The sequence below is a fragment of the Callorhinchus milii genome, unplaced genomic scaffold (genome assembly GCF_018977255.1).
Source record: "Callorhinchus milii isolate IMCB2004 unplaced genomic scaffold, IMCB_Cmil_1.0 Scaffold22, whole genome shotgun sequence".
In the NCBI taxonomy this organism is placed as follows: Eukaryota; Metazoa; Chordata; class Chondrichthyes; order Chimaeriformes; family Callorhinchidae; genus Callorhinchus; species Callorhinchus milii.
The window spans coordinates 9,406,845-9,478,346 of record NW_024704763.1 but is presented as its reverse complement, the minus strand read 5'-3'; the positions used below and the strand labels follow the sequence as shown (position 1 = coordinate 9,478,346).

Here is a 71,502-nt window from a genome sequence, read left to right as displayed (position 1 = left end):
CTGTGAAGGGCTTTGACACGTCTCGATGATGTGATAAGGCGCTGTATCAAAGGCAAGGATTATTATTATTATCAATGAATAACTTTCCTCCCTGTAAATGACCAATTGTTTTCAAACAGTTGCTATGAGGATTGACCTGAATACATGGTTAAGCAGTGTGATCCGATGTCGTGAATGTGCTCCTGAATTTGGCAACATGTCTGGCCAGTCAGAGGAGCAGATCTTCAGATTTACTCAGTGGCATAAAAAAAGGGATCAGTTTTGATCTGCACCTCTGCTCACGGGGAGTGACTATTACATCACTAACACATAGGAGGGAATTAAAGATATTACTTTTCTTTATAAATGGTGAATGTCTGGGGGGTCAGGCTGCCTGTCTGGGGGGTCAGGCTGCCTGTCTGGGGGGTCAGGCTGCCTGTCTGGGGGGTCAGGCTGCCTGTCTGGGGGGTCAGGCTGCCTGTCTGGGGGTCAGGCTGCCTGTCTGGGGGGTCAGGCTGCCTGTCTGGGGGGTCAGGCTGCCTGTCTGGGGGGTCAGGCTGCCTGTCTGGGGGGTCAGGCTGCCTGTCTGGGGGGTCAGGCTGCCTGTCTGGGGAGTCAGGCTGCCTGTCTGGGGGGTCAGGCTGCCTGTCTATCTCTGGGACACCAACACCAGCCTCGTGCCTCAGTAGCATATGAATATTTTTGCAAATTATTATCAAGAGGTCTGCTTTCATAGAGTCATACAGCACAGAAAGAGGCCATTCGACCCATCGTGTCTGTGTTGGCTCCTAAAAGAGCTTCCAACTCAATCCCACCGGCCTGCTTTCTCTCCATAGCCCTGCAATACTGTCCTCCCCAAATACCCATCTACTTCTCTCTTAAAAGTTGCTATTGAATCGGCTTCCACCACCCTTTCAGGTAATGCATTCCAGATCCCAACAACTTGTTGGTGAAAATGTTTTTCCTCACCTCCCCTCTGTTTCCTTTAACAACTATCTTAAATCGGTGTCCTCGGGTTACTGACCCACATGCAGTGGAAACAGTGTTTCCCGGTTCAAATCCTCTCATGATCTTGAAAACCTCTATTAAATCCCCTCTTAATCTTCTCTGCTCCAGGGAGAATAATCCTAGTTTTGCTAACCTCTCCTCATAACTAAGGTCCTTCATTCCTGGTACCATCCTGGTAAACCTCCTTTGCACCCTCTCCAATTCCCTAACACCTTTCCTAAAATGCGGAGCCCAGAACTGAACACAGTCTCCAACTGAGGCCTAACAGCATTTTATAAATATTCAACATAACCTCCTGACTTTTGTATTCTATGCCCCTATTTATAAATGTATTTATTATTTATTTATTTATTTATTTATAAAGCCTGATGCTTTTTTAACAGCTTTATCTACCTGTCCTGCCACCTTCAGAGATTTGCTTATGTGGACCCCCAGGTCTCTGTTCATTTGCCCCCTTTAAGATTGTACCATCAGTTTACACTGCCTCTCCTCATTCTTCCTACCAAAATGCAACACTTCGCATTTCTCCACATTTCTCCTCATCTGCCACATTCTGCCCATTTTACCAATCTGTCTAAGTCCTCTTGGAGTCATCCAAAGGTGAGAGAATGTCAGGCATCGGAGTGTAAAGGTACTCAAGTCAGTTCACTTTACAGGACATGGGAAGCGCTTTGAAAACTCTCAACAACGTGATAGGGCGCTATATCATGCAAAGATTATTATTATAAAACCTGTAATTCACCGACAATTGAAAACCTCAGGCCTCTGCTTTCTTGCGCTTTAGGTTTCCGTTAGCAAACCCGCTCCGAGACCTCCCAAGGCTAACAGGAAGGAGATCTCCCTGCTGGACCTGGATGACTGTAAGTGAACCTTTTGCACATCCATCACATTGGAGACTTTGGTAGAGACTCAACATTAACTGCCTTAAAATCTATATTTTTGATGTATACAACTCACTCGATTTACTTGGTGTTGGAATTAAATGAGTGAATATTTAGGATTTAACATGTTTGCATTTTTAGCTTGTATAGCTGGAGAAGGGTTATAAATAGGAATTACAACAACAAATTACATTTATATAGCGCCTTTCACTATTAAGTTATAATAGTCATGAATAGTTTGAAATGTGAATATTGGTGTGTTTAGAACACAGTTTTGATCTGCTTGGGGACGATGTCCATGTGTGACTGGAGGTTACTAACAGTGAGAGTTTAGCTCTCCTGTTTCATGGTGATTTCTGGAAAGAACTTTGAAACTTTGGAATGTCTGGCTGGTGTTGATAAAATCTGCTTTTTACACTACTGATGCTGAGAATGCAACGTTTAAAGTACCAGCAGTCACTTTTTGTAGCTCTTAAGATTTGTAGATAATTCTGCCCCCTCGCATGGTTGTGACAAGCAGAAAGGTCATTCCTGTATCACTGCCTTTCTGTCAGAAGTTTGTGCTCTTAACACTGTCACAAGATTCAAAGTTTTGAGCAGTTTTCATTACAAGTTTTGTTAACTCCCTTGCTCACATGACTCTTCTCCCTTCCTCCCATGATCTCCCCACCCCTTCTCCCCATGACTCCTCTCCCTTCCTCCCATGATCTCCTCACCCCTTCTCCCCGTGACTCCTCTCCCTTCCTCCCATGATCTCCCCATCCCTTCCCCTATGACTTCCCCTTCCATACTCCTATGACTAATCATCCATCCCTTCACTCCCCAGCATGAAGCCAATGCATCCTAATCCAAACAAGTAATAATCTCAGGTTCAGGCACAAACTCCCTGAATTGCCTACAATGTCCCCATTACATCATTGCATGCTCATTACATTGCTGCACAATTGCTCTGCACACATTAAGGAGTCCTGTAGCTCAGTGGTTGAGCACTCGCCTCGCAAGCGAGAGACCTGGGTTCGATCCCAGGCAGGGTGAAACCTTGGCCAAGTTTCCTTACTCCACACACCTGATAATAATCCCTCAAGACAAAAAAATCAACAATAAAATTGGTCACTTCAATCTACGACTGTTTGTGGGACACTGCTGTGCGCAATTGGCTGCTGTGTTTCACCCACAAATATACAGTCAATTCATTTCACAATATATTCTGTGAAGCGCTTTGAGAAGTCTAGAAGACTTGATAAGGCGCTATATCAAATGCAAGGATTATTATTATTATTGCCTACCTCATCTGTACCTCATGACCAATGCAGCTGAAATCCTCGACCACGCCTTCATCACTTCCTGGCTGGACTATTCCAATACCCTCATCGCAGATCTCCCCAGCTCCACCATACACAAGATCCAACTAATTCCCATGATACTCACAAAACTCTCTCTCCCCATCTTCAAACCCCACCTAAAGATCTTCCTTTTTGATCGTGCTTACGATCACCTCCCCCCTCCCTCTCCCCCTGGCTAGGGGTCAGACACTCTGTCAAGTGCTCCGGGAAGCTACCCAACGTGAAAGGTGCTGTATAAATGCAAGTTGTTATTGCATTCAGTGATGTAACGTAGAATCTTAGAATTATACGGCACAAAAGGAGACCATCATGTCTGTACCAGCTCTTTGAAAAGAGCTTCCAAATCAACCCCACTTTCCCGCTCTCTCCCCATAGCCCTGCAAACTTGTCCTCCCCAAATAATTATCTATTTCTCTCTTAAACGTTGATATCGACTCGGCTTCCACCAGCCTTTCAGGCAATTCCAGATCCCAACAACTCACTATGTGAAAACATTTCTCCTCACCTCTTCTCTGTTTCTTTTAACAACTATTTTAAATGGGTGTCCTTGGGTTACCGACCCACCCGCCAGTGGGAATAGTTTCTCCTTGTTCACCCTGTCGAATCCCCTCATCATTTTGAAAACTTCTATTAAGTCTCCTCCTAACCTTCTCTGCTCCAAGGAGAATAATCCCGGCTTCTCTGCCTCTCCTGATAACTGAAGTCCCTCATTCCTGGTACCATCCTGGTCAATCTCCTTTGCACCCTCTCCAATGCCTTGACCTCCTTCCCAAAGTGTGGGGCCCAGAACTGAGCACAGTCTCGAGCTGAGGCCTAACCGGTGTTTATAAAGGTTCATCATAACTTCCTGACTTGTGTACTCTATGCCCCTATTTATAAAGCCCAGTATCCCGGATGCTTTATTAACAGCTTTATTTGCCTGTCCTATCACCTTCAAAGATTTACTTACATGAACCCCAGGTCTCTCTGTTCCTTCACCCCCTTTAATATTGTACTATCAGCTTATATTGTAGAAAATGCTTGCATTCATTCATAAACTCTGTAAACTCGGTCTGTAATGCTGCTTTGAATCTGTGAGGACAGATTGGATCTGCAGCATTAGTGAGCCATGTGGACAAAGGTGTGTGCAGCTGACAATGAGATAAGGGCTAAAAATACCCTCAGCATTCATTCACACAGTCACCAAAAAGATATGAGCAACCAAAGTATTTTCAGAACATACACCATGTAATTCAGGACATCTCACCAATGACGTCAGGGATCAGCAGTTCTTTAACATGGAATAACTCACACGTACTCTCCGTGATGAGATCGTGATACTTTTTCTCACCGGTGAAAGAACATCTAGAGTCCTGTAGCGTGGTTGTTAGCGTGCTCGCCTCGATTCCGGGACAGGGCGAAACCTTCGGCAAATTTCCTTACTCCACACGCCTCTATTTATCGAGCAGTAACTAGGAACACGGTTGTTAGTCAATTCGCGTGTCGCTTTTCCAGGAATAAAAAAATATTACTTCATTCGATCCACGCCTGTTTCTGGAACCCAGCTGTCACCAATTGGTTGCCATGTTGTGCCCACAAAATACAGTCAATCCACTTTACAGTATATTCCGTGAAGCACTTTGAGACGTCTCAATAACGGGATAAGGCTCTGTATCAAATGTCAGGGTTATTATTATTTTTGTTATCTCAATTAACGATCAGTGGGGTTTTCATACAATAAGGAAACTTTAAGCAGTGAGTGACAGGGTTGAGAACTGATTGTGTGGGCACGAGGATTGCTGATTCTGCAGCAACGCTGTACTTTCTTCCTGAGGAGATGGTGTTGACTATGTAGGAGGAACTCCACGTGACCTGCGAGCTCGGAGAGAGCAGCTTCTCCTGGGAGCCTGGCCAATAATCGGTAATTTTTCTTGTGGTTGTTTGTGGGAGCTCACTGGCACACACACCTGCCGTGTTTTCCTACAAATACAATTGGCCGTGTTTCGGCGACAAAATATAGTCAATTCACTTTACAGTATATTCTGTGAAGCGCTTTGAGACGTCTCAACGATGTGATAAGGCGCTATAATAATATTCCTTGCATTTGATACAGCACCTTATCATGTCTTTCTCGACGTCTCAAAGCACTTCACGGAATTAATTATACGTTGATTACACTGCTTAGTAAATTTGTCTTTTTTAGATTTTATTAACTGGAGTCCTGCAGCTCAGTGGTTAGACCACTCGCCTCGTAAGCAAGAGAATCTGTGTTCGATTCCTGGACAGGGCGAAATGTTGAGCAAGTTTCCTTACTCCACACGCCTCTGTTTACCAGCAGCAAATAGGAACCTGGTTGTTTATCGATTGGTGGATCGCTTCTCTGGGGGTAATAATCCCTTCAAAAAAATAATAATAATAATTTGGTCACTCAACCTACGACTGTTTGTGGGACGCTGCTGTGTGCAATTGGCTGCCGTGTTGTACCCACAAACTATACAGTCAATTCACTTTACAGTATATTCTGTGAAGCTTTAAGACATCTCGAAGACGTGATATCAAATGCAAGGATTATTATTATTATTATTGTGCCTCAGCACACTTTGAGTAAATGTGGTCTCCAGCTACCAGTATTGAAGCAGCTGATGTGTTGTAACAGCTTGTTGTACGTTGTGTTCAGTTATCGCTCTCTTTTCCCCCCACAGTCAGCAGCCCCACTGCCCCCCAGAACAGCCCATCACCTAACGTGTTGCCCAAGAGCCTGAACCTGGATCTGCAGGGACTCACACTGTCTGATACCACCATGTGTTCCAACGTGAGTGTATCTGGGATTCACATACCAGGAGTTACAGCCGGGACTTTGTTTGACTCCAGTTGAATTTCACTTGTTTCTGATAGTTTTTTCCACTTTTCACTCAATATTCCTTCCTCCCATTTTCTAAGCCCAATAATAATAATAATTTGGTCACTTCAATCCACGGCTGTCTGTGGGACGCTGCTGTGCGCAATTGGCTGCTGCGTTTCGCCCACAAAATATACAGTCAATTCACTTTACAGTGGATCCTGTGAAGCGCTTTGAGACGTCTGGAATAAATGATAAGGCGCTATATCAAATGCAAGGATTATTATTATTTTTGCTTCACCAACAACAACAACAAAATTATATTTCTACAGCACATTTCAAGTCAGGAGGACATCCCAAGACGCTGGATAGTGAAGGGATTGCACCCGAGCTGGGGGTTGGAATCAAAAGGGATGGAGATAGGGAGGAGGAAAGTCTTGAGAGGGTGCTTGAAGGAGGCAAGGGAGGGGGTGAGGTGGAGGGGCTCTGGGATGGAATTCCAGATGGTGGGAGTAGAAAGGCTGAAGGTCCGACTAGCAATGGTGGAACGAGCAGGGCGGGAACATGGAGCAGGCCAATGCCCGCCAAGCGGAGGGAGCGGACAGGTTGGTTTTGATGTCAATAGGTCCCAGAGGTAGGTAGGACCACGGAGAGCTTGAAAAGTGAGGACAAGGATTTTAAACTCTATCCTCTCGGGGATGAGGAGCCAGTGGAGCCGGGGCAAAGGTGGTGGTGATGGGGTCAAAGCTTGGTACAGGAGAAGCAAACAGCTCCATAGGCTGTGGAGGCATCAGCCTCAGAAGAGAGGAGGGACTGGGAGAAAAATAGCAAAAATATAGGTGGATTTTGTGATTTGGTCCTTTTGTTCTGTGTGAGGTGGTCAGTGACAGACAACGCTCTACACAGACACACAGCGCAGAAGTCTATAGTACGGCTCTGTTCAGAGGTTGCCCTGCGGTTGAGGGCGATATGATTACGGTCTTCAAGATTCTAAAGGGAATAGATAATGTGGACCTTGATAAACCTTGTACTGAATAATAGAACCAGAGGACACTGAGATTGAAGGGGGTTAAATTCAGGTCAAATCTGCGGAAACACTACTTGAGTGAGCAAGCAATAAGTTTATGGACCAGGCTCCCAAGGGAGACAGATAGTGGAAGCAGAAAATGTTGTTTTCAAGAACAAATGAGATCGATTTCTGCTAGAAAATAATATCTGGGGAAACAGTGTATAGTTTGGGACTTACAGAATATAGTTAGCGCTTTCAGCCATTCCGCCCCGAAACTCTGGAACGTCCTTCCTCTATCCCTCCGCCTTGCTCCTTGCTTCCTTCCCCACCTTCAGGTCGCGCCTGAAGACCTTCCTCTTCGACCGTGGCTAGGGTCACCTCCCCCTCCCCCTGGCTCGGGTTCGTGCTCAGAAACTGCCAACGCTCTAGGACGCTGCCCTGCGTGAGGGGTGCTGTTTAAAGGCAAGTTGTTATTGTTGGAACATGACACGTCAAACGACTGCCAGGATGGTGGAAGGAGAACTAGATGGACCTTGGTCGTCTTTCACCAGCAAATTCTTATGTTCTTTGTGTTATTCCAGGTGGTGAGTGCTGTGTTCAGCATTGACAGGAGCCACGAGTTGCTGCACAGGATCACGGGCGAGGGTCTGGCGGTGGAGTACACCTTCAGCAGGCAGCTGTTCAGCCCCCAGCCCACCATGGTGTCTGTCCACCTCCAATTCACCAACAATTCGGACACCGAAGTCAAGAACATCCACATCAGGGAGCCCAAGCTGCAGCCAGGGATGCAGATCCAGGAGTTCAAAGAAATCGGTGAGGCCGGGAATGGGACAACAACAGATAACATTTCCATGGCGCCTTTCACGTCAGGAGGATGTCCCAAGGAGCTGGACAGTCAGGGATTTGGCCTCAAGATGACGGTTGGGATCAGGAGGGGTGGAGGGCAGGGAGGGTAGGGGTAGGAGGGTGACCGAAGGTGTGCAAAGAGGAGGAGAGGGAGGGAGCGAGGCGAAGGGACTGTGGGATGGAGTTCCAAAGGGTGGGGGCAGAGAGGCTGAAGGCCCTATCACCGATGGTGGGCTGGGCCGAGCGGGGGACATGGAGCAGGCCGGAGCCTGCTGAGCAGAGGAAGCGGACAGGTTGATATGGGGTCAGCAGGTCACAGAGTGAGGAATGTTTAGATTCTAAAAGGGGAAAAACTTACTCTCGGAACAGTTTTTATTCATTTAAATGTTTTCCCATTGGTCACGCACCCTCCTAGCCTCTCCTTTTGTTGACTTATCCCATCCCGTCCTTGTTCCTGTTTCCATCCATCTCTGTATTCCCTGTATAGCCAGGAGAACAGGCATAGAAACTGCTCGTTAAGGTTTAATCCCACTCTTTGGCCATCCCAGGAAGGGAGACTTTGACCAATGAGACCCTCCTGCCTTCATGTGGGAAGATTTCCTATTAAATTATGTTTGATCTGAGCCTCACAGCCACCTGAGGAAATGTGATCCTCAGTGTGCACACTCCAATAACCCTCTGTTAAAAAAAAAGCTCATCTCTGTCTAAACTCTTTGAGTCACAATCATGATCTGATCTCCCTTCTTATCAATTTAACAATCAGCAAGTACAATTTTCTATCATCTTTTAATTAACCTCTTAAAAGGTCCTTATCCTCCTAGTGGGGTCTCCTCACGGCTGAATTGGTTCCAGGCCCACCCTCTGTGACGGTTTCTAATCCGGTTCCTGAGCCAGGTGGGTTCTCAGTATTCCAGGGCACTCACTGCTGATGACAGCACAGCCCGGCCCGGCTCATCAGCAGGACCTGGAAGGGCAGTCACTGGGGGCAGGGAATCCTCCCCTCCGCTCCTGTTAACCCTGCAGTCAAAACCTTAATGGGTAGGGTGAGCCTATCTGGGAAAGCTTGCCAGACAGTGATAGCAATGGAAAGCTGTGTGGGTTTATCTGGTTAGACTCCAGCATTTATCCCAGCGCACACTCTGGGGTCCCCAAGCCTTGGCTCTTGCCACCCTACGCCTAATATTTTCTGGAATTAGGTAAGCAGAATGCGTCCCTCCAGGGAGAGAGAGAATATTGCACTACAGATACAGGGAGATTCCGATAGTTAGGTGACAGACATTGTGGAACTCTGTCTGGTTAAATAAGCAACATAATGAGTTTCTGTGCGTCTCTGGCCGATCAAAATAAAATCCTCCCGAAACTTGAATTGTAAAGACTGTGACCCCCCCTGTGGAAACCAATCCGCATAACTATAATAATATACTAGTCAATAATAATTCTTCCATTTGATATTGCGCCTTATCACGTTGTTGAGACAACAACAAATTACTTGTATTGCGTCCTTCACGTCGGAAAGACATCCCAGGGAGCTGGACATCTCAAAACCCTTCACAGAATATCCTGTAAGTGAGGATTAACTGTGTATTTTGTGTGTGAAACGTGGCAGCCAATTGTACGCAGCAGTATCCCACAAGCTGTCATGGATTGAATGATCAAATTATTATTTGAAGGGATTATTATCCCCGGAAAGCGATCCGCCAGTTGACTAACAACCGGGTTCTTACTTACTGCGTGTGGAGTAAGGAAACTTGCCTAAGGTTTTGCCCTGCCCGGGAATCGAACCCAGGTCCTCTCACTTGCGAGGCGAACGTGCACTGCGGGAATTCACTATAACCCCTCGTCCCCGGAATCGACCATGTGAATCTATGTCTGTCACCTGCTCTCTGTAACTGGGTTACCAAAACTGCAGACAGCGTATTCGGTAGCTTGTCCAGCAGACATTTAGAGTTTTTAAATGAAGTTTTGTGAACCATAACAATATTGTTTGTGTCGTATTTTATACTTCAGATTGCAGGGGCAATGGTCCTTTCTCCCAATATTACGTAGTAATAATCATAATTTGGTCACTCAATCCAAGGCTGTTTGTGGGACGCTGCTGTGCACAATTGGCTGCCACGTTTCATCCACAAAACACACAGTCAATTCACATTACAGTGTATCCTGTGAAGCGCTTTGAGACATTTCGAAGATGTGATAAGGCGCTGTATCAAATGCAATGATTATTATTAATTTAGCATTGTTCCGTCCAAGGGTTGTTTTATTCTTTTTCTGATTGTGCCCCTGGCTCCACCAATGTGAGGCGCTCCAGGACACTACCCCATGTGAAGGGAGCTATATCAGTGTAAGTTGTTGTTTATTGTGTTTCTCTTTCCCACGATTGCAGCGTCTCTCCCCCCGGGTGAGGTGGTCACTGATGTTCTGGGCATCGATTTCTGTGATTCCACACAAGCCGCCAACTTCCAGCTCTGGTGAGTCAGCGCCAGAGTTTACACCACGTTCCCCGACCATTCTCTAATATACATCACACGCTGGTAAAATCACGGTTTGTATTGTGCGGACGCCATCAACGCTCACCTAAAGAGCACAGATGAGGCAGGGAACAGTCAGCAATACAATACCATATCACATTTACACCCGCCTGCCTTTCACGTCGGGAGGACATCTCAAGGCGCTGGACAGTCAGGGATTTGGACGTGAGCTGGGGGTTGGTATCAGGGAGGGGGGAGGGCAGGGTTTGGAGGGTGACCGAAGGGGCATTTGAAGAGAGGCGAGGGAGGGAGCGAAGGGACTGTAGGATGGAATTCCAAAGGGTTGCGGCAGAGAGGCTGAAGGCCCGATCACCGATGATCAGGGGGAGATGTCCATAAGGAGGTCTAAGAGGTCGGTCTTACGGTGGAATTTAAGGATAGGAGGGCCTGAAGGATGGAAAGGCTCTTTGTGGGAGGCAGTGAGGAGAACACATTGTTTGCTTCTTCCAACCATTTATACACACAACGTGGAGGAGAGCAGGTTGTTATGATATCTTATGTCTGGGTGAGAATTTCGTGTTCCTTCCAGGTGCACTCTGAAAGGAGCGATCCTTCTCTTGAATTACAATAAGGCAACATTCCTGGTCAAAGTGGCCTCACAAAATACACCCAATACTTGGCTTTTAATAAAATATTCCTAGTTTATTCAAACCCATGTGATACAATATACATATTCCCGCATTCGGAGCAATCCACGCAAAAATAACACACAATTCTTATATAATACTTTGATAATACTATATTAATATAGATTATTACATAACTTTAATAATAATCTCATACTTTATAAAATATCTAAACCACTGAGCCTCAACACTTGGACCCCCCCAGGAGTAAACAAATAGAGTGACCTTACCCAAGTTCAAATCTCTTATAAGTTGCTGAAATTCAGAGTTTTTATAATTAGTAATATTAAAATCAAACATTAATTAAAACTCCAAAACTCATCGACTGTGTTGTGTAACTCCACTCCCTCTCTTTTATACCTCAAATGTACCCCTGTGAATTTTTTACCCAATCAGTTCTCCGTACTTAGACAAACTCAACTCCCAATTGACTTAAGAATTACCTCCTCCAATAAATCCTCAAAACATAAACTAGTTAACTCAACTATCTTCAGACTAAAAGACTCCGACAGGACCATAAAATCCATTAACTCACAAAAGCTGACAAAAGAGCCATAAACTGAAAGCACCGAACCAACATTGTTTCACCTTAAGAGGAATAAACAGATTGATATCTCATTCTAACAAATTCAACAGCCTATCTGGCCCTGAGCATCAGTGATCTCTGCCATGAACTTAAATATTCACCCTGTTTTGATTAACCCTTACGAGCTCACAACGTCATGAGCGTTGCTGTGATACGAAGCAGTGCGGCCAAAGGAATAATAGGTGAATAAATAGCATCCAGCGAGATCTGGAGCAGTTAAGTAGGTTGAGAAAGTGGTGGCTGACAGATTGTGGTGCCCTTTGCAGCAACAGTAAGGATGTGTATAAAACAGAACGCAGTGTATCTGCAGTTAGTAATTTGGCTGTTAGTTATTAATCAGTTATTAATGAATTCAGTCACAAATGAATAGAGCTGTGTCCGTTTGTTCGTTGGTGAGTGATGTTACGTTTTTCTGGAATTGGACTGTTGACTGTGGCGTTGTGTTTGCTGCTTTGCAGTTCTCAAACCAGGCAGTTTTACGTGTCAATCCAGCCACCTGTGGGAGAGCTGCTGATGCCGGTCTTCCTGACAGAGAATGAGTTTAAAAAGGAGCAAGGTAAGTGTCTCCATAACAACAACAAACTACACTTATACCAGGGGGTCGAAATCAGGGAGGGTGAGGGTAGGAGGGTGACCAAAGGCGCAGTCAAAGAGGAGGGTCTTGAGACGTGCCTTGAAGGAGGCAAGTGGGGGAGGAAGGCGAAGAGATTGTGGGATGGAGTTCCGAAGGCGTTCACACACAGAGAGAGACAGTTAGTTGTTGGGGCGACAGCCATGTGCACTTAAATGAAAGACTGGACACCGGGTACAGGGAGAATACAGTGAGGGATATGGAACAACAACAACTTGCATTTACACAGCGCCCCTCATGCAGGCTAGCATCCAACCTTCTTAAATCCTACCAACCCGCCCCTCCCTCCACTCGGTGGGCACTGGTCTGCTTCACGTCCCCAACTCTGCCCACCCCACCTTCAACCTTTCTGCCCCCGCTTTCTGGAACTCCCTTCACCTCGTCCATTCCCTCACCTCCCACCTCCCATCTCAAGACCTTCCTCTTTGACCGTGCCTTTGGTCATCCTCTCTCTCCCCCCACCCCCCAAACCAACCACCAGCTCAGGTTCAAACCCTTGACATGGGAAAGTGTGTTTAAATCATCTCCACAAAGCTCTAGTGGGAGCTGAGTCATAGTGAGATAGTGCTGGCAATCTGGCTGTAAATTGACAGTGGGATTCAGGAAGGTCATATCCCCCAGACTGTCCGGCCCACCATCGACGGTCTGGCTTTCCACTTTCCGGAACTCCATCAAGGAGCCCCTTCACCTCACTGCAGTCGAGGTGGGGGTTGGATTCAGGGGTAGGTGGGGGGAAGATGACTGAAGGCTCGGTCAAAGAGGGAGGTTGACCAAGATTCCTGGTGGTGTCAATGGCAATATTATGCGTGTTTGACTGAGACTACAGCTGCAATGTATTGTCCCAGCGCCAATAGGTCCTGGTTTGTAGGTTACGTATTGAGCACTGGGCCTGGTGATCCGATGGTGATTGTCTCTCACAAACTGGACACAGATGGCCCTTCTAAAGGATCATCCACATGGCACAGGCCTCTGCTGGACAGGAAACCCAATGGAATTGGGTTTACCCTGGGCAAATGGAGAATATCTCCTCTCAGGAAAGAGATATTCTACGTGGCTTTGCACAGTATTCACAAGGTGTTATGTTAGACTCGATGTACTTCACCCTTGTTCCCTGTAGTAATGATTCCTTCTCTGACCATTGAAAGTTATCTTTTACAAATTATGATGAACTTTACCATCCTTTTTTTCTGTTGATTTGGAGTTGGATAAAGTTCCTTGAGGGCAACAACGTGCATTTGTACAGCTCCCTTCTCGCGGGGTAGCGTCCCAGAGAGCTTGACAGTGGTGGAGTCAGACACCGAGCCAGGGGGAGAGGGAGGGAGATGACCGTAAGCACAATCAATACACAAATCAACAGAAATAAGGGGGAGTAAAGGATGCCAGTCATAATTCTTTATAGCTGTGTGGTTCTCCAAAAACAGAGGAGACTCACTCTGAACATTCCCTCCTTCCCCTGTTGATTACTGATCAACTGTGCACTCGTTTCGAGGTAAATGCACAAATTTCAGCCTCCAAAGTCGCCTCTGAAAACTCTCTGAGCAGGTGGAAGCTGAGCAACGCTGACCTGACAGCCCAAAGCTTCTCAGCTGTCAGTGGTTTACAGTATATTGATTGGTGATTATAGCCAAATAAATAACCCAGGTGATTATTGTGATTATTGCCACTAACTCTGAGTGGTTTGGGACATTTAGTAAGTTGATTTATCGTGGTCGTGGATTAATAGCAGACGTAGCGGAAGTGAGTCACACTGAGCTCTTGCTCAGGCTGATGGTATGTTTATTCTGTACGTGTTGAACCTGCCCTTGTATGTAACTAATAAGGTACAGAGCAGGAGCCTGAGTAATGCAGTGATTTGGGAGAAATACAGTAAAACCCGCACAAGTCTTATCTGTATAATCATGAAGTTGTACACTCGAGTCCTATGCGGTTTCCTATTAAAACCACTTAGATTTATTTGCCAGACTTGTATTTACCACATCCTAACTTGTAATACCACTCCCCTACCCTCTGTTACTGACCGGCTGCATTGACTCCCGGGAAACATAGTCTTGACCCATCGTCGGGTGTGTAGAAGAACTTCATTTCCTGGGATTCTAACGTTTGCCAATAAATGCACTTGCAGTGACGGGTGAGGACACCATGAATCACCGCAAACGTAGTCTTTACCTGTCTCCATGTGTGCACGTGTGCATTAAGCCTGCGCAGGGTACATGGCTGATTAAATTGGATATCTGCAGTCTCGTATTTCACATAAAGTCAAATTAAATCTTACAATCCAGACTGGACCAGCTTATGTGAGTTTTACTGTGGAGGTAACAGCTCCTCGTGTCTCTGATTTGCGTCAGAATATTGTCGTTTGATTTCCAAGGCTTGGCTTTGAACCTTAACCGACAGAAGCTAGTACGGTGTACTAAGTAAAATCTGGGCAGTCTCAATCCACTTCCTAATGCAACAACATTTTTGAGTACCAAACTAGGATTGAATCCCAATTAGCACCAAAGTGTGAATCATGGTTAGAAACCAATATGGAAAATATGAAACATGCTGCTCTGAGTACAATGCAAATTGATAGATCATTGAAGCGGAAATTGCATTTCATGGCAGGTCTGAGTACTTCCTGACGTGCTTTTGACCCAAGTGGTAAATTATTATATTTCCCGAGCTCTGTGTTAGAGCTGACAGTAGTTGGCAAGTTATGGGCATCATGTTGGTTTGGAGGGTTTGCCAGTTGAGCTGCGGTTGTGGGTGCCGCTGGTGATGGCTGAATGGAGTTTTCAGAGGCTGCTTTATATCCGACCACAGTTGTTGGGTTTTTACATCATTTCACTTTGTTTCCCCATTTGCTGTCATAGAACAACTGTTAGATACCAGTGCCGGTAAGTAGCTGCACAAAAGACTGAATGTCTGACCACGTGGATGTCGCTCCTGTTGTACATCGCACCCTCCCCCACTGCTGTCCTGTATCTGTCTGTCGCATCCGTGCTTTATAGTGAGGGAGCATTGCCGGGTCCGTGTTTGTAGTCTGAAAGGGACAGAGTCACTATTGCAAGCTCGTTTGGCAAACCTTTGCTGTCTGGTTGGCAAACAGCCAGACGCAATGATGCGCTTTCACATCAGCGAGAACATCATTGTGTTGCTTTGCGCATGGCATCATCGTGAAGAATATGATCTGTGGCTCTTTGATTGTCCTCATTGCCCAGGCATGGCGATCGTGCCTTTTACATGTCCTTTACGGAAGCACTTTTATTTTGGTGGGGTGGGGGGGGAAATAATTCCTCATCAGAAGATGCCCTCAGTGAGCCAGTGAGTGCCTGGGGTCTCACAAGGTGTTCAGTGGCAGAGTTGAGGGAAGAGTTGGGACGAGGGTGAAACCCTGATCTGCGCTGAGCTGCCTCCTGGGGAAGCCAAGCTCCTCCTCACCACAGACATAACAACATGAGAATTTGCTGGTGAGAGAAAACCAGGGTCCATCTAGTTCCCTTCCCCATCCTGATAGTCACTGACATGTCGTGTCCCAAACTATACACGCCAGATATCCCCAGATATTATTTTCTAGCAGAAATCGATCTAATTTGTTCTTGAAACGAACAACATTTTCTGCCTCCACCGTCTGTCTGTCTGTCTCCCGAGGCAGCCTGTGCAATAAGTTTCCTACTCGCTCACTCAAGTGGTGTTTCCCCTTCAACCACATTGAACACCCATCACAGCCAGGTTCTCATCCATCTCCCACCAGCCCAGTACACAGCACTGCTATGGGATTGGAAGTCAGGTGATCTGCATCACCCACCATCTTGTCTGTCGAACAGCATGTGATGGAGGAGAACATGGGAACGAGCGACTAAACTCACCCTCCAGTTTCTCTGCTTTGTTTGGGAAAACCCCAAGCTCGATTCCATCCTCCTGAAAGCCACACCCCGTCCCCCCTCCACCACCTCACCCTCGCTGCGCTGGGTTTAGGCCAGGGAAGGATGCAGCAGTGTGGGTTTAGCCGTGCTCTTACTGTCCTCTCTTCTCTCTGAAACTCTTCCAAGGGAAATTGATGGGAATGAACGAGATTAGTGAGAAACTGACCCTGGCTGCGAAGTGTCAGAGTGACCTGGCCATTGTGCAGAGAGTGATTGCCGTGGCTAACCTCGGACGGGTGCCCTGTGGCTTCAACAACGAATACAGGTAAACAAGTCACGTGAAGTAACCTCACAGTCAACTGACATTCGAAATCGAGACGTATTTGATACGCATCAATAACTTTGAAAAGGGATGATCTGCACTCAATACTTTGTACCGAGCAAATGACATTACCTTTATGTTTCGTGTTGCGTCAAGTTGTAGAGGACGTTATGTTTCCAGAATTTCCGCACCAGCTCTTTCTGTATCGATTGTCTGGTAATTGGACGGGGTAGCTTGACTCGGTCAGTAACATTCTCGTCTCTCAATCAGGAAATTGTGAATTCGAGCCTCAAGTCAGGATCCTGAGCTGACAGAAAAACAGAAATCGCTGGAAATACTCTCCATAGCTGCTGCCTGACCCGCTGAGTGTTCCCGGAGACTTCTGTTTTTGTTTCAGATTTCCAGCGTCTGCAGTATTTTGCGTTTTGTTTTCCAGAGCTAACACTCCTGTGTAACAACAGCTCATGTTTATACAGTGACCTGCACACAGGACAACGTCTCGGAGCGATTAGTACAGTGCTGGTGGAGCACACCGAGACACTACCCAGCGTGAAAGCCACCATATAAATTCAAGTTGTTGTTGTTGCTGTTGTATTGTCATTTGAGTCGCCATCTTTCAGATGGGAGCTTAAACCGAGGTCCCGTCTGCCTGTTCAGGTGGACGTTAAAGATCCCTTGTCACTATTCGAAAAGAGAAGGGAGTTTCTCCCTGGTTCTGGCTAACAATCCCCCAAATAAAATGAATCATTCACTTCACGGCTGTTTGTGGGACAATGCTGTGTACAAATTGTGTTCACCCACAAAATGCAGTCACTACACTTCACGGTATTCTCCGTGAAGCACTTTCAGAAGTCCTCCTGACCTGGAAGACATTATATCAAATGCAAGGATTAACTATTATTATCCACGGTTTAGGAATTCTGATTAAGTGACGTTGAGACCTTATCAATTTGATGATGAAATCTCCATCCAGAGGGTGTCCAAAATTGTACCAGTTGTCACCAGCCACACTCAAAAGACAGTTCATATCACATGATGCATATTATTAAAAGGTCTGCGTTCAGTGCTACTCGAACATTAATGAAATTAAAAGGATACAATGATAATAAAAGATGTATTGAGCGTGTTGTGTTAAACTAAACAATACCCAATTAATCTCGATATGAGATCAGCATCAGTTATTGTGTGTGGCCTATCGAGACACGGGTAGACACAAATCGAAAGAAACTTAATTAAAATAATATCGTGAATATAAAAAATAGGAAGCACTTACTGCAATTTATTATTTTCTGGTCATAAATTGAAGACTTTTGACGATTATATAATGAGAGATCTGATGCTTTTGTGCAATTCCAGTTAATGTTAAATATACATAAAATAATAATAATCCTTGCATTTGATACAGAGCAGCCAATTGCGCACAGCAGCATCCCACAAACATAATGCTATACAGTGCTCCACAATAATCCCACACAATATTGATTTAATTTAATGCTAGAAGTTAAAGAGATAAATAAATAAATTTGAATAATAATAATAATCCTGGCATTTGATATAGCGCGTCACAGAATATACTGTAAAGTGAATTGACTGTATTTTGTAAGATAATGTTTAAAAAGTAATGTGATTTCTCATATTCACAGTGATTTATTTCTCCTGTTGGGCACATTTTACAATAATGCAATGTGGCTCTCATCTATGAAAGTCCTTGTGGAGTCCTTGTGGACTCTCATTGTGGAGTCCTGTAACTCAATGGTTAGAGCACTCACTCGCCTGGCAAGCGAGAAACCTGGGTTCGATTCCCAGCAGTTCAGGGCGAAACCTTGGGCAAGTTTCCTTACTCCACACACCTAATAATAATCCCTCAAGAAAAAAAAGCAATAACACTTGGTCACTTCAATCCACGACTGTTTGTGGGACGCTGCTGTGCTCAATTGGCTGCCGCGTTTCACCCATAAATATATAGTCAATTCACTTTACAGTCTATTCTGTGAAGCGCTTTGAGATGTTGAGAAGACGTGAAAAGCGCTATATCAAATACAAGGATTATTATTATGGGAACCGACCCTCCAGATCAGAATCTCCTTTGTGTAATAACAGTTGCCCTTTGTATCCGAAGTTGGCCATTCACACAACGTGAACACCTGAGGGTGGATTTGTTTACATTGTAGAAGCTGTTGCTCACACAGTGACCTCGCTATAGCAGCAGGGTAGCCGGGTGTCAGGGAATCGTCCAGAAAACCAGACCACTTCCTAACCGCACTGGCACAAACCATTAATCCCTTGGAAAGTGATCCACCAGTCAACTAACAACCGGTTACTGCTGGGTACCAGGCATGTGGAGTAAGGAAACTTGCCTAAGGTTTCGCCCCACATGGGAATCGAACCTGGGTCCTCTCGCTTGCGAGGTGAGTGCTCTAACCACTACGCTTTGGGATTCCTTTGTGTAATACAATTTCCAGAACTGCACAAAGTGCTTCAAATGCAGCCTAACTAAGGTCCTATAGAAATCGAACGTCGCTCCCTAGCTTTTGTGTCAATGCCACTATATATACACATATAAAAAAAAGTTGCTGCTTTTATGGCCAAGACTCCCATATTTACAAAGTGATTTATTTATATTGGTTTCTGATGAAAGGAGACCAATGTCCATCTCGCCATCCAGTGGCTTGCTACAATAATACTGACTAATCATGGCAACATCAATGTCTGTTGATCTCTATTGATTAGTCTGCAACAGCCTCAGGCATGAGGCCAGGGAAACCCGCCAGTGGGGGAGAGCTTTGGGAACCTAGGATCCAAAGTTGCCTGTTTCTCCCAAACACTCTCAAAATAACATTTCTGCAGATTAGTTTTGAATTTATTCTCCCCCTTGCCATACGTCATTTGGGATGTCCTCCCGACGTGAAAGGTGCCGTACAAATGTAATTTTGTTGTTGTCATCACGACTCAAATTACTCATATACAAAATATTATTTTCTGAAGGAAATCTTATCTAATTTGCGTTTGAATGAATCAACACTTTCTGATTCCAACCGCCTCCCTGTTCCATAAGTTAACCACTTGTTCCATACGTTTACCACTTGCTCACTGAAGTTGATTAGTTTATAATTTCCCCCGCCCTTCAATCGCAGTCCTCTGTTCTGGACAAGATGAAACAGCTCGTCATGGTCTAGATTATCTGGTCCCTTTAGAATCTTGAAAACAGCAATCACGATACCTCTCAACTTTCTCTTCTCCAGTAAGAACATGCCCGGTTTGTCTAATCGCTCCTCATACCCCAGTCCCTCCATCTCCCCAATCATTCTGGTTGCCCTCCTCTGGATCTTCTTAATCGCTGCAATATCCTTTTTGTATTGTGGTGACCAGAACTGCACAGTATTCTAAGGGCGGTCGCAACAATAATTTGTAAAGTGGCAGGATTACCCCACTATTTAGGCTCGATATTCGCCCTTTTAATATATCCTAATATCTGGTTTGCTTTCCTCACTGCCCCCCAAGCGCTGTTGGGAAAGCTTCAGTTTATTGTCAATCCTGACCCTCAGGTCCTTCTCATTTTCCACACAGATGATTTTCTTTCCATTTAAGTCACAGTACCCCAATAGATTTCTTGTCCCCACGTGAAGCACTTTGCATTTGGTCCGTTATTTAAGAACATAAGAATTTGCTGGCGAAAAAAGACCAAGGTACATTTAGTTTAGCTTCCAGCATCCTGGCAGTCACTGACATGTCGTGTCCCAAACTGTATCCCCAGATATTATTTTCTAGTAGAAATTATCTAAATTGTTCTTGAAACAAACAATGTTTTCTGCCTCCACCGTCTGTCTCCCTGGGGGAGCCTGTTCGATAAGTTTTCTTTGACTCCCTGAAGTAGTGATTTGTTCTGAATTTCCCCCCTTCAATCGCAGTGAAGCACAGAATCTCACAGTGATTGTCCTTCTCTGTCCTTTTCTCCTAGATTTGCGGCGAGGACTGTGAGTGGTAAGAGCCTGGTGCTTGTCACTGTGGTGTCCAAGGAGAACAGCGCTGCTCAGCTGACGGTGAACTGTGAGAAGATGGTGATCGGTACAATGCTGGTGAAGGATATCACACAGGCGCTGACTCAGTGATGGGGGGCTCTCAGCCTCACCAGGGTCTCTCTCTCTCCTTCAGCCTCACAACCTGACCGACACACGGCAACTCCTCAACCACAGAAGAGGCCACTGGAAGATGGGCAAAAAAAAGTATTTATTATAGTGAAAAGGAAACATCACCCTTTCTGTAACGTTTCATCCTCTCCATCATGCTTTATGTTGTAATATATGTGATAGCAATGTGATCAGCACAGTCCTAACACTGAAATCCACCGAAGAGAAGCAATCTGATTTGATTTGTATTTGTTTTTTTTCTATTTCAACAGCGTAACTCTAGCTCACTAATAATGCCATTCCCTGCTCTGTCTTCATTTATAAAGAGGTAGGATTATTCCCCACTATTTTGGCTCAGTACTGACCTTTTTAATACATTCCAACATTTGATTGGCTTTAAATCACTGCCATCGAGCCATTGTTGCGAAAGCTTCAATTTATTGCTTAGGAAATGGTTTGTTTGAATCAAGCGAATTGGATGCCTGAGCCTTTGATTCTGATGTTTTCTAGTTTATTGTTACGCTTGATACTGATTGGGACCCACAGGGAAAACTGTGCTCACTGTCTAAGCTGTTAATGTCTCGCTGTTATCACGTAACAGAACAGACAGGTAACATTAAGTCTAAAACATTCAAACTGAAGAGTGAGGCAAAGTACTAAAGTTGCCTGAAGAGAGTGTCGTTTGGGTGGATTCTCCCAACTCCAGAGTCTCACAGTGTTAGCGTGCGCTCTCTGACCTCCCACACTGGCCGCCAGTGGAAACCCAAACTAAAACCACCACTTTTGATCATCGCTGCCCTTTTAATGAGTGAACTTAGCTGAGAGGCTTATCAGCAAGTTTCAATCATAAAAAGAGGATCACTTTTCCGGCGGTAATAATCCCTTCCAAAAAAGAATAATGATTAATAATAATAATGTGATCACTCAATCCCTGACTGTTTGTGGGACACTGTTGTGCGCAATTGGCTGCCGCGTTTCGCCCACAAAATATACAGTAAATTCACTTTACAGTATATTCTATGAAGCGCTTTGAGACGGTTCAAAGACCTGATAAGGCGCTGCATCAAATGCAAGGATTATTATTAAAATTGCACTGGGAGCTCCTCCTATTGTAATTTATACTTGATAATAAGTTACTCTCTAACCATTGTCTCCTGCCTGATCCCGCTGAGGAGAATCAACAAAAGATGGAGTAAACTCTCACTGGGATATATTAAACATCAAAAGCCACTCAATATCATCCAATTTACCTACACAGAATCACGTTACTATAGAACCTTAAGGGCAATATTGGAATTAATGTTGGATTTTTAGAAATGAGTTTAAATGGACCTTCAAGTGGTGTACCGTTCTTGCATGCTGATTGATAAATAAATCAATATCGTTCCTAATTAATTTTAATGATTTACTGATTATACTTCAAACCATTTTCCTATGAGACACTGTATTTCCTAGGCCTTACCCTGTCAGCTGTGGTTAGCTTTGTGTAGAGTAACCATTGGTTTTACAGCATCACTCAATGGTGGGCCAGGTCTAAAACCATCCCCGCAACAGTTTGGGATTAGCTTGAGCAGCCGGGAGAGCAGCTCCAGCCATAAATCACACATTGATTGATTGGGAGAACCATTTCCTGTTGCTCAGTGATTAGAGCACTCGCCTCACAAGTGAGGGGACCCTGGGTTTGATTTCCCGGGCAGAACAGGGCAAAACGTTGGGCAAGTCTCCACACCCCTCTGTATTTACCTAGCAGAAAATAGGAGCCCGATTGTTAGTTGATTGACAGATCGCTTTTCCAGGGGTAATGGAGATCATTTGCCATTAAGTTGTTGCTGATTTCAATCTACGGCCTCCCTCGATACACCCTAGTGTGGCCTCCGGCACTGACACGATCTGGCCGTTGATTTGAAGTGACTCCAGTTTGCCTCAAGTAGAAGAAAATAATAATAATTTGGTCACTTAATCCACGACTGTTTGTGGGATGCTGCTGCGTGCAATTAGCTGCGGTGTTTCGCCCACAGAATATACAGTCAATTCACTTTACAGTATATCCTGTGAAGCACTTTGAGACACCTCAAAAGAGATTATAAGGCGCTATATCAAATGCAAAGATTAGTATTATATTACCTTGATCTGTGTGATTGCGATTGTTTATGAATCATCATGTCATTGCTTACCCGACCAGCAGTGATGATTTCCTGGGCTGTACAAGCACTGAATTGCTGTGACCTGTGTCTGAAACTAATCAGCACAGGAGATGGTAGCTTAATTTGTCACTAGCACTTAGGTCAACATGCTGTCAATATGGCATGCGAGCTTATAAGATGCTTTTTTTACCAGTACAACCAAAGTTTAGAAAGAACCCCCTTTCCCCACCCCACAATAAATAAAACAATAATAATTTGGTCACTCAATCCACAACTGTTGTGGGACACTGATGTGTGTAACTGGCTGCCACCTTTCGCCCACAAAGTCAGTCCACTTTATAGTATTACAGCTGTGAAGCGCTTTGAGACTTCTCGAAGACGTGATAAGGCGCTATATATATCAAATGCAAGGATTATTATTATTATAACCAGCAAAGGGAAAGCTCAACCTAATGCTGCAGACTGCACATTGCTGTCTTTGTAATCCACAGTCGCTGCCACATTGATCAAAATCAGGATTCTGTTTATTATATGTAAAAGCTATCAATGGTTAGGCCGGAAGGAATGTATTCTTCATTTCAAAAAAGGAACAATTTCCAATTAGGTTTTTGCCTGTATTGAGGGAGTCTTAACTGATTTTGACAGTAAATGCCTGAATTTCACCCAGTCTCAACCTGCACGTCTATTTCGTCTTAAAATGTGAGATAATAATAATAATCCTTGCATTTAATATAGCAGCTTATCACGTCTTCGAAATGTGTCAAAGCACTTCACAGAATATATTGTAAAGTGGAATGACTATATTTTGTGGTGAAACAAGATTGTGCAGAATCGTGGGGAAATTCTTCCAATTTAATGTTCATTTTGGAAGCCAGATTTGTTTTCAGGATTTGAGGAAAATGGCAAACAGAGACTGAATTAAAAAAAAATCTTGCATATGCACAGTCTGGTCGGTCAATGAGACTTTGTCAATCACTGTGTCCAGATGATCATTTGATACAGGTTGTAAATTCCTGATAACATGACCCCGGCTTAACTTGTCACTCACAACAACTTACATCATCATGCTGCCATTACTTCAGCCGCATTTATTAGTGTGTGTGTATATGTGTGTGTGTGTATATATATATGATCCTTGATTTTCTATGGCGTCTTATTACGTCTTCTAGACATCTCAAAGCGCTTCACAGGATACACTGTAAAGTGAATTGACTATACTTTGTGGGTGAAAAGCGGCAGCCAATTTCGCAGAGCAGTGCCCCACAAACAGCGGTGGATTTAGTAACCCAATTGTTATTTATTACCCATCTGCCTAACTGACCGCTCCTGATAACTCATCACTGAGCTCTTTTCACTTGGAGTGACAAGTTATAAGGAGTTTGTTGTACATCATGTATATCATGCATGTATATCATGAATTTACATCCTGTGCAGGGATCTACAGAACCACTTATCACACACATGTTCAGTGTATCCTTTCACCATTCACCTCTCTTTGTGCTGAAGGAGATGAACTGTCTTGCCACTCACTATGAGCAGTGCCGATTAGCTTTGGTGCGTGCGATTAGAATGGGATTGGCCCTCCTTTCACAAGCACACAAGGTCTCGCACACAGCCAATAAGAGGAATTTCTCACCCCAAAGGGTCCCATTCTGGCTAAGGGCCTGGTTTGAAGCCCTTTTTTTAAAAAAATTCATTGCAAAATTGTATCTCAACTTCTGAAGCTAATCCTGAAGTCATGAGTTGGTTCACGAGGAACGAGTCTGAGGGTAATGAAATACAGGTGCTTCACTAAGGGTTTGACACAGAAAGAGAGACCTGTTGATTGTGCAATTAGTAGCATTTCACTAGTACAAGTGATTATTTTAGTTGTGTGGTGCTCTGTTGAGTGTTTTTCATGGCTATCTGGTTGTGCAGTATTATGTGCTGTTTACAGACTGCTTCAGCAGGTTAATTTATTGTAAAAAAAAATCTTGATTAAAATCCAGTATGAAACAAGATACTTTCTCTGTGGTTCTTTTGTTAATGCACATGCCTTGTGATACCTTGGAATAGTTTGTTTCACAAAAGGGTAATTATGATGTGGAACAAGCTGCAAGTAGTTATTTCAAGCAGAATTATAATCAATAAGAGTTTAGGTGATGACCTGGGTCTATCCTCATATTAATAATAATCCTCCATTTGATATAGCCCCTCATCACATCATTGAGATGTCTCAAAGCGCTTCACAGCTATTGAAATAACAAACATTAATCACACTTAAACAGGCTAGCAGCCACTTGTAATGAAGTTAATGTAAAACACACAAAGAACCAATCCCTGACCTGGAGGACTACTCCTAATCAATAGTCAGGGCACGTACCTTTTGATGTCACCGAGTAAAATAAATAGCAACCCTAAGTACATGGAGTTGGTTCTTTTATGGGTATTGAGCCCTGCCCTGAATTAGGCTTATTACCCCAATGATGTAATTGGTGTGTTTTTTATGGTCTAATCACCCAATAGAGAAACTGCACTTTCCTATCCATTTAATCAAATTATAGATAATAATAATCCTTGCATTTGATACAGCGCCTTATCCCGTGTTCGAGACGTGTCAAAGCGTTTCACAGTAAAGTGGATTGACTATTTTGTGGGTGAAATGCAGCAGCCAATTGCGCACAGCAGCGTCTCACAAACAGTCGTGGATTGAAGTGATCAATTTTTTTTAGAAAGCGATTCGCCAATCGACTAACAACCGGGTTCCTACTTCCTGTTAAGCAAACAGAGGCGTGTGGAGTAAGGAAACTTGCCCAACATTTCTCCCTGCTGGGATTTGAACCCAGGTCTCTCACTTGTGAGGCGAGTGCTCTAACCACTAAGCTACAGGACAGACACCACATTATACCCAAAATGTAGCCTGAATCTTAATTAAATTGTAGTTAATTTACAAGATAAGTTTGGAACAGGCTTTTTGCAGCTATTTACCGGGGCTTCATCTACCCTTAAGGCTCAGGTGTGTGCCGCTGAGCGCACCTGGCTCAAATCCAACTTAAAGGTCCATCAGCAGATCTGGCTGGACCTTATCAAATCTTACCACTCCGCCCTCGCCTCCACTAACTTGTCGTTCTACTCCAAGACAATCTTGGGAGGCCAAGGACAACTCCACTTCTCCATCACAAACTGGCTCCTCCGCCCACCCTCTCCTCCAATGCCAACTGCGAGGAGATGCTGGACTTACTCAAAACCAAAGATGAGGGGATCCGCTCAGCTGCCTCTGCCCTTCCATCTACCACCCCCTCCCCATATTCCCCATCTCCCCCTCAACAACAACAACAACAACAACAAGATTCCATTTATAGAGCGCCTTTCACGTCAGGAGGACGTCCCAAGGCGCTGCACAGTTGGGTCATGACCCGAGCAGGGGGGAAATGGTGAGGGGAGGGAAGGGAGGGAGAGAGGAGGGGGGAAATGGTCAGGGTGCTCACACCGCAGCCCCTTGCCATCCCTCCCTCCACAACTTTGAACTTCTCTCCCCCTCCTCTCTCATCATCACCATAACCCACATGAAACCAACCACCTACTCCCTCGACCCCATCCCTACCCCTTTCATTAACTTCCAGCTCCACCCCCTTGCCCTTCTATTCACAGACATCATAAACCTCTCCCTGTCCTATGGTACTGTTCCCACCCCATTAAAAACAGCCATCGTCATTCCTATCCTTAAAAATCCCCTCCCTGGACCCTTCTCTCAAACTACTGCTCCATCTCCAACCTCCCCTTCCTCTCCAAGGTCCTGGAATGAGTTGTTGCTTCTCAGCTTCGCTCCTTCCTCTCCCGTCACTCCCTTCATGAACCCCTCCAATCGGGTTTCCGTGCCGCCCACAGCACAGATGCAGCCCTGGTCAAAGTGACCAATGACGTTCTGTCCATCTGCGACCAGAGCTCCCTCTGCCTCCTCGTCCTCCTTGACCTCTCTGCTGCCTTCAATAATATTGACCACTATCCTCCTCCACCTCTCTCCTCTCACCTCAACCTTCATGGTTCTGTCCATGAATAGTTAAGATCCTAACTCACACATGTATGCAGATGACACCCAACTCTCCCTCTCTGCCCCCACCCTGGACTCCAGGACCCACTGCTGTCCTGACAGAATGTCTGTCAGACGTCAAGTCCTGGATGAGAGGTAACTTTCTGCAGTGGAATGTCAACAAGACCGAGGCTCCTGATTGTCTCCCGTCAGCGCCTCCTCACCTCAGGCGCTTCCCCCATCTCTGCAACATCACTCGGCTCCGACACTGTCTCATCCGCAGGCCACTGAGACCCTCGTACACGCTTTCATTACATCCAAGCTTTAAAGCAAACTCACTGCTTATCGGCCCCCAACTCCTCCCTCCACAGGCTGCAGATCATCCAGAACTCTGCAACCCGTGTCCTCCCTCGCAACAAACTCCACGACTCCATCACCCCCACTCTCGCCCGACCCCACTGGCTTCCCATCACACAGAGGATACAGTTCAAGATCCTGGTCCTCACCTTCAAAGCCCTCCATGGTCTTGCTCCCCCCGACCTCTGCGACCTCCTAACCCCCTACCATCCTGCTCGCTCCCTCCGCTCAGCGGGCTCCGGCCAGCTTCACGACCCCCGCCTCACTCATCCCACTATTAACGGGCGGGCCTTCTGCCACTCTGCCCCCACCCTCTGGAACCCCATCCCGCAGTCCCTCCGCCTCAGCCCCTTCCTTGCCCCCTTCTGTCTCAAGACCCTCCTCCTATTTGACCGTGCCTTTAGTCACCCTCCTTTCCCCCCCTGCCCTCCACCCTCCCTGATCTTGACCCCCATCTCGAGTCCGAAACACTGATTGTCCAACGCCTTGAGACGTCCTCCTGACGTGAAAGGCGCTTTACACATGTAATTTTGTTGTTGTTGTAGATAACAGTTACCTGACAAATTGTTGCAATTGACGCTGGTGTCAGACCTGATGGCACCGTAAGGATCAAAAACAATTTCAAATACACAAAAAAAGTATGTAAAGGGCTACTCAATGTGTTTATTAACGCGCGGGCGCCAGTTCTACCGAACTTCAGCACTTTCCGAGTTTCCCCGATCACAATCGGTGATTACTGACCACACTCAGACCTGGATAATGCTTTTAGAATAACTTTTACAGAAGATATTTTAAACAACAGACAGACTTAGAAAACAAACGGGTGACCGGAACCCGCATTCCGGGGGCAATAATCCCTCCAAAAACAAAAATAATAATAATACGGTCACTCAATCCACGGCTTTTTGTGGGACGCTGCTGTGCGCAATTGGCTGCCGTGTTGCCTTCATCACCTCAAGGCTGGACTATGGGAACTCTCTCCTCGCCGGCCTTCCCGGCCCTCCCTCCACACTGCAGATCATTCAGAACTCTGCAGCTCGTGTACTGTCCCCCACCAGACACCGCGACCACATCACTCCCACCCTCGCCCTCACCTTCGCCCTCACCCTCACCCTCGCTCGCCTCCACTGGCTCCCATCCCCCAGAGGATCGAATTCAAGATCCTCATCCTCACCTACAAGGCCATTCACGGCCTCGCTCCCTCCTACCTCTCCGACCTACTATCCCCCTACCTACCTGCCCGTACCCTCCGTTCCTCTGGCTCCGGTCTGCTCCATATCCCCCGCCCCAACCGCCCTACCATCGGTGGCCGGGCTCTCAGCCCCGAGGCTCTGGAACTCCATCCCCCAGTGCCTTCGCCGCTTCCTCCCTTTTCTCCTTCAAGGCCGGTCTCAAGACCTTTCTCTTCAACCGTGCCTTCAGCTCCCCTCTCGACTCTCTACACCCTCCTCGCTCCCCTCACCCTGACCATTTCCCCCCTGCTTGGGTCCCAACCCAACTCTCCTGCGCCTTGAGACGTCCTCCCGACGTGAAAGGCGCTCCACAAATGCAATCATGTTGTTGTTGTGTTTCATCCACAAAATATACAGTCAATTCACTTTGCAGTGTATCCTGTGAAGCACTTTTAGACGTCTCAAAGAGATGATAAGGCGCTGGATCAAATGCAAGGATTATTATTATTATTATTAAATGAGGTCCAGCAGGGCAGTTAGTGTGGCCACTTGCTGTGCTGAGATTTCCCCTGATTCTCTAATCTCTGCTGGTGCTGTCGTTGTTAGACACCCAGCACGGTCCTGATTTCAGACCAACTCTGAGTGTGGATTTGGAACTTACCCACCGTGAGGTCACGTTAGCCGTTAAATCTTTGCAGAATAACAAGCAGGTCAACTGCCCGCCCTCTCGGTCATGGAATAGTGACAACATAAAAGAGGGAGACATCTCAACGATGTGATCTGGCACTTTTCTAAATCCAATGATTATTAGTATTATTATCTAATTTCCTTAACTTTCTTTTGTTTGGTCAGTTGTGCGTCTGACACACCTGGAAACCCATCATCGTTGCTTAAGAGAATCCAAACCCAGCTGAGGTTTCCATTCATCCCACCTACATGTGGAAATTTAGCCTTTCAGTCGCACATATTAGAGTTTTTGAAGATTAAAACACACAGAATTAATTACAAATCGGATTGAAAATGGAGTGAGCGATAGGAAACAGATGGTGATGACAAATGAATGAAGCTCTTTCTGGGGCAGTGACTAATAGCCTTTCACAGAGGGCTGGTCTGCCTCCCTCTCTGTTCACATAATTCAGAAAGGCCTTGAAAAAGAGAAAACTTCCTGGAGTATGATGTTTGCGATGACACCAAAATACGTGGGCTGATGAATAATATAAGGAGGATACATATATCTTCAGGAAACCTGGACCAATTAAGCATATGGGCCACGAAGGTGCAGGTGGATTGTGTAGCAGACAAAAAACAAGGTGCTAGACATTGGAACGAGAAAAAGTAAACGTGTACAAAATAAAGTCCCGTCCATTAGCAGAGATACACAAGGAATTTAGTTATGACCCATTTCTAATCAATGTGGATGAGGGACTTTAGTTATGTGGAGAGACTAGAGAAGTTGGAATTGTTCTCCTTAGAGCAGAGTAAGTTAAGGGGAGATTTAATAGTTGTATTCAAAATTTTGAGGGTTTTTTGATAGAGTAGATCGTGAAAAACTGTTTCCTCTGGCGGGTGGGACGGTAACTCTGGAACATAGATTTACGATAATTGGCAAAATTTGCAAGGATATGAGGAACGAGCGGGGGAGTGGCACTGATTAGATCGCTCTTCCAAAGAGCCAGTACGATGGGCCGAATGGCCTCCTTCTATGTTGTAATATTCTATGATTCTATTCTGTACACTGCCCCAAGGAGTCTGTGGAGGCAGAGCCAACAATTGGGATGTTTAACAGGGAGATAGCTGGTTACCTGGAAATAAATGTCTGGAGAAAAGGCAGGATATAATGTAAAATGGATTGACTGCGTATTTTGTGGCCGAATTGTTCCTTTGATTATTCAGAGAAGTTAATAAAATTAGAAATAATCATAACCAAACCATTTTCCTTCTTGTTCTGTACTTTGGAAGCTTAGAACTGTAGGAAATATTTACAGCATATAAAAAGGCCATCATGTCTGTGCTGATCTTTGAAAGCGCAATCCAAAGCAAGTGAGAGGACCTGGGCAGGGCAAAACCTTAAGCAAGTTTGATTTGATGTAGTGCCATATCACATCATTGAAATTTCTCAAAGCGCTTCACAGAATATATTTTTGTGGGTGAAAAACAGCAGCCACCCCTGCACAGCAATGCCCTACAAACAGTCGTGGATTGAGTGACCAAACTATTATTATTTATTTATATATTGGAGGAATTATTACAGCAGCCATCAATCGACAAACAACTGAATTCCTGTTACTGTTAGGTAAACAGAGGCCTGTGGAGTAAGGAAAGTTGCCTAACGTTTTGTCAAACCCAGGTCCTCTCGCTTGCGGGGCGAGCGCTCTAAGCAATTATGCTATGGAACTCCATTTTTCACCAGGAATCACTGGCGACAAAGTCACACAGCAACCTTAGCTGGTGGCTTCCTCAGCCCAGACCTGACAAACTGAGACTCAACAACAACTTCCATTTACACAGCCTCACCCAGAGCCACGTCCCAGAGCGCTGGACAGTGGTGGAGCACAACACCGAGCTGGGGGGCAGGGAGTGGTCTAACAGGAAGGTCTTCAGGCACAACCTGAAGATGGGGAAGGAAGGGACAAGGAGGAGAGATAGAGGAAGAGTGCTCCAAAGTTTCGGGAGTAGTGGCTGAAAGCGCAGCCACTGATGGTAGGAGGACACGAGGGACTCGGTCTATTCTCCTCACAGCTGTGCCTACTGAGATCAACACAGACATCAACACTGAGCCTTATCATGAGGGAGGGCAGCAATGCTCAGCAGGTGAAGCCAATTTAACAATGAGGCGTCTCATCAGCCCGGCACAGTATTAACCATTCACCTGCCAGCACACGGTGTCTGCATCAACTCAGCACAAAATAAAATTTGCATTTACTCACTGAGCCACTTCAATTATATTCACATATATAATAATAATGCTTGCATTTGATGTAGCGCCTTATCATGTCATTGAGAGGTCTCATTATTTATTTCTATATTATCATTTTGTTATTTTGTGGGTGAAACATGGCAGCCAATTGCGCACAGCAGTGGCCCACAAAACAGTCGTGGATTGAATGACCAAATTATTATAATTTAATAATAATATATGCCACATTTCACCCACGACACAGTCACTACACTTTGCAGTATATTCTGCAAAGCGCTTTGAGACGCCTCAACGACGTGCAAAAAGGCTCTGTATCAAATGCAAGAGCTATTATTATTTTTTGTTAAATCTCCCTGTATAGAGAGACAAGTGGAGCCTATCGTCAGGTGGGGGGGAAACAGAGTGAGGCGCGTGGAGTAAGGAAACGTGCCCAACGTTTGGCCCTACCGGGCATCGGACCCGGGTCCTCTCACTTGCGAGGCAAGTGCTCTAACCACTGAGCTACAGGGCTCCACTTTAAGACTCATGAGCGCAATTGTGGAGTCCTGTAGCTCAGTGGTTAGACCACTCGCTTTGCAAGTGAGAGACCTGAGTTCAATCCCCGGGAGGTCAGGGCGAAACCTTGGGCAAGTTTCCTTACTCCACACAGAGCCTAATAATAATCCTCCAAAATCAAAAACAATAATAAATTGGTCATTTTCAATCTACGACTGTTTGTGGGACATTGCTGTGCGCAATTGGCTGCCGCGTTCGCCCACAAATATACAGTCAATTCACTTTACAGTGTGTTCTGTGAAGCGCTTTGGGACGTCCTCCTGACGTGAAAAGCGCTATATCAAATGCAAGGATTATTATTATTATTAATTGATCAGTGCCGTCTTGGCAACGATAACGGTTTATGTGGGGGGGTTAGAGACAGGTGTGTGAGACACCCCCACCCCTCACTGTAACTTTGTGAGTGAGAAAGCTGCTCTCTCTCTCTCTCTCTCCCCCTCTCGGCCCTGACTCCCTGCGGGAGGTGAGCGGACAGATTGGTGGACCTCCAGGAGCCGGGAATCAGGTGTCTGTGATGTGCATCATTCTGGTCAGGACAGGACCCGACAGGACACCGCCAATCACTATAAATACAGCACTTTAGGAGCCAAATGTTGTTGCAAAACGTCTTGATTTCCAGTTTCTTTTAGAGTTTGTGTTGTGGTGTTTTGTTTTGGTTTTCTCCTTTATCCCTCCCTCTCCCCCTCCCGACACCGGGTGGGAATTTATTTACAATTTCTCTCTCTCTCTCTCTCTGTGCGGAGTCTCTCTGTGTCTCTGTGTCCGGAGGAGGGGATCACCGGCAGTGCTGACTATGGCTTTCTCACTGGTAAGTAAATCAATTTCTTCTCAAAGCAAAAAAAAAAACTGCAGTAACTGTTAACGAAGTGCGTCACGAAATCAGAGCTACAGATAGAAAGGAAAGAGAGAGAAGGGACAGACGGAGGAGAGGATAGAGGGGGAGAGGGTAGAGGGGGAGAGGATAGAGGGGGAGAGGATAGAGGGGGAGAGGGAGAGAGGGGGAGAGGGAGAGAGGATAGAGGGGGAGAGGGAGAGAGGATAGAGGGGGAGAGAGAGGAGAGGAAGGGGGGGGAGAGAGAGCGAGGGGGAGAGGGAGAGAGCGAGGGAAGGAGAGGGGGAGAGGGGGAGAGAGAGAGAGGAGGAGAGCGAGGGGGAGAGGGAGAGCGAGAGGGAGAGATAGGGAAGGAGAGGGGGAGAGAGATAGGGAAGGAGAGGGGAGAGAGAGAGGAGAGGAGGAGAGGGGGAGAGAGAGGAGAGGAGGAGAGGGGAGAGAGAGAGGGGAGGAGAGGGAGAGAGAGAGAGAGGGAGGAGGAGGGAAGGTGAGAGCTCCTAACGAGGCCGTTTCTGGTTTCCAGAGAGAAATGGTTTAAAGAATTTTTTGCAGTTTCTCTGTAAATATCTCCACAGCGTTTGGAAATGGTGGAGTGCGACATTGGCTCCGAAAGCCATCAGTGCGAGTCACGGCTCTGAGCTAATGTCGCAGTGCCCGACTTCCCTCTCTCTCCCTCTCTCTCCCTCTCTGCCCTGAATCCTGTGAATGGTTCAGGAATTGTCTGGAAAACTTACCTATGGAGGTGGCGTTTGGTGTGTCCCATTCCCCCCTCAAGCAATTATGCTATGGAACTCCATTTTTCACCAGGAATCACTGACAACAAAATCACACAGCAACCTTAGCTGGTGGCTTCCTCAGCCCAGACCTGACCTGACAAACTGAGACTCAACAACAACTTCCATTTACACAGCCTCACCCAGAGCCACGTCCCAGAGCGCTTGACAGTGGTGGAGCACAACACCGAGCTGGGGGGCAGGGAGTGGTCTAACAGGAAGGTCTTCAGGCACAACCTGAAGATGGGGAAGGAAGGGACAAGGAGGAGAGATAGAGGAAGAGTGCTCCAAAGTTTCGGGAGTAGTGGCTGAAAGCGCAGCCACTGATGGTAGGAGGACACGAGGGACTCGGTCTATTCTCCTCACAGCTGTGCCTACTGAGATCAACACAGACATCAACACTGAGCCTTACCATGAGGGAGGGCAGCAATGCTCAGCAGGTGAAGCCAATTTAACAATGAGGCGTCTCATCAGCCCGGCACAGTATTAACCATTCACCTGCCAGCACACGGTGTCAGCACAAAATAAAATTTGCATTTACTCACTGAGCCACTTCAATTATATTCACATATATAATAATAATGCTTGCATTTGATGTAGCGCCTTATCATGTCATTGAGAGGTCTCATTATTTATTTCTATATTATCATTTTGTTATTTTGTGGGTGAAACATGGCAGCCAATTGCGCACAGCAGTGGCCCACAAAACAGTCGTGGATTGAATGACCAAATTATTATAATTTAATAATAATATATGCCACATTTCACCCACGACACAGTCACTACACTTTGCAGTATATTCTGCGAAGCGCTTTGAGACGCCTCAATGACGTGCGAAAAGGCTCTGTATCAAATGCAAGAGCTATTATTATTTTTTGTTAAATCTCCCTGTATAGAGAGACAAGTGGAGCCTATCGTCAGGTGGGGGGGAAACAGAGTGAGGCGCGTGGAGTAAGGAAACGTGCCCAACGTTTGGCCCTACCGGGCATCGGACCCGGGTCCTCTCACTTGCGAGGCAAGTGCTCTAACCACTGAGCTACAGGGCTCCACTTTAAGACTCATGAGCGCAATTGTGGAATCCTGTAGCTCAGTGGTTGGAGCACTCGCTTTGCAGGCGAGAGACCTGAGTTCAATTCCAGGCAGAGGGCGAAACCTTGGGCAAGTTTCCTTACTCCACACGCCTAATAATAATCCTCCAAAATCAAAACAATAATAAATTGGTCATTTTCAATCTACGACTGTTTGTGGGACATTGCTGTGCGCAATTGGCTGCCGCGTTCGCCCACAAATATACAGTCAATTCACTTTACAGTGTGTTCTGTGAAGCGCTTTGGGACGTCCTCCCGACGTGAAAAGCGCTATATCAAATGCAAGGATTATTATTATTATTAATTGATCAGTGCCGTCTTGGCAACGATAACGGTTTATGGGGGGGGGGGTTAGAGACAGGTGTGTGAGACACCCCCACCCCTCACTGTAATTTGTGAGTGAGAAAGCTGCTCTCTCTCTCTCTCTCTCCCCCTCTCGGCCCTGACTCCCTGCGGGAGGTGAGCGGACAGATTGGTGGACCTCCAGGAGCCGGGAATCAGGTGTCTGTGATGTGCATCATTCTGGTCAGGACAGGACCCGACAGGACACCGCCAATCACTATAAATACAGCACTTTAGGAGCCAAATGTTGTTGCAAAACGTCTTGATTTCCAGTTTCTTTTAGAGTTTGTGTTGTGGTGTTTTGTTTTGGTTTTCTCCTTTATCCCTCCCTCTCCCCCTCCCGACACCGGGTGGGAATTTATTTACAATTTCTCTCTCTCTCTCTCTCTCTGTGCGGAGTCTCTCTGTGTCTCTGTGTCCGGAGGAGGGGATCACCGGCAGTGCTGACTATGGCTTTCTCACTGGTAAGTAAATCAATTTCTTCTCAAAGCAAAAAAAAACTGCAGTAACTGTTAACGAAGTGCGTCACGAAATCAGAGCTACAGATAGAAAGGAAAGAGAGAGAAGGGACAGACGGAGGAGAGGATAGAGGGGGAGAGGGTAGAGGGGAGAGGGAGAGAGGATAGAGGGGGAGAGGGGGAGAGGATAGAGGGGGAGAGGGGAGAGGATAGAGGGGGAGAGGGAGAGGGTAGAGGGGGAGAGGGGGAGAGGATAGAGGGGGAGGGGGAGAGGATAGAGGGGGAGAGGGGGAGAGAGAGGAGAGGGAGAGAGGATAGAGGGGGGAGAGGAGAGGGAGAGAGAGCGAGGGAAGGAGAGGGGGAGAGAGGAGAGGAGGAGAGCGAGGGGGAGAGGGAGAGCGAGAGGGAGAGATAGGGAAGGAGAGGGGGAGAGAGATAGGGAAGGAGAGGGGGAGAGAGAGAGGAGAGGAGGAGAGGGGGAGAGAGAGAGGAGAGGAGGAGAGGGGGAGAGAGAGAGGGGAGGAGAGGGAGAGAGAGAGAGAGGGAGGAGGAGGGAAGGTGAGAGCTCCTAACGAGGCCCGTTTCTGGTTTCCAGAGAGAAATGGTTTAAAGAATTTTTTGCAGTTTCTCTGTAAATATCTCCACAGCGTTTGGAAATGGTGGAGTGCGACATTGGCTCCGAAAGCCATCAGTGCGAGTCACGGCTCTGAGCTAATGTCGCAGTGCCCGACTTCCCTCTCTCTCCCCCTCTCTCCCTCTGCCCTGAATCCTGTGAATGGTTCAGGAATTGTCTGGAAAACTTACCTATGGAGGTGGCGTTTGGTGTGTCCCATTCCCCCCTCCCTCACACCCCCATGTCCACCCCCCTCACCCCCCCTCACCCCCATGTCCCCCTCCCCTCACCCCCCATGTCCACCCCCCTCACCCCCCCCATGTCCACCCTCCCCTCACCCCCCATGTCCACCCTCCCCTCACCCCCCCATGTCCACCCTCCCCTCACCCCCCATGTCCACCCTCCCCTCACCCCCCCCATGTCCACCCTCCCCTCACCCCCCCATGTCCACCCTCCCCTCACCCCCCCCCATGTCCACCTCCCCTCACCCCCCCCAGGTCCACCCTCCCCTCACCCCCCCCCCCCAGGTCCACCCTCCCTCACCCCCCCCCCAGGTCCACCCTCCCCTCACCCCCCCCCCAGGTCCACCCTCCCTCACCCCCCCCCAGGTCCACCCTCCCCTCACCCCCCCCCAGGTCCACCCTCCCCTCACCCCCCCCAGGTCCACCCTCCCCTCACCCCCCCCAGGTCCACCCTCCCCTCACCCCCCCCCAGGTCCACCCTCCCCTCACCCCCCCCTCACCCCCCCCCAGGTCCACCCTCCCCTCACCCCCCCCCAGGTCCACCCCTCCCCCCCCCCCCCCAGGTCCACCCTCCCCTCACCCCCCCCCCCCAGGTCCACCCTCCCCTCACCCCCCCCCCCCAGGTCCACCCTCCCCTCACCCCCCCCCCAGGTCCACCCTCCCCTCACCCCCCCCCCAGGTCCACCCTCCCCTCACCCCCCCCCCAGGTCCACCCTCCCCTCACCCCCCCCCCCCCAGGTCCACCCTCCCCTCACCCCCCCCCCAGGTCCACCCTCCCCTCACCCCCCCCCAGGTCCACCCTCCCCTCACCCCCCCCCAGGTCCACCCTCCCCTCACCCCCCCCCCAGGTCCACCCTCCCCTCACCCTCCCCCCAGGTCCACCCTCCCCTCACCCCCCCCCCAGGTCCACCCTCCCTCACCCCCCCCCAGGTCCACCCTCCCCTCACCCCCCCCAGGTCCACCCTCCCCTCACCCCCCCCCAGCTCCACCCTCCCCTCACCCCCCCCCAGCCCACCCTCCCCTCACCCCCCCCCCCCAGGTCCACCCTCCCCTCACCCCCCCCCCCAGGTCCACCCTCCCCTCACCCCCCCCCAGGTCCACCCTCCCCTCACCCCCCCCAGGTCCACCCTCCCCTCACCCCCCCCAGGTCCACCCCCCCCAGGTCCACCCCCCCATGTCCATCCTGACCTGAAATGAACCCTTGCAGTTGCTGCTAAGAACAGCTCTAATCTAATGAACCTCAGGCTTTTATACAGTCCATCTCTCTCGGATGTTCCCCATCTTAAATAATAATAATGTCTCCTTCCTCATCCCACTTTTGGTGCCTGAAATAATAATAATAATTGTTGCATTTGATATAGTGCCTCATCACGTCTTCGAGACGTCTCAAAGATAGACTGTAAAGTGAATTGACTGTGTATTTGTGGGCAAAACGCGGCAGCCGATTGCGCACAGCAGCGTCCCACAGACAGCCGTGGATTGAGCGACCAAATTATTTATATATTTTTATTTTAAATAAATACGAGTTTCTGTAATTTGTTTATCCAACCACACGGCAAAAGTGCAAATCATCAAAAAACTACTTTTGTGTGGGGGGGGGAAGGAGTCAGAAATGTTTTCTGAACGTTGTTGGTAACTATCAAGACTGTGGAGCTTGGCTGAGTGAGTTGCTTACGGTAATAATAATAATCCTTGCATTCGATATAGCGCTTTTCACGTCGGGAGGACGTCCCAAAGCGCTTCACAGAACAGACTGTAAAGTGAATTGACTGTATATTTGTGGGCGAACGCGGCAGCCAATTGCACACAGCAATGTCCCACAAACAGTCGTAGATTGAAAATGACCGATTTATTATTGTTTTGTTTTGGAGGGATTATTATTGGAGGGGTCAAAGCTAAGCTTGTGGGGGCTGAATTAATTACAAACTACTGCACAAATTGTGTGTATTGCCTCCTTCAAGGCCTATGTCAAGATCTGCCTCTTTGACCAGTTATCCTCTCCCCTCTCACCTCCATTTACCCTCCACCTCTCTTGATTCCAAACCCCAGCTCAGGTGCAAATCCTTAACTGTAAATCTTCTCCGGACATGTGAAATGGCTGTGAAAATGTAATTTGTTGTTGTTATATTGGGGGATGGAGTTCTACAGTTAGGTATGTGGGGAGTACTGAACCACCTGGGAGCTGTTGTCACTGTGGGAAAGAAATTGCAGACCCTGTGATGGTGTGAAGTGACCCAGACATGGCAATAGAGACCTGACTGGTGTAGAGGATCTGTTTTGGTCAGATGGAGGTTGGGCAGCTCGGAGTGTGTGTGTTGGGGTAACTGCTGGAGTCTAACCTAAAACCACATAGCTTTGCCATTGATAATGCTGTCTGCCAAGCTTTCCTGCTGCTTCTCCAGCTCGGACCACCCTGCCTGTCAGAGCTTTGGCCTGCAGGGTTAGCAGGAGCTGGTGGCAAGTGTCCCTGCCCCCACTGATTGGTCTGCCCTCCCAAGTCCTGCCGATGTGCCGTCATCAGCAGTGCCCTGGACTACTGTGGCCCCGCCTGGCTCAGGAACCCGACCAGAAACTATGAAGAGAGTGGACTCCATTCCAATATTTAGTTGTCCGTGGGCAGCCAGTCAATGTGGTGGGTTGGCTGAGTGGAAAGGATATGGTGAGTTGGTGTAAAAATGGCAGACAAAGTGACCTGTGTATTGTAGTGGTGGTGTGGGGGAGGGGCTGCTTGTGTGTGTGTGTGTGTGGGGGGGGAGGGGGTTGTATATGGGGGTTTGTATGGGAGGTATGTGTGATTGTGATATATATGGCGATACACAACATCCAACCCCTGCCGAAACAAATATACATTCACATCCAACCCTCCCACTCACATATATATTTGTATATATGTATTTATTTATACATGCGTGTTTTTGGGAGGGTTGTATGTACATATGTGTATGTTTGAGGGTGTGTGTATATATATATATATATGTGTATGTTGGGGTGGGGGTGTTGCTGTGTTCGAGGTGGTGTTGGGCTGTGTGTTGGGGGCCTGTGATTAGGGTGCTTGTTGGTGGGGTGTTGTTGTCGGTGTGTGTTCAGGGGGTGCTGGTGGAGTTGTTGCTCTGTGTGTTGGTGGGGGCTGTATGTTGGTGGGGGGTGTTGGGAGGGGCTGTGTGTTAGGGGTTGTGGGAGGGGTGTTAGGGTGCATGTTGGAGGAAGGTATTGGGGTGCATGTTGGGGGAAGGTATTAGGGGTGATGAGGGTGTATGTTGGGTGGGCTGTATTAAGGGGTGATGGTGTGCATGTTGGGGGGCTGTGTTAGGGGGTGATGGTGTGCATGTTGGTGGGTGATAGGGTGCATGTTGGTGGGCGGGAGTGTTTTGGGCTGGGGGGGCTGTGTGGGTGGGTGGTGGCTGTGTGTGTGTGTGTGTGGCTGTGTGTGTGTGTGTGTGGGGGTGGTGGCTGTGTGTGGCTGTGTGTGTGTGGGTGGTGGCTGTGTGTGTGTGTGTGTGGGTGGTGGCTGTGTGTGTGTGTGTGTGGGTGGTGGCTGTGTGTGTGTGTGTGTGTGTGGGTGGTGGCTGTGTGTGTGTGGGTGGTGGCTGTGTGTGTGTGGGTGGTGGCTGTGTGTGTGTGGGTGGTGGCTGTGTGTGGGTGGTGGCTGTGTGTGGGTGGTGGCTGTGTGTGGGTGGTGGCTGTGTGTGGGTGGGGGGGGGGCTGTGTGTGGGTGGGGGGGGGCTGTGTGTGGGTGGGGGGGGGGCTGTGTGTGGGTGGGGGGGGGCTGTGTGTGGGTGGGGGGGGGGCTGTGTGTGGGTGGGGGGGGGCTGTGTGTAGGTGGGGGGGGGCTGTGTGTGGGGGGACTGTGTGTAGGTGGGGGGGGGCTGTGTGTGGGTGGGGGGGGTGGGCTGTGGCTGTGTGTGTGTGTGGGGCTGTGGGTGGGGGGGACTGTGTGGGTGGGGGGGGGCTGTGTGTGTGGGTGTGGGTGGGTGGGGGCTGTGTGTGGGGGGCGGGGGCTGTGTGTGGGGGGTGGGGGCTGTGTGTGGGGGGTGGGGGCTGTGTGTGGGTGGGTGGGGCTGTGTGGGTGGGGGCTGTGTGGGTGGGGGCTGTGTGGGTGGGGGGCTGTGTGGGTGGGGCTGTGTGGGGGGGGGGCTGTGTGGGTGGGGGGGGCTGTGCTGTGGGTGGGGGGGGGCTGTGTGGGTGGGGGGGGGCTGTGTGGGTGGGGGGGGGGCTGTGTGGGTGGGGGGGGGGGGCTGTGTGGGTGTGGGGGGGGGGGCTGTGTGGGTGTGGGGGGGGGGCTGTGTGGGTGTGGGGGGGGGCTGTGTGGGTGGGGGGGGGCTGTGTGGGTGTGGGGGGGGGCTGTGTGGGTGTGGGGGGGGGGCTGTGTGGGTGTGGGGGGGGGGCTGTGTGGGGGGGGCTGTGTGGGGGGCTGTGGGGGGGGGGCTGTGTGGGTGGGGGGGGGCTGTGTGGGTGGGGGGGGCTGTGTGGGTGGGGGGGGGGCTGTGTGTGTGGGGGGGGCTGTGTGTGTGGGGGGGGGGGCTGTGGGCTGTGTGGGGCTGTGGCTGTGGGGCTGATGGTGGTGGAGCTGCTGCACGTGGTGTCGCGGGGCCCACGTGCGTTTGTTTACCGGCCTCGTCAACAGGCAGCTGAAGGCCGGGGGGGGGGGGGGGGTCTCAGACAACTGGAGGTTAAATCAAAACCTCGTAAAATATTCCCAATCCCCGGGGGGGGGGGAGGGGGGAGCGGGAGAGCGGCACAACAGCCGGGATCCCGGTCAGGGGATTATGTGTGGGGGGGGGGAGATATCGAGCTGCCATTGGGAACCCCCCACCCCCGCTTTCCCCTGACACTTGGTGGGGTCTGGCGGCGCGAGCGGTGGATGATTGACAGGCGCGAGGCTCCCGCAGACAGCGACACCCGCCGCCCCTCAGCCCCGAGAGGGCCTCCCGCCACCCACCGGTAACCCCCGGCCCGGCCCGAGAGGGCCTCCCGCCACCCACCGGTAACCCTCAGCTCCGAGCAGCCCCGAGCCCAGACTGAGAGGCGCCGGTAACCAACCCCCCCACACCCCACCTCGCGGGGGGGAGGAGAGAGAAGCCCTGATACTGGGGGCAGAGGCCCCGACACTGGGGGGGGGGGAGAGACACAGGCCCTGACACGGGGGGAGGGGGGGAGTGGGGAGAGACACAGGCCCCGACACTGGGGGAGTGGGGGAGAGACACAGGCCCTGACACGGGGGGAGGGGGGGGGGGTGGAGACACAGGCCTCGACACTGGGGGGAGTGGGGGAGAGACACAGGCCCTGACACGGGGGGGGGGGGGGGGGGGGGGGCAGAGGCCCTGACACGGGGGGGAGGGGGGGGGGGGGGTGGAGAGACAGGCCTCGACACTGGGGGAGTGGGGGAGAGACACAGGCCCCGACACTGGGGGGAGTGGGGGAGAGACACAGGCCCCGACACTGGGGGGAGTGGGGGAGAGACACAGGCCCTGACACTGGGGGGAGTGGGGAGAGAGACACAGGCCCTGACACAGGGGGGAGGGGGGGGAGTGGGGGAGAGACACAGGCCCCGACACTGGGGGGAGTGGGGGAGAGACACAGGCCCTGACACTGGGGGGAGTGGGGGAGAGACACAGGCCCTGACACGGGGGGAGGGGGGGAGTGGGGGAGAGACACAGGCCCCGACACTGGGGGGAGTGGGGGAGAGACACAGGCCCTGACACAGGGGGAGGGGGGGGAGTGGGGGAGAGACACAGGCCCTGACACTGGGGGGAGTGGGGGAGAGACACAGGCCCTGACACGGGGGGAGGGGGGGAGTGGGGGAGAGACACAGGCCCCGACACTGGGGGGAGTGGGGGAGAGACACAGGCCCCGACACTGGGGGGAGTGGGGGAGAGACACAGGCCCTGACACGGGGGGAGGGGGGGGAGTGGGGGAGAGACACAGGCCCCGACACTGGGGGGAGTGGGGAGAGACACAGGCCCCGACACTGGGAGGGGGGGGAGTGGGGGAGAGACACAGGCCCCGACACTGGGGGGAGTGGGGGAGAGACACAGGCCCTGACACTGGGGGGAGTGGGGGAGAGACACAGGCCCCGACACTGGGGGAGGGGGGGGAGTGGGGGAGAGACACAGGCCCCGACACTGGGGGGGGGGGAGAGACACAGGCCCTGACACTGGGGGGAGTGGGGGAGAGACACAGGCCCTGACACGGGGGGAGGGGGGGGAGTGGGGGAGAGACACAGGCCCCGACACTGGGGGGAGTGGGGGAGAGACACAGGCCCTGACACTGGGGGGAGTGGGGGAGAGACACAGGCCCTGACACTGGGGGAGTGGGGGAGAGACACAGGCCCTGACACTAGTAATCCATAGGGGATGGTGGGGGGGAGAGGGGCCCTGACAGTGGGTGGTGGGGGGCAGAGAGAGACCCTGGCACTGGTAACCCATGTGTGGGGCAGAGGCCCTGACGCTAGTAACCCATGGGGGAATGACACAGTGGGGGGAGGGGCAGTGATGCCTTCACGTTGATAGCGGTGGGTGGGGGGGAAGAGAGAGACCCTGACACTGGTAACCCAATGGGGGTGGGTGAAGGCCCTGACACTGGTAACTCATGGGGGGTGGGGAGGGAGAGGCAATAACGTTGGTAACCCATGGGGGTGGATGGGGAGAGAGCCCTGACACTGGTAACCCAATGGTGGCAGAGGGGAGACCCTGACACTGATGACCCATGGGGGGGGGGGAGAGACGTTGACTACTTGTAACCCCAGGGTGGGGCTGTGGTGGGGGAGAGAAGCCCTGATGCTGGTAACATGGTGGAGGAGGGGGAGAGAGAAACCCTGACACTGGTAACCTGTGGGGTGCTGGAGAGGCCCTGATACTGGTAACCTGTTTCGGGGTGAGGGAGAGGCCCTAACACTGATAACTCGTGTGGTGTGGGAGAGAAGAACCCTGACACTGTAACTCATGGGGGTTGGGGGAGAGGTCCTGACACTGGTAACCCATAGGAGACCCTTATGTTACAAGCAAGTAGTATTAACCTAGAAATAAGGTGTCATTTAAAACTGTTTTTGAGGTTGGAATGTACGAACGTTAAAACCCTTTCCATGGCTATAATTATCTTTAACTCTTAAAGAAAACTAACAATAAAAAATGGTTATTCCATTAGTGGTTGCAATAAAGTTTTCAGAATTCTAATGCATTGAATACAGTACATGATATAATATTAGCTTCTGTCTTTTGTTCTCCCAACTGCACCATTGTCTTAACCCTTTTTAATGCATTTTTTACCTGACTGAACAGAATTAGAGGTTAAACAAATATCTTGGAAGTTTGATGTGGAAAAAAAATTATTTTATCAAGCTAGGTTTTGATTAGTTATAAGCAGTAGGTCTGGGTATTGTGCCAATGCAGTTCTTGTTTGAACCATCCAATCCTTTATACTCTTGCAGAACGAAGAGAGTGGCCGAGGACAAGATTGCTGGGATATACCCCGTTCAGAAACCCCAGCCTTGTCTACCTGTAGTAATGCTGACATCTTCCGCAGAATAAACGCTATGTTAGACAACTCATTGGATTTCACCGGAGTGTGCACTACTCCCATCACCAAGGGTCGTCGGGACATCATGGGAGGTAACTTGATGGATTTCTCCATCATGAAGAATCTTAAGTGGTGGGGAGGGGGAAAGGGAACAAAAAGTCATTTAATTAACATTAAGTATAAGTGTGCAGTATATGAAAGATGGGTTAAGTATTTGAATGACCTACTGAACACATACAAGGTTCTAGGTTTGGATTCAAGCTGTTCTTAATGGATATGATTCTTGCCAAATCCATTCACAATTCATTGTTAAATGGGCCTTAATCTTGAAGCCAATGATAGGTTGATGTGCTCGTAATGGAAAGGGGTGTGGGCTAGTTCAATGTTAGCAAGCAGGCTGGAGCAAGCTTTACTTGCTCTACATCAGATGTTTGCCATGTAGTATTGTTGATCTTGTATTTCCCAGGCTGCATAGAACTTTGAGAACATGAAAAGAGGAGAATATAACAACGTGATGATTAGATGCAGCTTGTGAAATGCGTCTAGATTGAAAGCTACCAATATTGAAAGAAACACTCAGGCCACAAGAATGACTTAAGTCTTGTGTTCATTAAAATGTTAATACTTTGTTCTGTTTCCTCATCTCGTTTGATCTTTAACTTTGGGTTTCTTGCTTTTTATTCTTGCTACCATTCTCCATTTTGGAAAGTGGAAAGAAAACTTTTTTGAAACAATGTTTAATGGGAATGGGTGGGGAGAGAATCTACAGGCCAACACTTAAGTCAATAGAAAAGCCATATATCAAACTCATCGGTCACTCGTCAAATTTGTGGGGAAAACCGTGCCAAAGATGAACTCAAAGCAAACTCCCCTCCCCACCGTGGTAATGGATGATACCTGAATCAGTGAATTTTCTCGGTATAATTGGCAATGCCTAACTTCATTTTCACCAATTGCAAATGCAAGATAATAGCTGGAGAATGAAAACAATCTAGAAATGAGGTGTAATTTGATAATAATAATAATACTTGCATTTGATATAGCGCTTTTCATGTCTTCTCGACGTCTCAAAGCGCTTCACAGAATAGACTGCAAAGTGAATTGATTGTATATTTGTGGGCGAAACGAAGCAGCCCATTAGCACAGCAGTGTCCCACAAACAGTCATGGATTGAAGTGACCAATTATCATTTTTTTGAAGAATTTTTATCAAGCGTGTGGAGTAAAGAAACTTGCCCAAGGTTTTGCCCTGCCGGGAATCGAACCCAGGTCTCTCGCTTGTGAGGCGAGTGCTCTAACCACTGAGCAGCAGGATTCCAAATTTTAGAAGTTATTCTTGAAAGTGCTTACTGTACACAGGGAGTAACGTATCCAATAAAATGCAAACTAGATTTGTTGCTTCCTGAGCTTCAGTTTCCATTGTGGTGGCTAAAGTATCTTCCTGATTACTAAAGTACCTTAAAAGCAATGCAGGTGAAAGAATTCCAGGGCTAGTATGTCATTAAGCCAGTCACAGTATACTCCTGTGCACTCCTGATTTTGTTTAGCTTTCATCTTTATTGGTTAGACTGCACTGAATTGCTATACAATTTAGATTGGGGAATAGCATAAAATTCAGGTGGAGTAATGGCAGACAAAGCCCTTAAAGGCCCACAGCAGGTAATGTATACCGACCGGGGCTCCAACAGGGATTCGAAACCATTGCTTGACCCCCAATGCATTCTCCAGTATGGCCTGAAACGGACCCGACACTTGTGGAATTGGGGAAGATCTCTGGATCACTGTGACGTAATAATAAAAATCCTTATATTTGCTAATAGCACCATAAATTGATTGATTGTCGAGTGTTTTTGTTAGTAACATCTATTCCAGAAATCTAACTGCTTAATGCTGAGTTGACGTTTTGTTTGCTTTTGTTGCAAATTAGGCATTTTCGAGCACACTACTGGCCACAGTACACTCCCGGGCAGTAATATAGTTAAGCTTTCTCGAAGCCATTGAGACATCTGCAACTGGTTCCTATTGGAACTAATTTATAACCTTCCTCAGGCACTGACAGCATCAGCATCCAAGGGAACTCTCTCCTCGCCGGCCTTCCCGTCACCTCCCTTCACAAGCTGAAGGTCATTCAGAACTCTGCAACTCGTGTACTGTCCTGCAGCTCGTGTACTGTCCCGCACCAGGCTTCGCGCCCACATCACTCCCACCCTCGCCCTCACCCTCGCCCTCGCTCGCCTCCACTGCTCCCCATCCCCCAGAGGATCGAATTCAAGATCCTCATCCTCACCTACAAGGCCATTCACGGCCTCGCTCCCTCCTACCTCTCCGACCTACTATCCCCCTACTTACCTGCCTGTACCCTCCGTTCCTCTGTCTCCGGTCTGCTCCACATCCCCCACCCCAACCGCCCTACCATCGGTGGCCGGGCCTTCAGCCTCTCAGCCCCGAGGCTCTGGAACTCCATCCCCCAGTGCCTTCGCCGCTTCCTCCCTTTCCTCCTTCAAGGCCGGTCTCAAGACCTTTCTCTTTGACCTTCAGCCTTCAGCTCCCCTCTCGACTCTCTTCCCCCTCCTCGCTCCCTCCCTTCGCACTCCTCACCCTGACCATTTCCCCCCTGCTCAGGTCCCGACCCAACTGTCCAGCGCCTTGGGACGTCCTCCCGACGTGAAAGGCGCTCTATAAATGCAATCTTGTTGTTGCTGTTAATGCTACAGTTCATTTGTGCTTTTTTTTAAACTTAAGTGTGTATTCTCTGGAAACTTACTGAGCTGCCACTTGTCATAACTGACAGTGAACAGAGAGTATGGTACAAGTGAAGGATCTCACTCTTCATCCAGGCTCTCACTTGTTCTCCTTTCTCTCACTTCCACAGCATTGCCTATCTGCCATTATCTTTTTGTTTCACTTTAACCCCTCCACACATTTTCTTGGCTTTCAAATTCCTCATTTGTGTGTCAGCCTGGCTCAGTTGGCTGCACTCTTGTCTCTGATCAGGAGATTATTAGTTCAAGTCTTATGTTGAAACGTTTAAGCTCATAGTCCAGGCTGTTTCTGTTAACATGTTCTGGGAATGGGAGTCAAGTGAGGGTGTAGAGCTTGGTGCAGGAGAAGACCTGGGCTGCCGAGGTTTTGAAGGTTTCCAGCTTGTGTAGACAGAAGCTGGGGAGTCCGGAAACAAGAGTGTTGCAATCTCTCCTGGACATCAGGCCAGTGTGGCCTGAGCGACATCCCAACGTAAGACTTGAATCCATAATCTTCTGATCCTGAGGTGAGAGTGCAAGGAACTGTGTGGCTAATGCACAAATGACAAGATTCAGTAAAATCCTGTAAGCACTTTGAGTCATCCTATCTTTCAGATGCTTTCACACCTGTCGTTACTGCCTTGGCTGTGCCCTCCACCCAGCAGACACTGGCCTGCTTCAGCCATTCTACCACCATGCTGAATCTCCATCCTGGAGTCTTGACCCACTCCCTTATTGCTCTCAAAACCCAACTTTAACCACTTTGTGACTAATCTCCCCCCCCCCCCCCACCATGTGAAGCACTTGAGATGGAACTACGATTCCCAAACTCTTTGTTCAAAAAATTAAATAAATTCTTGCATTTGATATAGCACCTTATCATGTTGTCTGTCTCGAAGCACTGCACAGGATATACTGTAAAGTGGATAGACTGTATATTTTAGGCACATAGCAATCTCTCACAAACAGTGGTGGGTGGAGTGATTGACCCAGTTTCATACGGGAGATTTGTTGGCCAGGACACCAGGACCCTTCTCTTTTTGAATGGTGCTATGGAAACTGAAATGTCGACCTGAATAGGCAGGTGGGACATTGATTTAAAATCTTATCCGAAGGACTGCCCCTCCGACAAAGCAACACCTCCCGGCACTTAGACTATTTGATTGCAAGTCCTGACATTGGACTTGACCCCACAAATTTCTGATTCGAAGGTGAGAGTGCACCATGCTGACACAAAAATCCAATTTATTGGAACAAATTTAGGGTTCAGATTACTCAAAAGATGCCTAATCATTTGATTGGTGTGCCAAGGAAACTGGTTGTTAGATGTTAAAAGTGCTCCTCTTCATGTCAACCAAACTCATTTGTCACCTTTCATTAGGTGTCAATCTGGCTCAATTGGTAGCACTGAGTCTGCACGGAAATTGGCTGCCATCTTCACTTATAAAATACAGTAGTACTACACTTTGAAGTAAATCGGGTGAAGTGCTTTGAGATTGTGATGTGAAAGATGCTACGTCAAGTGCCTTGTCAATTTCTGTTTTAATAAGCCACTACTGTTTTGAGACCATTTAGAGATGAAATGCTAGTGGAACCTCAGCAAACTTTGACCTGCTATTTTGTTGCAAACAGTCATCAACTCCTATTGAGGAACAGATTCTCGTGTTGTATGGGTCACTACCTCATTCCTACTAATAGTATTACTATAAGGTGAGACAAATGTAACCTGATCAGGAATAGTAAGTCCAGTTTTTTTCACTAGAGTTTAAGGGTTTAACAACTTGATGGCCTTGAGGGATATTTGGCTTGAGAGAGAGAAAAAACACCTTTTTGGTTTCCATTCATAATGGGATATTTTCAAAATGGTCTAAAAATTGAAGATTGCAATTTTGGGAATAATCGATATTTCATGTTGGACTCCTGAGATTGTAAGTTTTTTAAATTTTTTATTGCCTTTCCCTTGTTGCCCATCAATGTCCAAGAAGTATGGTCTGTACTGATGTCTCTCCTCTTTTCAACATATTGATGACTTTGACGGGCTGCAGTATCAAAATTTGAGGATATCAAGCTAGGAGGTACATTGAATAGTGAGGAGGATGGCAAGGAACTGCAGGAGGTCCCCAGTAGATTAGAGTAATGGGCTGAACAGTAGCAGATGAAGCTTAATGAAGCAAACTATGAGATGATTCATTTCGGTAGAAGAAAATAGGAAATGTATATTAAATGGTAGGTACTTGATCAAGTGGAAAGGAGTATATGGGGAAAAAGGTAATGGTATTCTGGGTTTTATACATAGGGGTAGAGAGTATGAACGTAAAGCAATAAGTTTGTACAAATCATTGCTTTCAGTTTTGGGCACCCCTTTAAAAATAGATGTTGAGGCCTTTGAGATGTCCAGAGAAGTTTACAAGAATGATACCTGGAATAAGGAATTTAGTTATGAGGAGGGATTAGAGAAGTTGGGTCTGTTTTCATTGGAGCAGAGAAGATTGAGAGGTGACTGATAGAGGCGTACAACATTTTAGGGGGTTTTGACAGAGTGAGAAATTATTTCCACTGGTAGGGAGTTCGACTAGGGGACATATAATTAGATAGTCACAAGAACAGTGAAAGGAGAGCTTTTTTTCCACACAATAGTTCGGATATGGCATGCCCTGCCAAGAAAAGTGGTAGAGGCACAGTCCGTTGTGGATTTCGAGAGAGATGTAGACTGGCATGTGAAAGAGTGAGGCTTGAAAAGATAATGATGATAATCCTTGCGCTTTATCACGTCTTCTAGATATATCAAACCACTTCATACACTGTAAAATGGATTGATTGTATTTGGTGGCGAAACGCAGCAGCCAATTGTGCACAGTAGTGTCCCACAAACAGTTGTGGATTGAGTGACATTATTATTTGAAGGTATTTTTACCCCATATAAGCAATCTGCCAATCGACTAACAAGCTCGTTCCTACTTACTGCCTGATAAACAGGCATGTGCGTGGAGTAAGGAAACTTGCCCAATGTTTCGCCCTGACCGGAATCGAACCAAGGTCTTCTCGCTATGGGGATAGAATAGGGCAGTTGGATTGAACGTGCAACTTGCTCTGAAAGCCGGTGCAGACTCAATGGCCAAATGACCTGCATTGTAAATTTTTATGGTCTAAAAATGACCATATTAATTTATGATCTGGTCTTGTGCATTGCTACAGCAGCTGATCATGCTGAAATACAAATCTACAATGGTAATCTCCAACACTGTAATAACATGGTGTATTAAAGATACTAAACCACTTCCCGAAAGAATGTTTCTGGATTTAAATTAGGACTGGGTAGAATCTTGTACACAAAAAAAGCCTGATGTGGTTGCAAATGGTGAGTATTTGAAAGATGTAATGAACTACTGGTCTGCTTTGGGAGTATCTAAGAGGTATCAAAGTGTCTTTGATGTCATCAAATCATGGGAGGGTTGTCTAGAAGGTAGAGCTCAGAATCGCCAAATCTCAGCTGACCCAAGCTGTAGTCCTTTCATACTTCCTTACAATACAGTTGAATTTGTATAATAATAATCCTTGCGTTTGATATAGCGCTTTTCACGTCTTTTAGACGTCTCAGAGCACTTTACAGAATATACTATAAAGTGAATTGACTGTATATTTGTGGGCGAAATGCGGCAGCCAATTGGCACAGCAGTGTCCCACAAACAGTCTTGGATTGAAGTGACCAATTTATTATTGCTTTTTTTCTTGAAGGATTATTATCAGGCGTGTGGAGTAAGGAAGCTTGCCCAAGGTTTCACTCTGCCGATGTATAGTGTGTTTCACATGTGTAGGATGTCCCAAATCCCTTGGCTATTTTTAACATTGACCTTAACTTGACATTCGTTTTGTGGGGCAAAGATCTGTAGCTGAGCTTGAAGTGCAACTATTTGGATGATGAGTTGTTCCAGTCCAGAATGCACTGCCTGACAGGGTGGAAACAGATTCAATAACAACTTTAAAAAGGGAATTGGAATGGTACTTGAAAAGGAAAAAATTGCTAGGGTATGGGGAAAAGAACAGAGGATGGAACTAATTGGGTAGCTCTTCCAAAGACCCGGCACAGGCACGATGGACCAAATGGCCTCCTTCCGGGCTGTGATAATCTATGATTCTACGACTTTCTTTAGTCTCCAGCACTAGGAGGTGGTACAGTACTGACTTTTCTTGCATAGGAAGGCAGAATTTGGCAGTGGTGATTAAAATGTTGCACTTTAACTGGAACGCTGTTGCTGAGATCAGCTGCAATGAAACTGAAGTTGAATCATATTGTAGATGCGCAGAATACATTTTCTGATCTATGGAATGTGGAGAACAATATGTGATCTGTGAATATACTTTGACTTTGAAACCCTTGTCCGTTCCATCGTCACTTCCTGGCTGGACTATTCCAATGCCCTCATTGCTGGTCTCCCCAGCTCCACCATACACAAAATCCAATTAATTAAAAACTCTGCTGCCTGCATACTCACCCGCACAAAACTCCATACCCTCATCACACATTGCCAGGCTCCATTAGCTCCCTATTACCGAACGTATCATTTCAAGAACTTCTCGCTTGTTTTCAAAGGCTTTCATGCCCTTGTACCTATCCGACCTGCTTACCTCCCACTCAGCTACCCGCTGCCTCCGTTCGGCCGGCTCCGGCCTCCTGTTTGTCGCTCGTCCCCTCAGCTCCACCATTGGTGGCCGTGCCTTCAGCCACCACGCTCTGAAATTCTCTCGCTCAATTACTCCGCTTAACCCCTCCCTCTCCACCTTCAAATCCCACCTAAAGAACTTTTTTATCGTGCTTATGGTCACCTCCCTCTCCCCCTGGCTCATTGTCAGACTCCACCAATGTCAAGCGCTCCAGGACGCTAACACGCATGAAGGGCGCTATATAAATGCAAGTTCTGTTTTCTATCTGCATTGCTTGATTTTTCAATTTTTCTCCTGCTTCCCTTCACTTTCCCACCTCGCTCTGAATGTATTAATTCCTTCTTGCAGTGACAACCTTAGCATGCAGGCCTTTGAGCTCAATCTAGGCTGACACTCACTCTGGTGCAGTGCTGAGATAGTGCTGCATTGTCAGCGATCCCCATCCTGTAAATGAGACATTAAGCAAAGGTCTCTTGGGTAGATGGTAAAGATCCCATGGCCTCTTTGGAAAAGACGGAGATTTTCCAGGTGTTCTGGCTAACAATCCCCAAATAAGCGTGGTTGTTTATGAAATAAAATTGGTTGTATGTGGATCATCGGTGTATGCAAATTGGCCAATGTTTGCCTACATTGACCATTTACAGTCATTCCTGCAAGGTGCTTTGAGATGTTAATATGCTTTACAAATGCAAGTATCAATCTCCCAAAATAGACCATTCTGCTATGAAATCGCGCAGAGTTAGACTATTAACTCTGTGTAAATGTGCTTACTATTCACTTAAACTCGATTTAGATTTGTTGCTGTATTAAACTTAGTATTGATTTGCCCTTTTTTTTGGTTTCTATTGAATTGTGTCTAATCTAGAATACCTGAAGAGTTTTAGTGCTGCACTGAATTTGTTGTTTGGTGGCATCTTTCAACTGGGAGGGAGTAGGGACTTTCTGACTCTCAATAATATTTGATTACGACAGAGGGTAAGCTAAATGCTGCTCAGGAAGCAGAGTTCAGTCTTTCTCGATTTATTGTACAGCTTCAGATATCCAATAACTTAGGATTGCTATTCAGTTTGTTGTTCAAAGGGAAGCCTGTTGGATGATCAATGACCTGAATGTAAGGCCACTGTAGCGCAAAATAAACTATTAAAATTTCACAGTGCAAATTGATGCTTCCTCTCTACTTTGGGCTCTTGTTTCTATGACGCCAATACATTTTTTATTTAAATTGTGCAGCAGTCACTTGTAATTTTTTTTAGTATTGAGTGAATGGTAGATGGCCGGTCTAGAAATTTCGAGTTACAGCATTTTTCTGTACAAAATATAAATGCGTAGTTCTGAATTTTCCATCTTAGCTTCAATTCTAGCACAATATCGTTCTTTTCCTCAAGGTGGCATCTGGTGTCCTGCGTATGGAAAGCTATGAAGTAAAACTGTGCCGAGTCAGTTGGGCACAGTTTCCAAGATCAAGTAAACAGGCTATGCTAGCAGAATTGTTCTGTTAGTTGCTGAATCAGGGCTGTAGCCAGCATTTGGAGGTAATCCAGGACCAAGTGTTGCTGAAGGGGGAGGAGAATGTGTTGGTGCAGCTGTCTACAGCACAGTCTGAACGGTCTGTTCACTGCCACCAGGGCTTCAGGCTTTTTAAACGTAGGATTACTTGCAAACCTTGGTACAAAACCGACTTGGAAGTGAAGTTTTGGGGGAATGTTTTAATTCTATTGCACAGTGATGTCATTCACAGCACTATGCGAATGCATCAGCAGCTCAGTCACATGCTGGACTAGTCACTGATGCAGCCCAAGATACATGGCAGTGTTCATAGGCACAATCCGAGTTAAAGCTAGTCTGGACCTGACTTGTAATCCTTAATTTTCTTATTTTTCTTAAACCACCTCTTCTCCCTGCAGACTTGAACAAAGGAGATTCTTCAGCGAGCAGTAGAATGCTATTTCCCACATCTGCACAGGATTCGTCCCGGGGCCTCCCTGATACCATGGACCTATGCTTGGGCCTGCAGTCCCTAAACCTAACTGGGTGGGACCGTCCATGGAGCACCCACGACTCGGACAATGCAGTACAGACCAATTCGCCATCGGGTGAGTACGGCACTATCATCTGATCTGCTTTCGGTAGGCATAGTACAGTATGAAATCATCTGTAAATAAAACTGTCTACTTAATTTGCTTGTAAAAAAACCTGCCACTGCAGCTCGAATACTATGTCTAAATTCAGTTGTTAAAGGAAAATCTGAATGAGGATCAACACTAGAGCAAACTGATGGCATCTTTCTAGTTAATCTATAATTAACTATGTAGTATTCAATTTTATCATTTAATGTGGTGTGATGCAAACGTCTAGCTTTATACGTCTAGCTTTTGTTCACTTGTGACCTGGTAAGGAAATAATTTCTTCTGAAATATCAAATCTTGGATCTGTATAGCAGCCAGCTTGTGTATTCACATCCAGTCAAAAGCTGTTAAATCTGCAAACCTCTGATGCAAGATTTATTTAACCCTTTAAGTTGATTCTGTACACCAAATGAAATCCAGTTCCAAATAGATCATTTATTTTCTAGTTTTCAAATTCCACGCAGTTCTGAAATTCCACTCACACAATTTAACTGTTCTATGCTTCCCAGCCGTTCTAGAAGCTGCTGTCTGGAGTGAAATTGAGCCATAGCCTTGGATGGTTTGAATCTGAATGTGGTGTTAGCTAGGCTCAGCTTGGAGGTGACTCGAAATCTTAGGTCATGAGTACTATTTGCTCCTGTGCTTGGAAAAGAGTGGGGGGGGGGAAGGAAAGAAGTCAGCCAAAATTTTCTCACTTATTGGTTTCCTATCGATGAGTGATGATGTGTATTTTCTTCTCCTCTTCATGCTGGAGGTGCAGCTGCTTTGGCTGTTTGCTTGCCTCTCAACCTCGTTAAAACCATTTACAGTGATTGTCTGGTAGGCTTGGCTTGCGTCTGTGGAAAAGCACTCGTGAAATGCTGGAGTGTAGCTGACGCCCATGAAAAGAGTAAATTATACTACAACAGTTCAATGTTGTAAAGGGACATGAATTAGGTTCACAAATCCGCAAGAAAGGCATGACGACTCTTTCAATCTGCAAGGGTTTAATGTAATTTGGAGCCTTTTTGAAATCAGACTCCCTTGGAGTTGGGGTTCTAAAACATTGTGCCACAATTCTGTTAATATTAGTTTATGTATAATGAAGGAACCATTATCTTTTGACTGTTTTTGCTCCCGATTTCCGACTGCACGTGTAGCCAAGACGCTCTAGTATGGGCTGCACCTCCACTGCCAACTACACATATTAGATAGTCTAAATATATTCAGTGGTGTTGGAATGGTAGGGGTTTGCCCCATGCAAAGCTCAGTTGTGTGGTTCCTACCAATGCCAACGACAATACATTTGTAGCCCAAACTTAAACCAATACTAGCCAAAAGTAGCCCAATATTATTGCATTATCTCCTATGGATGGCAGAGTGACTTTTGAAACTAAGAAAAGGTCTTTGAAGGAAAAAAAGGATTGCAGGATTACATTTTTAAAAAATTATATTGGGCAACTGCCCAAAGCCATTTGTTGTTTCACGACACAGCACAACAGAAATACACCCAACTGGGTTTGAAACGGCCCAACGTGGCCAGCAAGTCCCTTGGGAAACAAATTTAGTGGCTGGATGTCCTGGCCTCACACGGCATAACTATGCCTGGCAGCGGCCAAGGTGGGCCCAGGGTGGCTGCAGATTGGCTGCGGGGGCGGGGTGTCCATTGCACCAAGTGCCCATCCCCATGCAGGTTAGGTTGGCAGGGAGGTGGTTTCAATGGGTTTCACGACAGCAGGGGGCTGACTTGAGGTCCCATGCAATTGCACGGGTTGCATCAGCCTTGTTCAGCCAGTGGGTGTTGGTATATCAATGTGGATAATGCCCCACAGTTTTCAGTTTGTTTGCCAGAAATGTACAAGCTGTCTTTTGTTTACGTCAACCAAACTGGAGGTGATTTGGATTACATCCAACAAAGTTGAGAGTGATTTAATCTCAGATATCTGCTAATATTACTTTATTTGACTTTCTAATGAGTGTTCCGTTTCCTTTTCCGAGGGGAACCTCTGCTCATTCACAGCCCCAAACCCCTGCCAACACTACCATTGACCTTCTATATGGCAACCGTAAATTATTACAAGTAGCAGACCATTGGTTGACATGCAGGGTGCATTAAATATACTGTTGTATTAACCCGTTGTGATGCAATCGATGTTACCATGATGTGGGAGGGGAAGAAAAAGGAGAGCAGTGACTGGGTTGAGATGATATAGATAATAATATTTCTGACCTTGAGAACATTCTGATATATTTGTTTAAATTTCCTTTTTAAAAAATTTAGCCTGTGTGAAGTACATTAATTGACTTTTGATAATTATTTTACAAGATAGAACTGACAGAGACGAGGCATTATGCTAGTTCTGCATTGGTTTCAATTGTTCTGAATTCAACCATACAGCTGTGGTATTAACCTTGTTTTTATTATTTAAAAAGAAGCTTCATGTCAAATTAAAAGCTTTTAATTACTCTTATTTGGTGAATGGGCTTCTAGATTTCCTATTTATAATGTTGATATATTGTATTGCTATTAGAATCTTTTTAGGGTCAAAAATTGGTTTGCTTTTAAGTTTCCCTCATTGTCCCAGAGACTAATTCTTATTTGGGTTCTTTTGGGATCCCAAGTCCTAACCTTTTTGGGTAGTGGTTGGATTACAGAATTGACAGCTAATTTCACTCTTTATTTAATAAAACAGATTTAAGTGTACTGTCCAAATTACTTTCTGTATGGAAATGTCTTGGTCTATTCCCATTGTCAGCCTCTTTTTTTTATGATTTTGATTTCCCAATGATCAACAATAACAACTTGGATTTATATAGTGCCCTCCACGCCGGACAGTGTCTCAGCGCTTTACAGTAACGGATCCTGGGACCGGGAGGGGGAGGAAGGTAACCAAAGGCGCGGTCGAAAAGAAAAGTCTTCAGCAGAGACCTGAAAATGGGAAGGGAGGGAGCGAGACGAAGGGAGTACCTCCTGCTGCTTCTGGCTAGATCTGCTAATTTCACCCACACAATACACAATCAATTCACTTTACAGTATATTCTGTGAAGCGTTTTGAGACTTCTAGAAGACGAGATAAGGCGCTATGTCAATTGCTAGGATTACAGATCATACTAAGTGGTTCCAGTAAGAATTGAATTACCATTACAATTATTACCGGAGTCCAAGTGGCAAATTGTAAGTTTTCAGGGATATGTGGGGTGGTGCAGGTGGCATGCACTGAAGAATTCTGTAAAACAGGTTTCCAAACCTTTTTACTGCTCTTCTCTCCTCACCCCACCCCCAGAGATCAATGCCCCTTCTCTTTTTAAGAAACAGTATTTTTTCCACAGAACAAGGGGATGTTATTTTCTCATCTTAAGATAGAAAGCAACATAAATAGTACAGTACCACTACTCTTATCACTGAATAAACGTTAATGTAAACGAATACTTGATGACTCGACTCGCCTTTGTCTCAGTGAGTAGGATGAGCCTGTTTGCTAGCACAAACAATTCTTAACCAGTCGTATACTTCCCAACATTTCACGTGGTTAAAGCAATTAAAAAAAAGTATCTGTGCACGCGGGAAGTGGCTGTGTTGTGCGTGCATGTGCTAGCCTCTCTCAAGGTTAATGTTAATGTACCGGAGACCTGGGTGGATTGAGAGTGGAGGGTTTAGCAGAGGGAGGGGGATGGCCACAATGCCGATTCCACTTTCGAATTCCATTTATACAAATCTTTTCCTTCTCAGTCAAACTTGAATTTGAAGGCTTACAAAATACTAACAAATTCAAAGGGAAGGTGCAGCACTCAATTTCGAATTACAGCTTGCCATTTTTCCATTCTAGTTTTAGGTTTGCTGGCTAGCCCTCTGGGTGGTCAGCTGGCTAGATTCCCGTCGCTGGATCCAGTTGGATCAGAGTATGTCGACCAGCTTGCATCACCTTTCCCCAAGAGATTTGACAACCGTTCAGTGTTGGATTCTCGATCAAGTAGCCCATCTGACTCTGACACAAGTGGCATCAGTTCTGGTTCTGATCACCTTTCAGAACTGATGGTAAGCTATTACACTGTAAGACTTGTCAGTAGAGGGGAGGAAATGCTGGGATATAATCCTATTCTAGTGGTAATGTGTTTGGACCCACAACAACAAATTACATTTACACAGTCTTTCATGTCGGGAGGACGTCCCAAGCCACTGGACAGTTAGGAATTTGCACCCGAGCAGGGGCTTGGGATCAGGTGGGGGTGGGGTGTAGGGTAGGAGGGTGGCTGATGGCATGGTTGAAGGGGAGGGTCTTGGGAAGTGCTTTGAAGCACTGACTGAAATGACATTAATTCACATTTCTAGCCTCTTCAGAGGGTAATGTGTACCATTTTTGATGATGACTGTATTTTGGACTTTGAATATTTACTGCACATTTCAATTAATTAAATTAATTTAACGAATAAATTCAATTAAATTCAATATTTTCAAATCTTGCAATTTTTACAGTACTCACCTATATTGCTTTTAATGGAGGCTTTTGTAGTACTTTAATTCTGGAAAATGAGCCCAGCTTTTATGTGGCACAGTATTTACCTGTCTACAAGTTTATAACCTGTTTTTTTAGAAGAATTTAAAAATGTTGGATGCTTTTTAGTTGATCTGAAGGGCTTAATTTGCTGCCTTAATGTAACTTTTATAGTTTTTTCAGGTCAAGCTCTCACTTTTGGTAAGGTGCTTTAGAAATTTTGGTAAGATGTGTCATATTTAGATAGTGATGTGCAAATGTTCAGGAGTTCCCAATGCTGAACCGTGCCCCAGGTTGAAGGACTTTATTATGATTGTAGTTTTTATTATTTATTGGTGTTTCTTATTGAGTTTCGCCATGGCATGCTGATTGCTGAAGGTTGGAGATTTTGTGAACATCCTTATCACTCATAATTGCTTTCTTCAGCAAAACTGGTGGGTAGATCATTCACTTCTCCAATGATGTATCCACACCTGTCAGATTTGGATAAAGGAAGGATCAATAGATAATATGGTTGCCTATCCAGATTAAGTACTGGGAGAAAATGTTATTACTTTAATGTTGTATGAGAGGTTGGAATATTATGAACACTTTAAAACGCATTCTTTCATAAGTTAGAAATCCAGATGCGTAAAATTCTTTCACTTTTATATATGTTTAATTTAATTGCCAAAGACTCAAAAGACCAATTGCTAGATATTGCTTCTGATATTTGCTTTATAGACTTCAGGGTAAGGTGGGAGGGGGTTAAATAAATTCCTTTTAGCCTCCTTTTGATGGGATTTCTACTTGCATATTACATACTACCACAATGTCCTTGAATTTATATATGGCTTTTATGTGTGAAATACTTTACAGTCAAGCCTGCGCATTTCCCCTCCAATTTCCTTCTTGCCCATGGGTGGAGGAGCCAGAGACGCAATGAAACAGTTTGGTGTAGGCCCTCGACTCGATCATGATCAGGTTTCGATGGCGGCTGTGAACTATCCTGGAAGCCCCAGCCCTTTAAAAAGGTGGTCCGGAAGCTCTGGGTGGCCAAATTGGGATCTGTTGGACAGTGCAGAAGATCCCTTCAGTATCGAAAGGGAGGCTAGACTACATAGACAAGCGGCAGGTAAACAGAAATTCTATTTTGCTAATATCCTACATCATTGTATAATTTATTGAACTTTAGTTACTTCATTCCATAGCCTATAATGAATACTGTGTAAACGAATAGACTTGAGTCTGCATTTGTCAGCTTCTTCTTATTTTGGTAGCTTATGTTCTCAACAGCCTTCATTGTAGGATTGGGTCCATATGAGGAGAAAGTGAGGCTTCCCATCTTAAAAACTCCTTTTGCCATTAAGTGATGGTAGGGCACAGTAATCTCATTGTTTTCTGTTGGTTTGAATCCAATATGTTGAGCTGCATTATAAGAAACGCTTAAAAAATGGCTGACCTTCGATGGCTGCTGATGTCTCTTCCTATGTGAAGTTGTCTGTTTCACTTCCTCCATATGGGTAGGAAGAGACACCAGTGGTGATGGATAATCCGGAAGTTTTCTTTAAATTGCAGGAGGCCCACTAATCAGAGCTGGTATCTTGGTGTCCTGTACTCTAGTAAAGCACTCATCGCTCACCATCTCCGAACCATGTTTTGCAGTAATCAGCAAGGCATGTGGGATGCTGGACTATATTGCTAAATCAGTTGGATTTTCTTCCCCAAGTCGTGCTTCAGCTGTACACTTCTCTGGTCAGGCAGTACCAGGCAGTATGCATACTGTTTTATGGGTAAGGGGTCTCCCCAGGTATCAGAGACAATGCAGAGAAGAGGAACTGGGATGACCTCAATGTTAGTGAATGAGTTATAAGCAATGTTTAGGTAAATCAGGGTTCTTTCATCTTGAATGTCTGAGAAGGAACTTTATAGAAGTATGTAAGATGTTAAATGGGATTAAGAAGGCAAACAAATCCAATATTGTTCAGAGACTCCCAACGCAGGAGGACAAGAGGGCATACATAGGTTCAGGGTTTTTTCAGTAGACACAAGGATGTGTTTCTTTACTCTGATGATAAATTAATGACTGGAACCGGGGGGGCTGATGTGGGGCTGCTGGACTCTTTAAGAAGCTACAATGGTAGAGTGGCTCTCCCTGAAGGATGAGATCAAATGTGGCCTAAAGGCAGTCATTCAAACTACTTGTAGAAATTAGTAAATCACACAACAGGGACTTGTTGTGCTGAGCAAGTAAGTACAAGTCCTAAAAACAACAGTTTATTTGGAGCATGGGTTGCCAGGAAAGAGCTTGCCTATTAGATTTTATTTTCTATTCGGCTTTTTTCTCCTCCTCATTGCCCTTGATGGTTTAGGATCTTTGTTGGAATCTCCTGCTTCAGAGGTAAGCGGCCTGGATCTTGCAGGGTGGAAAATCAAAAGCACTGCAACTGATTTGGCTGAGCTGGGTTTGGGAACTGGGGAAATAGGGTTTCAGTAACTACTTCTCAGAAGTCATATATGAGGTGTACTGAAGTTGTGGCTCATTTTGCCTTGTGCTGGGGTCCACCAAAGTTAACTGTATTCCTTTTTACCTGATATGCAGTGAATTGGTTCTAGTCGGTGCTATTTCCTCCCCCTCTTGATTTCATGTGCAAAGCTCCAGTCACTCATTGGGGATTCATGTCTGCACAGTCTGCAACAATTATAATTGCCTCTGCTCTTATGTTGGTGTGTGATTTCAATAAGGCTGATCATTGATGGTTGACTACACTTGTCGTGTGTGAGTCTAAGGAAAAGCAGTTATAATGGGAGAATGTTTCCCCCCACCCACCGGGAGTGTGTACATAGGGAAAAAGCAAAAGAAGCTCAACAAGTACAGGAGAGAAAGATAGGAGTGTTCAAACCTGGCAGAGTATTTAAAACTGATCTGAAGAATGGGCTGTAAGAGTTGGTATGAGGAATGAGGTGAGGGCTGTAATCTGGAGTCTGATCAAATTGAAGAAAAGCACGCGCACTTTATTTTGTGCAACATATTTATACAACTTTCTCTTTTAATAGCAATGAGTGAAGCAATGTTTACTTGGAGTGGCCAACTTCCACCCCGGAATTACAAGAATCCAATCTATTCCTGCAAGGTGTTCCTGGGTGGTGTGCCTTGGGACATCACTGAAGGTAAATAATAATCCTTCTATTTGATATGGCGCCTTATCACGTCTTCGAGACGTTTCAAAGTGCTTCATAGTGAAGTGAAGTGAATTGACTATCTTTTGTGGGTGAAATGCGGCAGCCAATTGTGCACAGCAGTGTCCCACAAATAGTCAGGGATTGAGTGATCATTTTTTGGCGCATATATCCCAACTTCCATCGACTTAAGCACACTATCAATATTTGAGTGTTCAGCTTTTAAAAAAANCATTGTCTTCCATTAGGATTTACGGGTTATTGGCTAATTGATTTATTTGGTTCACTAGACACAGTTATAAATTGCCACCCTATGCACTATAATAATTCTCAGGGGAGGGGGAAGGGTCTCCTCCGAGCTGAGCTGGCTATAAAGTGATGTGCTTGGAAACAGAATGCCTGTGGTGGCCCTGATAGTCTGGTTCCTGAGCCAGGCAGGTCCCCAGTACTCCAGCTGGCTCATCGGCAGGATCTTGAGGAGCACATTGGTGGTGGGCGGTCACTGGGGAGCAGGGAGTCTTCCCACTCAGCTCCTGCATGCTAAAGCTCAAACAGGAAGAGTGGTCTTCACTGGAAACTTGCCAGAGAAGTGATTTCATGGCAAGCGATGTAGTTTTTGCTAATTAAAATCCAGCAAAGTACACTCTGGGGTCCCCAAGCCTTTGCTCTTGTCAACCTGCATTTAATTCTCTCTGGAATTAGATCAGTGAGGAATGTACAGGAAACCAATGCTCTTCTGTTAAACGATGCAAAAAGTTCATGCGTAGGTTCTGTCATGTTTTGTAACTTAAAACATTAGTATTTTTCAGTCTGGTTTCTTCAACTCTGTTTTGAAATCCAGAAAAAATCAATGTGACATTTGTCTTCAGGTCTCAATAAGATTCCACTCATCTGTTTTAACACTAGTTGGGGTTTCATACAATTCTACAAAAAAAAATTCTAAAATCACACGTGTGTAGAAAGCTGGATAGCTTCCCACACTTCAAGCAGCCGATTTCAAACATTGCCACTGACTAACCTAGGAAATGAGGTTGGCAATGATCTGATGCCACAGAAAATGATCTGTTGATCTGGAAGTTATCGGTTTTAGTGAGCTACCAAGTAGGAAGGTGGACCTGTTTCAGTGAGGGTCATGAAGCAGGCTGGTGCTTGGTGAGCAAGGGGAGGGCAACTTGCCTATTGACAATGTTGAGCATTAAGCATTAAAAAGGAAGTTTATTCTGGTCCCCATACTATTTCTAACTGATTGCTCCCGTTGTTAGTGTGTGACTGGTTTGACTTCTACAATAGTTACTACAGGAAATGTTATCTAACATGCAACTTTGTTTTCTCTTCCCTAGTTGGATTGATCAATACTTTCAGGGTATTTGGTGCTCTGAGTGTAGAGTGGCCGGGTAAGGATGGCAAGCACCCTCGCTGCCCACCCAAAGGTAATATGCCGAAAGGTAATAAAAGCTGAGACATGGTAGGACGCATTACCTATTCTGACACTCTGTCACTAAGGTTGAGGGTCAGAATATTGGTGTTGCATGCAAGAACTTCACAACTTCAGGCTGCAAAGCCACCACCTCAAATCGTGACTAAAGGTGTGTAGATTTGGAAACTATTGGGATTAAGTGGTGTAAAGGTGAATAACTGACTGGAAACAATTGGGGTGAAGCTTTTCAACTTTTATATCAAACTGCCAAGATTTGACCAACTGAAACTGAAACAATATCAGCAGTTGAGAATTCAAATTTCTATTTGAATATTTTTCCTTTTCCCCACTGTTTCCATTTCATAATATAAATGTATTGAACAAGACTGTGTAAATGTAGTGTTTAGACCTGCTTCTATGCAGTTCACACATATTGAATCTCTGGGCTCCACCCTCTCTCTTCAGGCTATATTTTGTTGCTAAATATTTGACTCCTAAAGTGTTCTAATTAATTTTTATAAAACTTTATAAGATCCCACATAATGGGAGATGCATCATACCCAATAGAAACTCCATGTGTTGTACATAACCTCTTTTGTACCAAATTTTGCTGTTGCACGACAATGTATGTCAGGCCATACCCTGGTCCATATACAGGGTGACCAAAAAGTGTTATTTTTCAGCTACCCTGTTATCTTATTAGACAGTGTAATGGTATTATGACTTTTTGGTCACCCTGTGTTAACTATATGGTTGCAATAGTCTGTAAAGAGACTGTGGTGCCCTTTTCAGCTGTTGTCTTGACCATGGCTAATGCTGGCTTTCTGTATTGGCAGGTTATGTCTATTTGGTTTTTGAGTCTGAGAAGTCGGTCCGTGCACTACTTCAATCCTGCACACATGATCTCATGAGCACTGATGGCACAAGCGAGTACTACTTTAAAATGTCCAGCCGCAGGATGCGCTGCAAAGAGGTATTGCCAGTTGTCTCCTGTTAGGTTTTGGCCTTGTTAGAGTGGATGGCAGCGTTCATCAGGGATAGCCACTTTTGTAATGTGGAAGTCTATCTGGGTGCCTCAATGTAGATGACAGGACAATGGAGTCCTGTAGCGTAGTGATAATAATAATAATCCTTGCATTTGATATAGCGCTTTTCACGTCGGGAGGACGTTAGAGCACTTGCCTCGCAAGCGACCTGGTTTGATTCCTGGGTCAGGGTGAAACGTTGCGCAAGTTTCCTTACTCCGCATGTCTCTGTTTACCAGCAGTAAGTAGGAACCCGGTTGTTAGTCAATTGGCGGATCACTTTCCAGGAGTAATAATCCCTTGGGCACTCAATCCATGACTATTTGTGGGTCACTGCTGTGCGCAATTGTCTACTGCATTTTACAGTATATTCTGTGAAGCGCTTTGAGACGTCTAGAAGACATAAGGCGCTATATCAAATACAAGTATTATTTATTATTATAGCCACTTTTTTTAAGTGTGGAAGTTTATCTGAGTGTCTTAATCTAGAAGGTGGTCTTGTGCTGCTCTTTAGATATGGTCTCCTGATCAACAACAACAAGATTGAATTTATAGAGCGCCTTTCACGTCGGGAGGACGTCCCAAGGTGCTGGACAGTTGGGTTGGGACCCGAACGGGGGAAATGGTCGGGAAGGGAGGGAGCGAGGAGTGGGTAGAGAGTCGAAAGGGGAGCTGAAAGCACGTTTGAAGAGAAAGATCTTGAGACCGGCCTTGAAGGAGAAAAGGGAGGAAGCGGCGAAGGCATTGGGGGATGGAGTTCCAGAGCCTCGGGGCTGAGAGGCTGAAGGCCCAGCCACCGATGGTAGGGCGGTTGGGGCGGGGGATGTGGAGCAGACCAGAGCCAGAGGAACGGAGGGTACGGGCAGGTAAGTAGGGGGATAGTAGGTCGGAGAGGTAGGAGGGAGCGAGGCCGTGAATGGCCTTGTAGGTGAGAATGAGGATCTTGAATTCGATCCTCTGGGGGATGGGGAGCCAGTGGTGGCGAGCGAGGGCGAGGGTGGGAGTGATGTGGGCGTGAGGCCTGGTGCGGGACAGTACACGAGCTGCAGAGTTCTGAATGACCTGCAGTGTGGAGGGAGGGCCGGGAAGGCCGGTGAGGAGAGAGTTCCCGTAGTCCAGCCTTGAGGTGATAAAGGCGTGGACCAGAGTTTCAGCCGCGTGAGGGGTGAGGTAGTGCTTTTTGGCGATGTTCCGGAGGTGATGGAAGGCGGTGCCAGTTGTGGCGCGGATGTGGGGAAGAAAGGACAGCTCAGGGTCGAACAGAACCCCAAGGTTCCTGATGGCTTTGAGAGGTGGAGAGTGCGGCCTTGGATGCTGATGCTGTCAGCGCCTGAGGTGCGGAGGCGCTGACGTGAGCCAATCAGGAGGGCCTCAGTTTTGCGCACGTTGAGCTGAAGAAAGTTGTCTCTCGTCCAGGACTCGATGTCGGACAGACAGCTGTCAGGACATCGGGGGTTGTGGAGTTGAGGGTAGAGGAGGAAAGGTAGAGTTGGGTGTCATCCGCATACATGTGGAAGTTAACCCCATGTCTGCGGACGATGTCACCACAGGGGGAGCATATAGAGGGTGAAGAGGAGGGGACCGAGGACACAGCCCTGAGGGATACCGCACGAGCCAGTACAGGGGCTGGAGAAAAAGCCGTTAGTGGAAACAAAATGAAGACAGTGGGAGAGGTAGGACCTAAACCACTCAAGGACGGGGCCTTGAAGGTTGAGGTGGGAGGACAAGCGGTGGAGGAGAATAGAGTGGTCGACCGTATCGATTGCGGCCGATAGGTCGAGGTGGACGAGGAGACAGAGGGAGCCCTGGTCCCAGATGGTCAAGATGTCATTAGTGACCCTGACCAGGGTGGTTTCTGTGCTATGGGCAGCACGGAAACCCGACTGGAGGGATTCAAATAGTGAATGGGTGGAGAGGAAAGAGCGCAGCTGGGAGGCAACGACTCTTTCGAGAACCTTGGACAGGAAGGGGAGGTTGGAGATGGACCAGTAGCTTGATAGCTGCGACGCATCAAGGGAGGGTTTTTTCAGTGTGGGAGCGATGGTGGCAGTTTTGAGAGGAATAGATCCAGAGGAGAGGGACAGGTTGATGGTGTCTGTGAGAAGTGGGGCAAGGAGGTGGAGCTGGGAGATAAGGAGTGGGGATGGGGTCCAGGGAGCAGGTGGTGGGTTTCAAGGACAGGATGAGGTTGGTGACAGAGGGTGGGGAAACGGGTTAGTGATCATAGAATCATACAGCACAGAAGGAGACCATTTGGCCCATCACGTTTGTGCCAGCTCTTTGAAAAGAGCTATCCATTCAATCCCACTCCCCCACTCTCTCCCCGTAGCCCTGCAAACTTGTCCTCCCCAAGTGATGCTGAATCCTTGGGGAGGGAATAATTAACATTTACTTGATCATGTGAAACCAAAAAAAAATGTATACTTAGGAAGCCACCTTAATCTTTCAAAATGCTAAATGTTATAAATTGTCTCTTAATATCACAGTGTATCTCTAAAAGCTCTGGCTTTGTTAAAGTAGTACTATATACTCTTAAAGTTTAAAGTGCAAAGATTAATCATAATCCTTAAAATGTCATGCTTGTCTCACAATTGAGACAAGTCATTTGAAGAATTAAACCGATGCTATAAATACTTGATCTGGGTGTTGCTTTAGTCACAGTGTCTATGTAGACTGTTCCAATTTCATGCCTGAGCTTTGCTCCTTTGTTTGCAAAATATTTCGATGGGGTTGGCAATTAGAAGACCAATATGGAGAAATTTTCTTTATTCATGAAAGTACTGTTTTTTTTGGTGTGTTTCAGAGGTTAAGAACTTTGAGCCCTAAACCTGTTGTTGTAGCGTTTGATGTAATGAATATTGAGCTGCACTGTGCTTTTAAGACTTGCATTGAAGTGCAAGATTTTTGTATTTGAGTTTTGTAAGTGAAGAGATTAATCTGCTTCAATCCTTTCCAGGTTCAAGTCATCCCCTGGGTCCTTTCTGATAGCAACTTTGTCCGCAGCCCGTCTCAACGCCTGGATCCCAGTAAGACGGTGTTTGTTGGTGCACTCCATGGAATGTTGAATGGGGAAGCTTTGGCAGCTATTATGAATGATCTGTTTGCAGGAGTGGTATATGCTGGTATTGACACAGACAAGCACAAATATCCAATCGGTAAGTTTGATCTTTAAGCTTATTGTTTGTGATGTCAAGAAGATGTGAAAAGCGCTATATCAAATACAAGGATTATTATTCTAAACAGCTTTTAACAGCAGCAAGTGACAGTGGTATCTTACTGTCACTTAGTGGTATCTGTATGGAATCCCAGTGAGAACAAGGAGTAAGAAAGTGTAGAGAAAGACGCTCACTGTTTTACTTGAGCACTGACTGTCCTTGAATTGAATGCATGTCCTGGTCCTGAGTACCAGACACTGAGCTTATGCGCTCCAGCTGGGGTGTCCAGATTAGTGCCTTTAATACCTTGGTTAAACTAGAATGCAAGAATGATGTACATGTTTGGGTTTTGCAAGTTGCTATAATTGTTAAACTGCTTCTGCGACTGTTTTAGAGCAGTTTCAAGAGCACTTGATCAGGAAATATTCTACTAAATCTAAGATTTGCTCTCCGTTCTTCTCCAGTCTGTGCCCGCTGTTTGTAACTGGCTGCTAAGCTATTATGAATCTTACCCATTTTATGGGCAATAAGGAAAGGAACAGACTTTTACTTTCACTTCTATGATCAGCATTTGTCAGCTTGACTTGGTTGACATGACACCTGTCTCTGGGTCTGAAGGTTGTACATGGACATGGGCTGACATTGCAATTCATTTCTGTGTTTTATTATCTGACTGCTGTCATCGTTATTATTATCTTTGGGTAAAAGTATTTAAACTGCAGGTCTGACTCAGGTGGCTGCTAAAGACACCATGATTCTATTAGAAAAGAACGTATCCTGACCAACCAAAACTCCAGATGAACTGAAACAGCTTGGATTGTGTCCTCGTCATTTACAGAATTTGCTAAATCTGTACTTGTGTAAAGAACATAAGAATTAGGAGCAGGAGTAGGCCATTCGGCCCCTCGAGCTGCCCCGCCATTCAATAAGATCACGAGTGATCTTCTGACCTAACTCTAATTACCTGCCCTATCCCCATATCCCCTAATCCCTCTATTTTTAAAAATTATCAGTCTCAGCCTTGAAGATGTTCAAGGATTGACATCTACAGCCTTCTGGGGGAGTGAGTTCCATAAAATCACTAACCTGAGTGAAGAAATGTTCCCTCAACTCTGTTCTAAAAGGCTGACCCTTAATTTTAAGACTGTGACCCCTGGTTATAGATTCTCCTACCCGGGGAAACAGACCCTCAGTGACTACTTTATCAGCCCTTTAAGAATCTTATTGTTTCAAAGTTGTAAATGCCTTAACCCTGATCTTGTTTTCACATCTAGGTTCTGGTCGGGTTACCTTCAACCACCCGCAGAGTTACCTGAAAGCAGTTGGAGCAGCGTTTGTGGAGATAAAGACTCCCAAGTTTACCAAAAAGGTAATTCCAGGATTAGGAATCTCCTGTTTATAGGAAGGACATGCCCATTTCATGTACTGAAACCTGTATTTTGTTAAAGGTGCAAATCGATCCGTATCTGGAGGATTCTGTGTGCCAAGCCTGCAATGTTCATCCAGGACCATTCTTCTGCAGAGACCGAGTGAGTTTTTTTTTAGGGAGGGAGGTGAGAGGAGAGAATCTGTTTATAAATTGAATACAACTTTTTGTTTTTTTTAATCTGTCTCCAGCCTAATCCCAATTCCCTGTTCTTTCCCCTCTGATAAACTGCCTTCCTTTGCATTGTTTGTCGATGTGATTTTTTTAAAAAAAATGCCCTAATCGACTCTGCTCTAATATCCATCCCTGACCAATGATTCCACACCCTGACAACCTCGGGGAGCGCTTCTACTTTTACTCCCATTGTCACAATTCATTCCATTCCCCCTTTCCTCAAATCAAGTCCTGTAGTTCAGTGGTTAGAGCACTCGCCTCACAAGTGAGCGGTCCTGGGTTTGATTCTCGGCAGGACCAAACATTGGGCAAGCTTCCTTACATCATTTGCCTCTGTTTACCTAGCAGTAAGTAGCATCGATTGGTGAATCACTTTTCCGGGTGTAAAAATCTCTTGAAATAAAATTATAATAATAATATGGATATTCAATCCAAGAATGTTTGTGGGACGCTGCTGTGTGCAATTGGCTGCAACTTTTTGCCTACAAAATATACAGTCAATTCACTTTACACTATATTCTGTGAAGCACTTTATCACTTATTGAAGGTGCTATATCAAATGCAACAATTATTGTAAATCTCCAAACAGCAGTTTTTTCACTTAATTCTCTCAAACCCTTTCAGTTTCATCAAAGACTTAATTTGTACTCCCAACAGGAAGAGCCTTAGCCTCTCATAGCTGTATACTTTTATTGACTTGCCATTCTGTGAACCTACAGTGCACCTTCACCAAAGCCCTATTGCCTTCTATCATGCAGTGTCTAAAACTGCACAGTGTTCCAGTTGTGGCCTGTCCAATGTCTTGTACAGATATTGGATAGACAGGCCACAACTCTCTATTCGGTGGGTTCCGAACCCTACAGCAATTGTGTAACCATTCGCATTCTTGTGAGTACATGTTACCAATGTATAGTAAACTCCTGAGAATCATAGAATTAAACAGCACAGAAAGGAGGCCATTCGGACCATCATGTCTGTGTCGGCTGTTTGAAAAGAGCTTCCAATTCAATCCAACTCCCCCGCGCTCTCCCCATAGCCCTGCAAACTTGTCCTCCCCAAATAATTATCAGCTTCTCTCTTAAAAGTTGTTATCGAAGCGGCTTCCACCAGCCTTTCAAGCAATGGATTCCAGATCCCAACAACTCGCTGTGTGAAAACATTTCTCCTCACCTCCCCCCTTCTCTGCTCCAAGGAGAATAATCCCGGCTTCTCTCGCCTCTCCTGATAACTGAAGCCCCTCATTCCTGGTACCATCCTGGTCAATCTCCTTTGCACCCTCTCCAATGCCTTGACATCCTTCCTAAAGTGTGGGGCCCAGAACTGAGCACAGTCTCGAACTGAGGCCTACCCAGTGTTTTTTATAAAGGTTTATCATAACTTCTATAACTAATATCTAATAATAGTCCTTGCATTTGGTATAGCGTCTTATCTCAACAGAAGGCTGTGTCAAAGCTTCACAGGATTTATTGTGACATGAAACAACTGTATTTGTAGGCAAATGTGGCAACATAATTGCACGCAGCAACGTCCCCACAAACAGCCATGAAGTCAATGACCCATTTTATTTGGCGGATTGCTGGCCAGGACACCGAGAGAGAGAAAGGGACTCCTTTCTCTTCAAATAGCGCCAAGGATTCTTTAATGTCCACCTGAATAGGCAGACGGGATCTCGGGTTTAGTGTCTCATCCTAAGGACGGGACCTCTGTCAATGGAAACCCCCCTCCCCCAGCACTGCACAGGAGTACAACATGAGATTAGATCCCACAATCCTCTTGACTTGGAGGCGAGAGTGCGACCATTGCACCAAGCTGACGTGGCAAATTTGTCATTCTGTGGGAAAAGGGGCTCAGTGATGAGTTAGGTATAATAAATGTGACCAGGATATTGACAGCATGATAACTTGTGTTATAGTGACTAGTTAAGCCAGGTTGAGTTATCAACAACAACTTGCATTTGTTTAATATACCTGCATGGAAATCTGACTGACTACTCAATAGTACTAACCAATAACTGTTTGCTTGTCCGGCAGGTCTGCTTCAAGTACTTCTGCCGTTCGTGCTGGCAGTGGCAGCACTCTCTGGAGATTCTGCGTCACCACCGTCCACTGATGCGCAATCAGAAGAGCCGCGATTCTAGCTAAATTCGCAGCGAAGAGGGATTTTTTTTTTCAGTTTCTGAGTGTTGAGCCAGGATTGGCGCCAGATTGGGAACAGCGATTATGGACTAAAGTTCACTCTTGCACTTGCTACTTGCTGTTTAATATTCACAATTGCACTTATGCACCGTGAATTCCATGGGGTTTTGGGGCCCACAACAGCAGTTCCAGACAGACGTCCTGCACAGAGGTGAGAGCCAGGTCTTGGAAGGTGTTGAAGCCATGGCTTCACATTTAGATTTTTAGGCTTTTTTACATTCCTTGCATTTTGACAATGTTGCAAGTTCATTACCTTTCCACTAGCGGTTGCCATACAGTGCCTTTGATTTTTTTTTCCTCCATCAGATACTGGTGTGAAATGTTTCAGCCGGTTTTTTTACTTAACTCCGAGGCAGACTAGTGCTTTATTTAGCAAATCAAATTCAATATTTTACGCTCCGTTTTTACAGATGCAACTGCCTTTTTAAGGCTTCATTTTTTTGACCAGTTCTTTTTTTACACTGTTGAAGGTTTTAGTCCAAACACAACTGTGACTCTTTCCTTGGCGGCTTAACATTTTGGTGTGTCTGCCTGCTATAACGGACCCTGGGTCATTGTTGTAAATCAAGACGTTTGCAACCATTGGTGTGGATTTACGGATAAGAAACTGGACCGAAATAACGACATTCGAGCTGCTGTACATAGTTTTAAGGTGTTCTTTGCACTTTTTAATTTGCACTATGGGTAGGAAGTTAGAGGTTTTTAATCACCATTTTCACTGATGATGGTTTTTTTTTTGTACTTGAGCAGAAGGGGTTTGGCCGGGCCAGGCTGAGTATCCGGTTAGGTCCCTTTCGGGCAGTTGCTCATTACTGTTTAAAAGAATAAGCTAGCACTGAGCAGCTGCTTGGGTCTCCAGTTACTTGAAGAGGTTTTTACTCTTGTGGTTTTTTGATCTGAAGCTGTGTGCCAAAGAACCAGTGTCCTTAAACTTTTTTTTTGCTGAGCTGTTGCCTTGTCGCTCGCCCAGCTGCTGTTGAGTGTTAGTAAGGTCTCTACCTCACTGTTGTGGTATGCAGGTATGACTGCAGTTACCTGAAGTTGTCGAGTAAGCTGTTAATGTTGGGCACAAAAATAAACTTGTTGAAGCAGAAACTACAGCATTGACCACATTGTTTACGCACAGCATCGTGCAAAGGTTCCACAATGCTTTATTAATCTTAAACCAGATGTTCATGAAAATCTCTCCTGTCTTGTTCATAATGGCCACATTTCCTGCCAATTGCAGACATATCGCAGAACTTGCACTGGTTACATTGCAGCTGTCAATCTCCAGTGTGATGGTCCTGACCAGTGAATGAGACTACTGGCTCTTGGTATCCATGAACACCTGCTGTAAGAAGAAACTAAATAAAATAAATTATGTTCACAGGATTAACTTGCCT

General features: G+C 46.5%; 2 protein-coding genes across 4 annotated transcripts in view; both read left to right on the top strand.

The window, feature by feature from the left end:
- Positions 1-21,440, top strand: part of LOC103188194 (adaptor related protein complex 3 subunit beta 2) — a 72,224-nt gene extending 50,784 nt beyond the window's left edge. Inside the window, exons 21-28 of the mRNA XM_042343054.1 lie at positions 1,772-1,847; positions 5,893-6,002; positions 7,620-7,851; positions 10,268-10,352; positions 12,083-12,180; positions 15,108-15,131; positions 16,287-16,425; positions 20,381-21,440. Coding sequence (XP_042198988.1) covers positions 1,772-1,847; positions 5,893-6,002; positions 7,620-7,851; positions 10,268-10,352; positions 12,083-12,180; positions 15,108-15,131; positions 16,287-16,425; positions 20,381-20,531 — 915 coding nt within the window. The 3' untranslated portion in view covers positions 20,532-21,440. The remainder of the gene's footprint in view (positions 1-1,771; positions 1,848-5,892; positions 6,003-7,619; positions 7,852-10,267; positions 10,353-12,082; positions 12,181-15,107; positions 15,132-16,286; positions 16,426-20,380) is intronic.
- Positions 21,441-35,133: 13,693 nt separating this feature from the next.
- cpeb1a (cytoplasmic polyadenylation element binding protein 1a) lies at positions 35,134-71,212 on the top strand. 3 transcript variants are annotated; one of them, XM_007908087.2, is made up of 12 exons: positions 35,134-35,202; positions 43,478-43,658; positions 52,873-53,061; positions 56,901-57,109; positions 58,425-58,680; positions 60,603-60,716; positions 62,066-62,155; positions 62,979-63,115; positions 66,124-66,322; positions 67,597-67,691; positions 67,771-67,851; positions 69,953-71,212. In XM_007908087.2, exons 1-12 carry the CDS (start codon positions 35,188-35,190, stop codon positions 70,061-70,063), a joined length of 1,677 nt encoding a protein of 558 aa, XP_007906278.1. In that variant the 5' UTR covers positions 35,134-35,187; the 3' UTR covers positions 70,064-71,212. The 3 variants fall into 3 exon arrangements, with proteins under 3 accessions (XP_007906278.1, XP_007906277.1, XP_042198950.1); XM_007908086.2 differs by having other exon boundaries at positions 62,066-62,170; XM_042343016.1 differs by lacking the exon at positions 35,134-35,202 and adding an exon at positions 40,924-40,992 and having other exon boundaries at positions 62,066-62,170.
- Positions 71,213-71,502: the final 290 nt, after the last annotated feature.

What these genes read in the sequence shown, in the direction of transcription:
- cpeb1a (XM_007908086.2), top strand. An exon ending in CAAAGGTAATATGCCGAAAG is followed by an intron (nt 62,171 to 62,978) that starts GTAATAAAAGCT and finishes CTGTATTGGCAG; the next exon opens with GTTATGTCTATTTGGTTTTT. An exon ending in GCAGGATGCGCTGCAAAGAG is followed by an intron (nt 63,116 to 66,123) that starts GTATTGCCAGTT and finishes AATCCTTTCCAG; the next exon opens with GTTCAAGTCATCCCCTGGGT.